Source organism: Carassius gibelio, chromosome B7, assembly GCF_023724105.1.
Source record: "Carassius gibelio isolate Cgi1373 ecotype wild population from Czech Republic chromosome B7, carGib1.2-hapl.c, whole genome shotgun sequence".
NCBI lineage: Eukaryota > Metazoa > Chordata > Actinopteri > Cypriniformes > Cyprinidae > Carassius > Carassius gibelio.
In genome coordinates this window covers 32,991,569-33,063,170 of record NC_068402.1, presented here as the reverse complement: position 1 = coordinate 33,063,170, position 71,602 = coordinate 32,991,569, and the positions used below count along the sequence as shown (strand labels likewise).

The window sequence follows — 71,602 nt, the reverse complement described above, 5'->3', positions numbered from 1 at the left end:
AGCTGTTAAATTTAAGTTCACAAATAGAAACTACCAATTTAGGTCAACCAATTACCAAGCAATGCTTAATTTTGTTCAGTCTGTTGTGTAAAAAGGTCACGTTAGCAATTAAAGAAAAAACACTTAAGCAAAACATGGTCAGGTCAAAGTGTTTCAATTATTTTTGGTCCCAATTATCGATTTTACTGGTAGTACACTGTATGAAGAATTTTTTGGTATAATATGTCTGTCTGTCTATATATGTTTTTTTTTATTTTGCTATCCTCACTTACATAAATGAACTATAATGTCCTGCACCCACTAGTAAAAAAGAAATGTCAAAAAATATACTTGGTGTCTGAATTATTTTGGTTTTGACTACATGCAAGGCACTGTTAAATGAGCTGGGAAATCACAAATGAGATCTGTTTAATATCTTAACTGATTCTCCTTGAAATCATTGAGATTAAATTAAACCTTTTCTCTTGAGAAATACACTTAAAACAAAATTATTTGATCTATGATATCTACATTAATTTAAAAAAAATATTATTATTAAATCCATTAATTAATATCTGAAACAAAACTGTTATTTAAATGATCCATAACTGAGATCTGCAGTAACATTTAATAGTTTATATGTATACAAATTTGAATATGTTCTCTCTGTAATATTTGTGACCCCAGACTGAATATTCCAGACATGTGTTATAGTTTTGAACTAGATGGAGGAGGAGGAATTCACAATTCTCTCACACACCACTGGAAAACAATGATCGTAATTATCATATTTTGATTGACATTAAAATCTTTTGATGAATGGATTAAGAACATGTCCATTTGGCTCTAATAAAGGGATTCAGATCTGTTGACAACTCATCATGTCTGTTTCACATTAATGTCAGAATATACCATCATGCCCAGCATGGCAACAATATTTAACAAATTGCAATACACTGAAAACTCCAAATGCAAATGGGATTTCCATTTAAGACTACCATGGCATTGTCAGAGTGACTGGAAAACAAGATGGATGATTCCATTTCTCCATTCTAATTGGCTTTGAATGTTCTAATTCTCCATCTGGCCCTTTCGGAGGTGACAACATAAACAACAGAAGAAATTGAACGGTGGCAACCCTGACTGAGAGAATGGGCCTGCCTGATCAATCAGCCAACATTGATCCATTTTAGCACATGTGTAAATACGGCCTGTGTGCCTCTGTGTGAGTGTTTAGTTTGCATGCGTGTATGTGTTGGGGGGTAATGGTTGGGGAAAATGCAACGTCCGTTTTCAGGGTGTGAATTTTGGGCCGTCTGACCTCGTAATTAAGGATTGAACCCCACTAACAAAAGGTTAGGGGGTCTTAAGACTTCTATTTATTTTACATCTATCTATATATCTATCTATAGACAGATATCCGTTCATATATTCCTCTAGAATCGAACCATGTCCTTAGCACCATGCTGTATTGCTTGAGCTACATGAATGCTACAGAAAAGTTGCTTTTGTGTCTGTAAACACAAATACATTGCAGTGAAAAAGTTTTAGCCCTATTACTGTTGTTTTACATTTTTGCATATTTGTCACACGGAAAATATTCAGATCTTCAAACTAATTTTAATATTACACAAAGATAATGCAAGTTAATACAAAATGCAGTTTTTAAATTGTGATTTCATTTTATTAAGGGACAAAAGCTGTCCAAACCTACCTGGCCCTATGTGACAAAATAATTGTCCCCGCCTGTTAAATCATGAAAGAACAGTAATTAACTACATTATTTTAGAAAGCTGAGTTAAATTTCACTAGCCACACTTAGGCCTGATTACTGCCAGACCTGTTGAATTCAGAAATCACTTAAATAGAATCTGTCTGACAAAGTCAAGCATGACTAAAGAGCAACCCATCATGCCGCAATCTAAAGAAATTCAAGAACAGATGATAAACAAAATAGTTGACATCTATCAGTCTGGAAAGGGATATAAAGCCATATTCTAAGGCTTTGGGACTCCAGCGAACCACGATCAGAGCCATTATCCATCAATGGAGAAAACTCAAAGTCATTATCCACCAATGGAGAACATTGGTGAACCTTCTCAGAGGTGGCCAGCTTACAAAAATTACTCCAAGAGTGCAATGACGCTTCATCCAGGAGCTCATAGAAGAAACCAGAACAACATTTAAAAAACTGCAAGCTTAATTTGCCTCAATTAAGGTCAGTGTTCATGATTCAACAATAAGACAGAGACTGGGCAAAAAAGGCATCCATGGGAGAGTTCCAAAGCAAAAGCCATTGCTAACCAAAAAGAATACAAAGGCTCATCTTACATTTGCTTTCTTGATTATCCCCAAGACTTTTGGGCAAACATTCTGTGGACTGATGTGACCAACGTTGAACTTTTCGGAAGGTGTGTGTCCCATTACATCTGGCGTAAAACTAACACAGCATTTCATGAGAAGAACATCATACCAACCTTCAAATATGGTGGTGGTAGTGTGATGGTCTGGGGCTGCTTCACAGCTTCATGACCTGGATGACTTGCCATAATTGATGGAATCATGAATTCTGCACTCTATCAGAAAATCCTGGAGAATGTCCATCAGTTTTGTGACCTCAAGCTCAAGCGCACTTGGCTTATGCAGCAGGACATTTATCCCAATCACACCTGCAGGTCCACCTCTGAATGCCTCAAGAAAAACCAAATTAAGGTTTTGGAGCGACCAAATCAAGTCCGGATTTAAATCCTACTGAGATGCTGTGGCAATACCTTAAACAGTCCATTTCCTGCTCAAAAACCCATGTGGCTAAATTAAAACAATTCTGCAAAGAAGAGTGGGCCAAAATTCCTCCACAGGGATGTGAAACACTTATTGTCAGCTATCGCATTTGACTGCTATCGCAGCTATAACGTTTGATTGCAGTTATTGCTACAAAGGGTGGCACAAACAGTTGTTAGATTTAGGGGGCAATTACTTTTTCACGTAGTGCCAGGCAGGTTTGAGCAGGATTTTTCTTTTCAAAACTGCATTTTGTATTTACTGGGGTTATCTATGTGTAATATTAAAATTAGTTTGATGATCTGAATCATTCAAGTGTGACAAGTATGCAAAACATAATAATAATAATAATAATAATAAATCAATAAAAATTAAATAAAAAACACCGGTCAGGGGCAAAAACATTTTCACACCACTGTATATAACAAAAAAGTTACTCAAGTCAACATCCATAAATAATTTGTAAAACAAAACTAGAATGTGATGTGAAATTAAATGCATGCTCTAAATCTTCAGAGGAAAAGGAAGTGGTTGAGTTTTGTCCACTATGTTTGGTCTTCACATGGCCCTCAGCAGCCAGTCCTTCTGCTGCTGTTCCGTCTCTTCCAAGGACCTCTATTATCTTTAGAGTTTTTTTCCTCTTCTCAATGCCCTTGGCTTCAATTCGTGTGAAGGCCTGACCCAGGCCACCCCTGCACTGCGGCAGAACCCTGTTTCTCTCCGTTTGCGGATCACTAAACAGGACAATCACTCTATCCATCTTTTCATGGGCTATTGTACTGCCACCCTGCCTGCAGAAAAGGGTCCTTTTCAGTGGGGAACTCCTTTTTTTTCTCTTGCTCGATCTTTCCTCTCCTTTTGATGGGTTTTCTTGGAAGTGGGTGGGGAGGGTTTTGAGGGTGCAAAAGAACCCCCCTATACTTTGTCTGTTATGGTTCTTTTTTAGCACATATCAAAGATATGAAGAGGAGTCAAGACTTCAAAGCTGAAGATGGACTTAGTGTGACACTGACCTCCCCCAACCCAATGAAAGAGGTTAGATCAGAGGTCAGACTTTGGGGACAAATTAAAATATATTTGCTTGTTGGCCTGTACAAAATCCAAAACTGAGAAGTCGTAATTTCAGATTATTTGAATTATCCAATTTTCAAGTGAAACCATTCCAAGTCATTGTTTTGCCCACAAAAAAAAAAAAAAGAACATTTTATATCTACAATTTTATTTTATTTTTTTTACAAATTTCATAACTATTTCAGCCATGTTTGTAAAGTGATATTAGACTTCTGTATGTGTATATGTGGTCTGTAAGTAAACAGTTATTAGCATTCTTAAATATAGACTTGTAAGATAAATGGGCTAAAGCAAAGTACTGCTTTAGCAAATCAGGAATTCTTTGAAGAGGATCTCAAATCCTAATCTCATGGGTAAGCATTTGCACTAAAAGATGGTGCATTGTCTGTCATCTGGTCACTGAAGAACAAGGCTTCTCTGCAGTGCAAGGTGACCCTGTGTGCCCTTGTCAACACCCACCCGGCAAATTACAGACTTAAGTCATACAATTATGCATATATTCTAGCATGCATTCCTCACTTGATTAGAGGATGTAGCCAGTGTTACTGTATGTAGTACAAGATACTTCTGGTGTCAAATAATGGGCACGGGATAATGCTTTCTTTATGTTTGTGCATTGCTATATCTCCAGATCTATCTATGATCTCCTTATCATCTTAACAGACTGTCTTTGTAAAGATGACCAGAATACTGAACACAGAAATGTTTTAAGACATTTGGAGAGTTACATAACACTCCCAAATCATCTGCTAAAAGCCATTTATTCTATATCATATCTGATCCCTGAAAATCAACATTGTGTGCAATGCAAGTATTGATTAAAATTCCAGTAAAATCTGAAGGTGTGTGAAAAGGGTTTAAATTTCAGTTGTCTTTTTTTGAGGGTGATGGGCCTGCTGGTCTACCTCCTGCATGGTTCTTGGGAAATCCATTTGCTTTCATTTGGCACCACATTAATCTTAATCACCATTAGTGGAATAAAAGTTAGCCACTGGGAGAGAGTGCACTGGCTTTGGGGTTTAGGGGGCAAAGAGGCTGCAGGACTCCACTTGGGGTTTTGCACACTGCTCACTATTTCGGCTCAAAAATGTGCAGATGATCATTATGGAAGTGGTATGACATGATCACAGAACTAAACAGGGAATCTTCTGATTATATCATCATGCTTATCTTTCAGAAAAAAAGGGGAATGCTTCATCCTTCCTTTTTCCTGAATCAGAATTCAGCTGTGAAAGGACGCACTGCTGGGCCTTGAAAATACTCTTTTGGTTGTATCTTAAATGTTACTGTTGTTGTTTAAATATTTTTGCAATGTATGGGAATCACTGTCTGGGAATGTACCTGAAAAAAATGCAGTTATGCTTCTCATTCATCTTGGATCCCTGTTATATGGTGCTGTACCGTACCGTTGTAGTTGTTTTTCCATTATAAAGATTTTATTAAGGCTAAGACATCATGAAGTCCTGTTCATCTCTATTTTACGACATTGTAAATTCTCAATAATTACATTCCAAGCTGTTGTGCCATAAACAAATTTAAATTTGAGATCACACAAGGTATGTTTTCATGCACTAATTTTAAAAAGGCTGAATGAATCCAATTTGATTTCAGATTCTATGAACCCTTTTTGCAATACGATGTTATTCACGTTTTAGTTTACATGTGCATGTATGTATTTTGGACAAATTTTCAGCACAGTGCAAATAGCCAATTCTGTAAATATTCCGTTTCCTCCAGTCACCAGTTCAGAAGACTTCAATATGTTTGCAAGAAGTAAAACTTACCGGAGATCTCATTATAAAAGTGCCCTGGTAAAGATACACATCGCATCATGTGCACAAGGTATTTTTTAATCTTACTGAAAAGATAGCATTGAACCGTTTACATGCTTACATTTTTGCTATTGATTGGAGTTTTAGTCCGATCTACATTTCATTCGGATCGTATTGTTTGAGTATAGCTCACATGAAGACGTTTCAATCCGACGGAGCTGTCAAATCAAATAACAGATTATTATAATCAGTTCAGTATACAACAGATTATTTTGGTTCCAATAGACATGGCTATTAAAAGCACCTGAATTGAACTGTTTTCAAGCAAGCATCCCATCCCTAGAGCTAGAGATTATCAGTCTATTGTATGCTACAGGATGGACAATATCAGTACTTGTACACCTGAGGGCACAGGACAAATAGTCAGGACTTAATGAGTAGTAATATTCAGTAAGAAAGACGAAGACTACAGAAGAGGAGAGAGCCTGCAGGTTAATGTGATAGGTGGAGGGATTAGTTCAAGTGATTGATGACCAGCACTCTGCTCATTAGGATAGCCGTTAGCTCGGCGCTAACAACTGAGAATTACAATAGCTGTACTAGCACAATGATTTATTGCTGATTTACTGCAGGGTGTTTTAATATAATGAATGAAGTCATTTTTACCTTTCAGGGTTTGATGTTACTTCTAAACCACCATGGCAAATTAATTTGACATTTACTCATAATTCTATATAAATGTTAAAGCAGAAAGTTAAAGGAAAACAATATGTAAGTGTTAAATATAAAACAACATAAATACTAAATGACTCTGTAAAAAAAAAATTTGTCAGGTATTTTATAGCATGTGCTTTATGTGGTAACAATCTAAATGAACCACGTTTTATTAAAGTGTAATTTGTTTTATTATAACTGAATATAGCCAATAACGGGGTACTTTAAGGTTTCAATCGAAACCCTTAAAACTCCAAAAAAGTGATTAATGTGACAAATTGTCACTGCTGTTACTGTATGGTGATGCACAAACTAACTCTCAGATACTTTGTTGCAGTGGACAGATGTCCCGCTCTCTCAAAATATATTATTAAAATAATGAGAATGAGATTGCACTGTTTTGAATTATAAATAAATAAATGTTCCCTTTGTGATTTAAATCCAGGGCTATGTTTTAACAAACAAATTGCATATGTGCATGCCTGGTACAGTATATGAGCCACTGGCATTATGGAGATGGAAGGAAAGGAAGGTGTAACTGCACAGGTAGCTAAAGGTATAAATGATCTTGAGTTGGGGGAGGAGCACTCATTGGCAATTAGACCGACAGCTTGTTTGAATTCTTGAAAGAAAGGATAGTCCTTTTGTTTCTTAATCTCAGTGCTCCCCAGGACTGAGTCGTTTAATTCTAGGAAGCCAGGGAGAGAGTTATTTATTGTTCTCTCACCCTTAAATTCATGCGCATGCATCCACATTCACCTTAAACCTCCCTAATGTGTAATTTGCTTTAGACTCCACCTGAAAATTAGCCGATGAAAAAAAGAAAAGAAAAAAAACTCAGCTCTTTGTTATACTTTTAAATCCAGCTGTTTGTTGAGAAAATCCTTATAAATGTCATCTGTGTGTGTTAATATATTTAACACAATATAAAAGAGGAAAAAGTATTTGCATTTTAAATAAGAAAATGACTGTGCATTATGTATTTTTTCATTCAAAGTTCAATGTAAACATTACTGAATTAATTTAGATTTTTTTTTAAGATGAATATCTATTCATATGAATTCAATTTTATATTCACAGATATTTCCAAGTTTCCATGACTGTGGGAAACGTGTTAAAATTATAAATACGGTATAGCTTGCATTCATTGTAATTTCCTCCGGACCGACGGCACTTGTTTTCTATGAAGCAGAAGAAAGAAAAGATGTGTTAATTCTGTCGGCTTATGGATTGTGATCGTTTCAGTCACTTGCAATATGCTACATTAAAAACTCCATCGGTAATCCACAAACATCTAAACATCTTATGAATACAGATACTTGTTAATATTTTGTTATCTAGTTTTTTAAGAGTGAAATTGAACTTGAAATGTACATGCACTGTCTGTAGACAGGAGAGAGCTATTTCCGATTGGACCGCAGCACTACAACTTCCTACTCTTTCTGCCGTACTTATTGTAATAGAAGTACAAGTAAAAACTCACATGGTCGGTCATTCATTGTTAGCAACACTTTTGTAGCCCAAGAAAGCTATCAGTAATAATTTACTGTCTATTTAGTTCGTTTCGAAACTTTCCTGAAACGGATTCTGACAGTTTGTTATTGATAGGTCGAGCTCATATGTGGTCAAGTCTTTAGTTTATTATTATTATTATTATTATTATTATTATTATTATTATTATTATATTAGTATTATTATAGGCGTGATTGAAAGAAAAAAAATCGACCAGTTAAATTTTTTTTTACTTTTGTTCTTGAAAAATAATGGAAAATATTACAATGTTTTTAATACATATAAACATACAATGTATGAATTAGCCTACATTTATTTTTCCACTTGGGTGGAAATAAAGGTCTAGCATTTGATCTCAAAGAGCACAAAATGAACTAATATCTAATTGACATAGTGTATCGGTGTATATCTGTATTATACAAGATAATTACATTAAAAAAAAAACGTTGTAATATGAAGAACTTGTTCCCTTTTTTTTTTTTTTTTTTTTTTGCTAGCTCCTCTCTCAATGGCAAAGTTTTTGGGACAACCAAATTAGTTGTATTACGGTACTGAAAGTGGAATGTGTGGAATTTGTAAAGCTTCAATTCATCCTGAAGATACAGCAGTGAGGCAGTGAGCTCTTTAAAGAGAGAGCGCCCCTATTTGATCAAACTCTATCAAGCAATGTGTGTTGTTAACGCTTTGTGCAGATGGTATGTCTAAAGTCCATGAACAAGCCAGCACTCTTTAACAGGAGGAACACTTTTTTTTCATGATTTGAAAAAGTGTAATGACATTTTTCAGTATTTTCTGAAATACGTAATAGCCTACTGACATAAACAATCATTTTATTGAAACTTCATGAGCTATATTTCGTTATAAAGTTAGGATTACAAGTGGAATACCACTCGTAAGATTTCTTAAAATTGTACAAAATATTTTGTACGTTAGGCTATAGTCTACATCTGCACGAGGAGTTTTCAGATGAAAGCTATGCCGCAGTTCTGCCTGGCAACAGGCGTTCTCGTTCATTGGTTTAGGATGATTTGTGCTTCCTTCTTTTAGAGTAACCCAAAAGAGTAAGCTTTTTTTTCCCCAACCCAGACCACACATTTGTCTCATATAGGCTACGGAAACCACATTCAAGTTTATGCATAAATAACTGTAGGCTAATATAAAACTTCGTGAAGTGATTGTGCCATAGGCTACTAAGGTCATAAAGAGTTGAAACAATCTAAAAAGGTGCAGAAAACAATTGTTAACAGACTTTGAATTGGACATAAATAAAACTTTGCGTCCTGAACGCACAGAGTTTCTGAATGCGACAGTGCAGGGCACCTTGATTTGGGCTATTATACCGCCCCCTACCAACACTACTTCACCAATACACATCTTCAGACCCTTTTACCCCGTCTTTCCACCCCCGATACCCACAACACTAGCAGCTTGCCCCTTGCACCCCCACCCAAGCCCCAGCCTACCCCCACCGATTCTCCTTGGTCACTCGTCACCCAGCATAGGACCTCCTATTTCCCTACTGCTAAAGAAGGGAGCCCAAGCTCGAGAGAAGATAGTTCTTTAAGATTGATCCTCCGCCCTGATCAGACAGCCTCTCGCGCTCTCACAGGCTCGCAGCTGCTTTGATCTTCCCTTAACAACAGTCACGTCATAGGGGAGTTTTGTCAAGCGGAGCTGCAGCGAGAGTTTTAGAGGGTTCAGCAGAGGCAGCAAAGCATCCACGGGACCAGTGTCCGACACGAGATCCAGTTTTCTTACTTTTTGTCACTGCTAAACCTCGGGCACCGCTGAAGACATGGAGCACCAGCTGTTTTGCTGTGAAGTGGATACCATTAGAAGAGCTTACCAAGATAGCAACCTGTTGAATGACCGAGTCTTACAGACAATGCTCAAAGCAGAGGAAAACTACCTTCCATCACCAAATTATTTCAAGTGTGTTCAGAAAGAAATTGTACCTAAAATGAGGAAAATCGTCGCCACATGGATGCTCGAGGTTTGTTTTGGATAATAGCTGTCTTTTTTTGTATTAGCTGCACAAGTTTGCCTCATGATGATTGTGATTTTTGCTCTTTGGACCCCAAGAACTGTTTAATAAATCTAAACGTGTTTAAATGTAACTTGAGTTCTTCAGCATTGTTATCCATCCCAGAACTAGCACACTGAAATATGCTGTCCGATTATTATTAGCGATTTTAGTAAAAATAATGGTTTATTACGAAAGTAATATCAATCCTACACATGGGATGTTTTCTGTGGTTTCCGCTAACACATTTTTAAGTCAATTATTTTTACCCATTCATATGTTTCGTTTCTTATTAATCTAAAGAAAATATAAATCAATATATATTTTATTTCGATTTAATACCAATGTACACGTATGCATTCTCACTCGTGCCAGTAGGCTATTATACGCCATCTTTGTTGTCGTTTGCTTAAGTTTTTTATATATCTAAATTCTAAAATGGAAACATTATTGACATCACTTGCTTAAAGACGCTTACTAGTTGTGCTTTAAATCACTGCTATAATTAAAACCTCATTTTTGCAAGAAAATGTCATATTTGTATCTTAAAAGTTTTGTTTCAGTTTGCCATACACCTCCTGCACGACGGTCTAAAAATATAATATTTTTTAAGTTTCTAAATTCAATATTGTAATATAAACGGTCGGATTATATTCCCCATCGAATGATTTGGATTTACAGATGTTTAACATTCGATTTAATGCTTTGGAATAATTTATATTAATTTTTGAAACACCCGCTAATCGCAAATGTCGCATGCTTCTCTTTGTATGTTGGAGCTTTAGAAATCAATTCATTTCGCATCGTTTTTGTCATTGAATTCGAAAGATTTAGCTTTTATCCAATAAAGCATGCGTTACCCAACATTTACATGTGTTTTAAGTCGAGCGAAACAATTTTCTTATATTTTTTAATATTTTTTGAAAAGATGACGAACTAGAAAATTGTTTCCTGAACCTAGCTTGGACGCCACCTTTTTGCTTCGGAAAGCAACGACTGCTAGCATCAGCAGCAAATTGCAATATTTATACTTTGTCCAATGCTTTAAATTTTTATCAATTAACGGATAAAGTAGCCTACTAGTTTATTTAGCGTTTGCAAAAGTCTCTTTTCTAACTTAACCCTTTCTAGTGCAAATGCACGACTCAGCAGATGCTGAACACGTGGGGCGACTCCATAAGATGAAAGTATAGCAAATAAAAATTCACTTCGTTTATTTAATTCATTTTCCCCAAAATATTGGTTTCTTTCTATTCTTACCGCATATTTAGTGGGGGACGCAGCCAATTATTCGAGATCTTTGTTTAATTATATGCACTTTGTTTTCATTAAAGGTCTGTGAAGAGCAGAAATGCGAAGAGGAAGTCTTTCCGCTGGCTATGAACTACCTGGACAGATTTTTATCTGTGGAGCCCACCAAAAAGACCAGATTACAGCTGTTAGGAGCAACTTGTATGTTTTTGGCCTCTAAGATGAAAGAGACTGTGCCATTAACAGCAGAGAAGTTGTGCATATACACGGACAACTCCGTCCGTCCTGGCGAATTATTGGTAATTATTCAACACTTCATAATTATACAGCTTGATGCTGTTTTATTATATTGCATACCTTAAGTCAATTAAATTCATGCAAGTAAAGTAATTTTGCTCAAAGATGTGTCGCCACGTGAATGTCTTGGATTAAAAATCTAACCAGATATATAGGCTAGCCTAATTGGATTGGTCTGCAAATGTAAAGCCACCCTCAGACATAAATATAAACGCGCATGTTACAAACTTCTTTGTACTTTTTATGTGTCCGCTAATTGAATGTAGGCCTTGCTTGACTGTGCAATTAATCGACATCTCCATCTAGCGGGCAAAGAGTGTAAAACCGGATATGGAAAATGCGCCTTTATGTAAACTTGGGTCTTTTTATATCTCCCTCGCAGCAAATGGAACTGCTGGCGCTAAATAAACTCAAGTGGGATCTGGCCTCAGTGACACCACATGATTTCATTGAACATTTCCTAGCCAAACTCCCTATACATCAGAGCTCCAAGCAGATACTACGCAAGCACGCCCAGACATTTGTGGCCCTCTGTGCAACAGGTATGTTTAACCGTTTGTGTTCAGTTTTACTTTGTGCATATTTATTAATGTAAGATAATTTATCTTAGTATAAATATTGCAGACCAGGCAAAAGTATTGAGGGCTTTGTAACAAACATACATTGAAGAACCTCCACTTACCTCACCCAGTACTTTGCTATCAGGCAGAGTTCTTTATTGCAATGGAAAGAGCCATCTCGCTTGTCCTAATTCCTCACTCGCGGTTATTGTAAACCAGTGTGAGGCTCTGCAAGAGAGAGGAAGTCTGTTTCCTTTTGTGGTGATTGCTGTGACTGCACCATGGCTCCTGAGAAGCCCTGCCTGTTTCCAACCCCACTGCTATGCATGCAGGGAATGTGAACCAAAAAGAGGAAGCTGTTTTCTTACATTTTTCTTGGAAAAAGGGCTTTGTAACCTGATATTTTCCCATGCCTAAGACGTCTTGTAGTCCAGGTTTCTTTGATTGAGATCATGTGCTCAGATATAAGGCTACCAATCCACTTTTTTTTGCCCATACACGGCATTGTCGCGAAACCTACAGCAGTCAGTTTATCACCTGCTAGAATAAGCCAGTAATGCTACAGGAAGGAACTACTCCAGTATATTCCCCACTCACATTTACATGGTGGGTATCAGCGAAGCTCGCTCTCCCCTTTTATGTTTATGACCTGCATTTCTTTGGGAAGTAGCCTGGGATCTCAGCCAGGGAGAGTGTGGTTGGATGGATACTGGGAAGGGGGTGGGCGCTGCTGAATGAAATGAATGGGCTGGGGTGAAGGCTCCCGTGCCTTTATGCTCAATTTGTCTTGACAATTGCCCTCACGTCTCTGAGCTAGCAATGTTAGATGACTTCCTATAAGAAAGGCAGTTGTATTTCTCTGTTCGCCATGTGTGGGCGAAGCACAAAGTGAGAGTATAAGGGAAAGAGGCGCCATTGATTTATAAGCTCCGCTTATTGTCCGTTCAGGTTCTGAGCGCACCGGAGACATTTTGAACAAGTTGTGTTTTATGAAGTGGGAGATTGTGATATCTTGAAAACCCTAAGATTTCTATGCATTTTAGGCATTAACGTGCGAATAGAGGCATGATTTATGGGACGTTTTGGGAATGAGAAGGCTGCAGTAGGTGGTAGCTTGCCCAGGACCTACAGCAAAGTCCTCTGGCTCCCCACAAAGGCTTTGAGCCCTGCTGCAGAATAGTGTGTCAGGCCCCAAATGTCACGGACTGTCCCCTACCAACCCTCCTCTCATTATAGTTTAGTCATGCTATGCTTCATTATGAGCTCAATCCCAACTCTGTCTTCTGATCCAGTATTGCCCATTTTATTCATCTTATTCTTTGGGCCACTTACATTCTGGTGTCTTTTTTTGAGAATTCCCAACCAATGGTACATTTGTTATTTTCAGATGTCAACTTCATCGCCAGCCCTCCGTCCATGATCGCGGCCGGCAGCGTTGCAGCAGCAGTGCAGGGGTTGTACCTCAAAAGCAGCGACAGTTGCCTCTCCTCCCAGAACCTCACCAACTTCCTCTCACAAGTCATCAGAAGCGACCCTGTAAGTGTTCCAACCTCCGCACCCTGTATCACTCCAGAAGACCTGATATGTCATTGTTGCTAATCTCCCCGTTTCTCTCCAAAGGACTGTCTGCGATCTTGTCAGGAACAGATCGAGTCCCTGCTGGAATCTAGTCTCAGACAAGCTCAGCAGCACAACATCTCCACAGAGACCAAAAGAGCGGAGGAGGACGTGGACATCTCTTGCACTCCCACAGATGTCAGAGACATTAATATCTGAACGGATCACTATTCATCTTGTGTGCGATGAATCTCTTCGTCTTTGTTTCTGTTGGGTATGGGCTTTGGCCAAAGGCTTCATGGGACAAATGGAAATCAGGCTCAAACCTGCACCCCACCATCCGACCAATACCTCGACAACTTGTCCCTCAGCGCGCCCTAACTGTTGACCGCTGAGCGGCATCCCCTGTGGTTTTGACGATTGGGCTATCGCTGGCCAGGACCACCAGTGGAGCACAGGGAATGAAAGGAAATCTCAATTCTGTCCTTCGGCTCCCCCTCTATGTCCTAAGTCATAAATAAAACAAGCGAAAAATGATATAGGCTATCTAGGATTTTCAAATCGTGTAAACGACAACAGTAGTTGTGACTTGCCCTGACTTGTCGCTGAAAAGACAACGCTGGGTATTTTTATTTCAAGTGTGTCAGAAACTATTTTTGAAAGAGAAGAGACGTAATTTGTATATCTTCGATTTCTTTCTCTCATAGATAGTACCTTGGTACACTTGCTACGAGTGCTCCTTGTTTTTTCTGCAGCCTAGCCGTGTAAATATATCCCCGCTTGCTATGCCTTTAGTCACTTTATTATAATTCCTAGACAGGTCCCCTAACAAGATTCTCTTCTCTTCCAAAATGGTTTATGTAACCTTAGTATATTTTGTACGCATGTATTTTTGCTATGATCTAGAAGGCTGTGGATTGCCAGGGACTGAGGTGCTAACTTGAGGCCAGACGGAAACATTTCTTCGAATCGTTGCCTTCACTGCCATTAATAATGTATATCGTCATCACTGCCATGACACAATAAGCTTATGTTGTACCTGCTCCCCGGCTGAGCTTGCTGTGCGGTCCACAGTCTGCTTTTTTTGTTTAGATTCATGTATTATCTAAAACCATTCCATTTAAAAAAGAAAAAAAAAGCACTTTCAGTCCGTCGTTTAAGGCTGGCTTTTAGAAAAGAAAAAAGAAAAAAAAAAGAAAGAAATTGTTAAAACAATGAGGGGGAAACATGGAATGGAGGACGGAGCAGGTCTCTTTATCTATGGTGTTAGTGGTCTGTTAGAGAAAGAGAAGAGGGGGACATTGAGAAGATATTTGCGGTGTAGTTTAACGGCTACGCAATCCTCTTACCAGAACGGATAGATGCTAGGGAACGTTTAAGGTGCGATCCAGCAGAACGCACGTAGACGGTAGAAACACTACGACGTTAAATCAAAGATTAAGAACTATTTATTTTTTCAGTTCCCCTCTTAAGGCCAGTATGCACGAATGCCCAAGTGTACCTATCTTTGAAGTATGTATAATGATCCGCTAGTTGCTAACTCGTGACACCATAGTTAAAGTATTTTTTTCCGAGTTGATGTACTCTGGTCTAGTTATTGTTAAAACAAAAGTTGTGGCTTCAAGTAGATTTTGCACAAACCCAGAGATGTCAGTTTGTCTTGTGGATCTCTGGAAGGGGGGGAAGATGAGGAGGAGAGGTGGTAGAGGGAGGCAAAAAAAGGGTGATGGCTGGACATCAAAGAGTTAAAGCAGAACTGAGACGTTTGTACCGTGAGGAATAACTTAAGAGGAGAACCTGGGAGAAAGACACTCCTCATATTTAGCTGCTATGGAGGGATTTCCAGCAAGTATGAAACTTTCAAATGGAAAACAACAAAAAAAAAAGAAAAAGACATGCTTCTTTCTCTTGTCTTGTTTTGCTGCTATTTTTTGGTTTTGTTTATATGAAATGTCAATACAATGCCATGTAATAGGTTAATTTTCTCATAGAAAATTATGATATTATTGAAAACTTTGGTTCTTTTTAGTAGTTTTTTTTTTTTTTTTTTTTTATGTGATCAATTTTTGTTAATGTGATTTCTACGCTATGCTATTCCCAAAACAAAGAAAAGGAAAAAAAAATGATAATAAAAAAGAAAAAAAAGCAGATGAAAAAATAGTCAAATGTTCCTGTTATACCCACAATACCTCAATCTACAGTCGTGATTTAGCATTGATTTAGTCTGGGATTTTTTTTCTTAAGTTCTGATTTTATGTTATTTTATTTTATTGTTTTTTGGTTTATACCGTGCCTGTTAGTCCTGTTGTAAAATGCAAATGAACGTTAATCATCCTCCTACTGGGTCCTGATGCGAGCGAGTAGAAAGCACATTGAATGGAATTGGTGCCATAAACTCTGAGTTTTTTTTTATTTTTTTAGCTTGTTTCATTAAAGGAGACTATATCCCCACTTTAGCCTCTTCTAGCCCATCTTGATGAGTTTATGAAGATTTTATTTGAAAAATGACACCGTTATACTGCCATGTGTACTTACAAAGCCATAGTTTAACACAGTGCAGATATTCATGTATAAGTGGCTGCATGTCTTGATCTGAATACAAGACACTTGGTGTTTCCACATCAAGTCGTTGTCTTAATAAATGTTACGCAGCTACAATCACCAGTGGTGTTTCCCTTCATCTTCTTTTTTTGCTTAAACCCATGAAATTTGTATCCTTGTAAAAATCCATATATTCAGTGCTCGTGGGATGTTCTACTTGGTTTAGTTCACTCCCTTTAGCCTTTGACATGGTGCTGCTATGAGTCTAGAAATGATTTGCTGAAAGAGATGCGGCGATAAGCTAGGAAGGATGAAAGAAGTGATTCAGGACCCAGGGGACACATATATTATCCCCTGTAGTATCAGGAATCTATTTTACCTCAAGGTGGATACAACTGAATGATGAAAACTAGCATGTATACTGATACACACACCTAGAGTCTGTCATGCAATCGAGGAAAAGAGACTGCGGAGGTCCCGAGCTTTTCTCTTGAATGTGTTTAGGGGAGAAATGAGAAATGATTGAGTGCATCCTCCCATCCCCACACCATGAAAGCTTGGCCTTATGGCTTGATTCTGTTGTAAACAAACCTGTAGTGTCTTTTAGTTCAATGTGCCATTCATTCACAAGGGTCAATGTGTGTCGATCCTGAAATACAACGTCATGCTTTGATTTCTTTTGTTTTGTTTAATTGTTCACAAACCGGTCACTGGTCTGAAATGCACAATCTTGCTGACCCATCTTAGACATGAGGTTAACTAGAATAAAACTTGAGCTTCAAAAACCACTTGTCTTGCGTGATTTGTATTTTTATTGTGCCCGCACAGCTTAGAAAGTGTTAAAAAATGAACATTTGGACATTTCCTCAACCTCATATTTCAAACCAACATTTGCATACCTTCAATGTCTATCCTTTAAAGACAGAACATGTTGTTATTTTCTTAATATACTAATCAGAATAAAAAATGCAAGGGAAAAAGCGTACACAAGAAATTTTTTTATATTGAAGTCCCCTAATTTATTTGAGTTCATCTATGGCACATGTAAAAACTATTAAGTGCTTAAATGTGAAATACATCAGCAATTGCTTATTAAGGTCGTCTTTGTGTCACGTGCCTCAAAAAGAGCAGCTGAAAACAGGTTGTTCTTGTTTTTGCTTAAAAACTTTTAGAGGCACTAAATATTAATTAAACAGGAAGCTGAAGATGTGTACAGCTAAAACAGATACTGAAATTAACATTTTCAGAGGATGTGCCAACCTTGCTGAGGTGAGAAAGGATTGGTCTGTTGACTAAATAAACGCTGTTCTCTCATGTCTCAAGCAGGGGATACCCTTCTTTTATTGTCCAAGTATTATCTGGCATCCCCAACAGACAGTCTTTGATAATCGGTTTTGAAACCGATCATTCAGGAGACTGCAAGAAAGAAAGAACTCTGACTATTTCACGCACCTTTGCTACCGACTGAGGTTTGAGATAATACTGTGTCTTTGGTTTTTGCCATTTCAGTGTCTGCGGTTTCAGACGAAGGAGCAACATTGCTCCCCTCATACATACTGTCCCAAAGGCTAAGTTGCTAAGGTTTGCCCTTCCAAGATCTGACATACAAAAACTGAACTCGGTTCACATGTTAAAATAAACCAGATGGCATCAGGAAAAGAATTAATCCTGAGGTTGTCGAACCTAACTTTTTGTGTATTAACCAATCATTCAAGGCATACAAGGTACACATTTTATTAGTTCTTGGGTTTCTCTGGGAACTGAAGACATGACCTTGGTGTTACAAGTGGCATGATCTATTGTTTGAGCTACAGCAAAGCTTATTATTTTTACCATGTCATCATATGGCTGAAAGAAGATTATAATGCTAGTATATTAATCTCGCATAGCCAAACGTTCAGACTGACGGCTGAAGGTCTGGAATCCATGCCCATGAGGCGATTTGACCGACATGTCAAACAACCAATCACAGTTTGTTTCATTCAGCGGCATGTTTCGGGGCGTGGAAATGTCGCCACAATAACAGACGTATTAAAAACTCTCGGACTTATTTTAAATATTCCATGCCGTGAACTTTAAATATTTTACATACTTTTGAAACTCCTGTGTTTAGTTGATCCTGATATGCGATCGTCGACACAGTTGTAAACACTATGGCTTTCTTCTGTTGGAGGGGGTTTGGTGCAACGTCATCTTTGTTTCAAGATGGAACATTTATATATAAGTTTATGAGATTTGTAAATTATTCCATTCCTTTTTTACTCACAGTTTGTACAGTGTCCCAACTCTTTTAGAATTGGGTTTGAACCAGTAATTCACTGCCATTCATAAATCCTCTCCTGTGACATGATGGGATAGTAAAGTGTCAATTGGATGCACACTTCAGAATCTAGCCAGAGATAGTAGGTCATCCAGAGACTTGTTTCCTACTGTTTTATGTATACTGTTAATTCAGACACAGTCTTCTGTTCATATAGGCTGTTGTTACAATTTAGTAAGGTATTGTGTGATTTCAGATGGAACCAAAGTGGCAAATAATTTCTGCCTTCATTTTAAACAGTATTATTATATTGTTTATTCGTTTGAAACTTAACAAATTTATTTTCCTCTTGTTATTGGCTTGAAAAGTGCACTTATACTGTCTTTCTTTACAATAAATGTTAAGCTATGATTTATCTAATAAGATAATACTCATATATAAAGTAAGGCTTAAAGGGATAGATGACTGATTTTTTTTTTTTATTCTGTCATCATCAAGTCACTTTCCAAACCTATATGGAATTTATTTCTTCTGCAGAACACACACACACAATTTTTTTTCATCTCTTTAAGTCCAAACAGAGTGATGTGGTCATAGATAGCTGTTAATACGGATAAAATATTAAAGGGGTCATGAACTGCCTTTTTGTTTTTTATTTGTACTGTTCTCTGAGGTTCATTTATATAATGGTATCACTATTTTTATGTATAAAAAAGCATCAATTTATAAGTAATAGGCTATTGTCTTTCCTGTTTTTGACCCCCTCATCTACACGCTCTGTTTGAATAGCTGTGGTGGACTGTAGGCCCAGAAGTAAATGCCCACTGCTATGATTGGATAATAGTTGTGTATGTTTGCCAGCCTACATCCTACATAGATGGACGTTGCAGTGATTTCGGTTAAAACGCATAAATATTAATATCAAATGATCTGTTCAACAGACAAAGCAATAGTGACCATAAAAACTGGAAATGTGATCTTATTCTGCAGTGGCAGTATTTAGCCACACTATTACGTCATAAAGTGGCACATTCCACAAGCTGTTGTTTTTGCAGACTGGCTTCAAAATAAGCTGATTTTAGACTAACAAGAAAGTTTTGAGTTCTGGAACTTACAGGATGCTTTTATAGCACAATAACCTCTCACATGTCAAAAGTTCAAGGGAATTTTGGTTTCTCAGTTCATGACCCGTTTAATGAATTATGTAATGTGAATGGGAGTTTCCTGCTTTTGTCCTTCTAAGCTTCATTGATAAGCTGCCAGTTATTTTTCGATTTATTTTATTCTGGAAATAATGACTTTTACAAAAATTATTTTGTACACTTGCCAATGTACAAAAAAATGAAGGGTCTGCAATTCTGAAAGTGAAAGTGACATACAGCCAAGTATGGCGACCCATACTCAGAATTCATGCTCTGCATTTAACCCATCCAAAGTGTGCACACACACAGCAATGAACACGCACCAGGAGCAGTTGGCAGCCATTTATACTGCAGCACCCGGGTAGCAGTTTTGGGGTTCAGTGCCTTGCTCAAGGGCATCTAAGTCGTGGTATTGCCAGCCCGAGACTTGAACCCACAACCTTAGCAGTCATTTAGTCACAGATTAGTCCTGTCACTTTAAGAAGTTATTTCTAATGTCGGCTCGTTATATGTATAAGACACCTGTCCACACAATCTGCATCTTCCATTCCAACCTCTGCCACCACCATGGGCAAGACCAAAGAGCTGTCAAAGGATGTCAGAGACAAGATTGTAGATCTGCACAAGACTTGAATGGGCTACAACACCATCAGCAAGAAGTGTGGCAAGAAGGAAACAACTGTTGGTGCGATTATTCAGAAATATAAGAAATACAAAACAACCATCAATCACCTTTGGTCTGGAGCTCCGTGCAAGATCTCACTTCATGGGGTAAAGATGATCATGAGAAAGGTGAAGGATCAGTCTCGAACAACAATGGAGGAACTTCTTAATGATGTTAATGCAGTTGGGACCATAGTCACCAAGCAAAATGGGGATCTAATACTTATTTCCCTCACTAAAATGCAATTTCTAACCTTTATATAATGTGTTTTTTTTTCAGAATTTTTAGGTTTGTGTTTTGTCTCTGTACGTCAAAGTAAACCTGCCATAAAAATTACAGACCCTTCATTTCTTTTTAAGTGGGCAAACTTACAAAATCAGCAGGGGATCAAATAAATATTTTCCCCACTGTATTCATCTTTCAGTTTCAAGACACAGATGATCATATTCCAGGACTACAATGACTTTGATCTGTGTTACATATGACCGTGAAGATTCAGTTTGTCAGCTGAGATCACTACATCAGAACTGAAATATTATATCAGCGTATACAATATATGACCGCTAGTTAAAACTCAATCAGCCTCCCTCATGAAAGTGGCTGAACCTTTCTTGTCTGTGCTGTGAATAGGAATTGCACATTTATCATCCACATCATGAACCATGTGAGGAAGCAAGCAGCTCAGTGCTGAGATTGGAGCATGTGTGTGTGTGTGTGTGTGAGAGGGAAGGAGTGGGGGGTATGAGGCACCAAGGCAAAAAAGGGAGATACTATGCCACCATTCAAATTGAGGCCTTTTTTTCAAGTGCCCGTCGGTTGCATTTGTCACGTCCTCCTTTCATGTCACCACTCGCCACCTGCTCCTGAAATTCCTGAACATTTTCTGAAAACTTCCAGCGTCCTGCTTCATTTTCTCGGCCTCGCTCCCTTTCGCTGGCCCCATCCACTCTGTTCCACAAGTGAAAGGAAACCAAAGAAACATTGCTCCTCTAACTCTCTTTCACAGACTCGGCCCTCTGTCTTACACCCCCCAAGTTCATGTTCTTCTGTTCTGCATTTGGAATAAGTCTCCCCCTCGCTCTCTCCCTCACACACACACACACACACACAATATCTGAGAAAGATGATGTATCATTTATGGATCAAACAAAGAGAAACCTGACTCTACTGCCATTCATGGACTTTAACTATGAGATCACAACATGAAAACGTTAAAGGGATAATTCACCCAAAAATTCCCTAAAATTCTGTCATTATTTATTCACCTTCATGCTGACAAAGTCAGTGGGATCCAGTGTTGCTTAAAACCCAAAATGTCTTATTTTATACAGGTTTGGATTGACAGAAGATGAGTAATTGATAACAGAATTGAAACCTCTGGATGATCCAATTTCTTGAACATAATATACAGTGGCACCAAAAGTATTTAGAAAAATGAATCATGTTATTCCATACCGATTGAATTTCTGAAAAGTGTGTTGTGTCCAAACAATGAAATTCAATGTAATCTGTTGTTGTTTCAACCATCAAAATATCTTCTTTTATATAGGTTTTGAATGACAGTGAGTAAATAATAACTTTTTTTAATTATTATTTCTTTAACATGCAATGTCTCTAAAAAAGTATCCTGAAACTTGAACAAAAATTAAAAATGATTCAGAACCCTTCATTGTTTAGATTGCCAAAATATCAAACCAAGATGGGTTTATTTTAAAAGACAACAGCCTAGGATTTAGATGATAAACCAACAGATAATTTAACAGATAATAACTAATTTTGTTCTTTTCTGATTATATTAATTTCCCATTACTGTATAATATATTTATATTATAGTTCTGGCTTCCTGTTAATGCCTAAACCAAACTTTGTATGACTCCACCAGCACAAAATGACCGATGTAGCGGCTGACTAGAGGTCTTCAGGGAAGAGCTGGGTTTTATCTGTCAGGGCTCAGAAGGTGCCGCCAACAGGCCTAGTGTTTACCTGCTGCTGCCCACAGCGTAGACCAGCTGCCATCTCTAGAAACACCCTCTAATATGCTGCCAACTCCTGTCTGCCTGAATTCTGATCTGCACCTCGGACTTCAAATGTGAAGGGAGCGGAACAAAACCAGAGTACGTCGCGCAGCCCCCCTGGCCTCTCGCACGGGCCCCACATCAGCATTGTTGCGGCCACAGCAACTGTCCCCATTCTGAGCCCAGTAGAGAGGAGGAAAACTATCCGTCAGGAGACTCTGCTGACCACCCGCGAAACATGGGATTTCCACAAATGGCAGATGTGTAATGTCAAATCACTAGCTCTCACTCTCTAGCTCCAAATTATTTGATAAAATATCTAATAGACGTATGATGAATTGATATAAAGGACAAACAACATGCAACATCAGCATAAACATAATAATTTGAAAATATTATTAACAATGAAATATAACTAGTAGAATCAATTTAGACAGCTACACATCAATATGATCAATGTATTTATTTTATTCTGAAATGTCTCTTATTATAGACATGGGATTAACAATATAGCATTTGAAGAGTCATAAACTGTATGTAAAATGTATAACTGCTAAACTGTCTGTGCTGCTTATATCCAGTTAAATACTGATTTGACAAGTAACAATTCTGCAGTACTTGCAGTTTACCAGCAGGCGGGGCCACCTGATGGCTAAAACCTGTCTCCAAATTTCACCACAAGATGGTGTTCATAGCCACCTTCTTTTAAGAAATCAACACAAAGAACGGTTAAATTTGATAAAATAAAATAAAATAAAAAACATCTTGGGAGATGGAATAATCTTATGAAGATGGTGGTATATTAAATTAACTCAAATCACCACCATTGCTATTTCACCCCTCTTGATCTGACTTTAAAACCCTCAAACACCTAAGAATAGCACTCAAATTCTTCCACGCTGTCAGTTTAAAGAGCTGTTCCAGAATCCAGAATCCTGCATCACGAGTCCAGAGTGAGAGTGATAACGGTCCACTCTTATACACACGGCACGTGAACATCACAAACCCCTTCATCAGGACTGTCTGTCATCACAGGAGGACTGGAGGCGCTCTGAGTTTCTCTCGACTGCTGTACGGCTCCTGCCATCTCAGAAGGACATTCCTGTTGATCCACTCACATATTCTTTAAAGTCTGTTGCCACGTTCAGTAAAGAGCACACCTGTAATGTTAAATGTGTCAGGCGGGTAGTATTTTGTCGATTTTAAAGTTAAAATAAGCAATTAGAAACAGCTTGCATTTTAACAAAGAGATGATGGGGCATGTTTGATGACATTACCTGTCTAAACTTGGCACGCACCCTTTCCATGTCCTCTTGAAGTTTCTCATACTGAGGATCCTCATATGGGAAGTTTTGGATCACGCCAATCAAAGATTCCATAGCTTTCAGCCTTTTTCTAGAAGTAGAGAGAAATGTAGCAGTGAGATAAATGATCTTACTACCTAATAATCGTACTACTACTGAGGAAAAGCAGTGTTTGTTATCTGTTAAAGAGCATACCTTGTTTTAACATCACTATTGTTTTGAAGGAGACATTTCCAGGCAAGGGCAAATCCATAATAAAAAGAAACCTGAAGAAAAAAAAAAAAAACTATGCATTTACATAGTTTAAATAGCTTACTTAAAGTGAATATTACACTTGAATGTGTAGTGTATAAAACTGTAGGCTATATATGTGACCCTGGACCACAAAACCAGTCTTAAGTTGCACAGGTACATTTGTGCATTTCAATAAAGTCTTATTTTTTGTTATTTTTGGACCAAAATGTATTTTCAATGCTTCAACAATTTCTAACTGAGAGTCTGATGTCACATGGACTACTTTGATGATGTTTTTATTATCTTTCTGGACATGGATATTATACTATACATACATTTTCAATGGAGAGACGGAAAGCTCACTGACTAAATCTAAAATATCTTAAACTGTGTTCTGAAGATGAACTGAGGTCTTGCGGGTTTGGAACGACATGATATAATTTTCATTTTGGGGTGAACTAACCCTTTAAATTCTTTTAAAATTGATTCATGCATGATGACAATGCAGTCATTCGTGTCAGCTGTGTGTTCAGACGGGAGGCCCCAGAATTTGGAAGTCATTGTAACAACACAACAGCAAAAAAAACCTGACACTGCTTTTCCAGAAAGCTGCTTACATTATTCAAACAGAATCATTCTAAACTCCAGCCAACTGAAAATCTATGAAACGTGCTGTTAACAGCCTTTAATCTACACTAAATGAATCCCTCATCGTGTGTGTTTCAGTCATCATCACCTCTGCGCCGAGTTTAGCTCCGTGTAGCAGCCCGTGGTTCCTGCCCTCGAGGGTTCCCTGACGAGTGCCCTCCTCAAAGCCTTCCTGATAGCCTTCATCATGAAACCTTAAACAAGAGGGACGTTATGAGACCAAGTACAGCAGCATTCACAGCGACAGTCACTGAACTAACGCTAAACACACACTAAACTACTGAGAGAGAGAGAAAAAAAACTAATGTGACGAATGAGTTTGTGTATAAATGACGCGCGGATTTTACCTGTCATCGGCCATGATGATGGAGTCAAATAAATCATCACTGTTGGACACAAAAGCCATTTTACAATAAAATGATTTGTTTTCTATCCCGAAGTTTTCGCTGATGGACACTAACTTCCGGAATCGTTCTTCTTCGTTGCAGTTTGCCTGATGTTTACATGATGCGCCGGGACCTCAACGGCGCCTCTTCCGGAAGGGAACGTAAACCAACCTATGAAACCAACGCATTTTTCATGTTTTATTCTCGATCAAAATAAAGTGAGATGTCACATTTATCAACTGAAAGAACGACTTTATCTTGAAATTCAAGGCAGAACATTTAATCACACTTGCATGTTTTGTTTACCTTCGTTTTAACTTTATTTACATAAATAAATACATAATAAATTTACATAATAAATAAATATTTATTATTGTCAGATTGTGAAAACTTTTTGTGTTTTGGGGACATGCTAGCATGCTGCTAGTCGGTGCCACTAATTATGAGACAATATGAACCAGCACCTTGGAAATGATTGAAGCATAAAATCAGCCACATATTATGTTTACATTCATATCAAGGCTATAAAATGTGTCATTATACTAAATCTAATGTCTGATATCACAAATAAGAATTAATGATTTGTAAACTGTACTTGGCATGGCTTTTCAAGCATTGGTCCTTGTCTTCAACTTTATTTTTACAAAATGCATTTGTATGTTTTCATTCATTTACTGTACAAAAAAATAATAATTTATTAATTCAATTTATTAATACATGTAGGCCTAGTCTACTTTGCTTGCTTACAGAAGACACCACATGTGGGCTTCGGTTGAGCTTGAATGAGACTCTATATTACATATAACAAACCTGTTTTTACAGTCTATAACATTATCTCAAAATGCAACTAAATTCTATGCCAGTAGAGGGAGCCACAATCTTACAAAAAAGTTCTTGTTATTCAAGGCAAGGTTATCCTGCAAGGACATTAAAGTATATTCTGCTGTTTTTTAGGCCCACACATATGTACTTTACATCAGTATTTTGTGGAAGTACCATGCAGTCAACAATATCAAGAATAAAATATCTCGTCAGTTTTGAATTGTGTCTTTTTTTATGGTTTGTTCTGGAAATGAAAGATGAACAGCTGCTGCTTATATTTTAAAAAAATTGGATCAGTTACGTTTTTCTGTAGAAAAACTATGTAACCACGTTTAGCATATCCTTTATTTCAAAAGTTATTTAATCATTATGTACTCTTTCAGAAAGAACAAATAGTTATATATTCATGAAATACTAAAAAAGGTAAACAAAATGTGTTTACAGTGCATTCTAGATTATGCTAGTATATACTGTATTAACTAAAGTTTTAAACAATAATTACAGAGCAAGGTCATCATAGACACATGGAAAAATAAATACATTCAAGTTGAACCATTATGGTTGATCTTACAACAATCTTCAACATTTGGAGTGATTTTGTTTCCAGTCTATAACACTACATTTGTCCAGTGACTGTGTCCAGTGTGCAGGTTGCTTTCACTGGACTTTTTCTAAAAGTCTGGCCCTGTGCTCTGGTTCAAAGCAGAACTGATTTTAAACCGTCTTCTGTTTCTTGACCTCTGGGTCATTTCCTTTCAACATTCACAGGGGATTGTTCAGTCCTCATCTTTTGTTGAAACTGGGACTCTGGATCACAATTTGGGAGATCTTTCCAAAAGGGTCCATGCTGTCTATTTCAAGGCCCAACTGATGGTCCTGTTCAGGGTCCACAGAAAAATGCTGCTCCCCTGAAAGGTGGTTGGTAGGTTCCTGAGAAAGTGTGTTGACCATGGGCAGAAACTGGGATGCAGCATTCCCGTTGTTACTGTTCAACTTGCTTTTTGCGCCACCCAAATTCACAAGGGCTCCGTGTTTGCTTGAGATGTAGATGTTGTAGCCGTCCGGCATGATGCGTTCCAAAAAAGAGCAGTCATCCTTTGTGTAAGTGTGCTGCAAACAAATGCAACAGCATGAAAACTCACAAAGTTATGCAAAGAACCACAATATGGATATCTCATCAACCTGCCCTGCCCTGCATGTGTTTTAAGTTTTTTGATAGCTGTTTGCTCACCACATAGAGAGGTCAAGGTTGTTATTGCTGTTTCTTTTCAATGAGGGTTTTAGCTATGCAAACATTCCCCGCCGTGGGCAAAGGTTGATGCAGTGACTCCACTCAAATCAGCATATTTGACCATTTTTGTGAGAATCATTTTGGCATGGTGTTCTGGTCATTCAAGTAAATTGAATAGTGAAGTACTCCTAAAGTCATATTTTCACTATTCATAATTTGTGATCAGTTGTTTAAATTGGCTTGGCAGCTGTTATAAATATCAGTTCAGTATCTAAGAGTGAAGGACAGATATCTAGCACATTTACTCAAATGTTTATTCATTTTTGGAGTTAAATGCATGCTGATGACTGTTTTTCCTCCTGTCCAAAAAAATAATGTTCTTGGTTATAACGTCAGATGGGAGTAATGAACCCATGACCAGAACACAATGTCAATAAAGCTAGATGTCTGTGGCGAAATCGGCTTGTCTATGCTTCCGCAGTCATAAAGGACATTGTGAGGTGACCTTAGCACAACAAGGTTATCTCTGATGAATGTGGGTAGTTTGTATTATAATTGGTGGCAGAGTGCCAAAGTTCCGCTCTCTAAGAATTTAATTATTGCAATAAGAATGCCACTGTTCTAAAAAGAGTTTTAGAAAGTGTCCAGACTTGTAGCCTCAGTTGACCTCTGTCAGTAAGACAATATAGACTACATGAACTCTACTATTTTTGAAATAATGGACATTATCTTATGAGCAGGAGTCTAAAGGCACCTGCAAATAGCCTTAGACCCTCAACACAATTTTTTTCAGTTAATATGGCTCGTAAGGTAGATATGATTATCAATAGAATTGCTAATACAAGAAGATTGTACATTCTCTTGCGTCTGATTGTCAAACCTACCGATCCGTACAGTTTTCCCATTCTGTCCATGCAGAGGAATCTGGTGCTTGCAACACCTTTAATGGCAACACATCCTGTATCCACCGGTCGAATCTCAACCAAACCTTTAGGAAACAAAACATGGTTTTTATTGAAGTAAGATTGTTATTTTGTTTGCGCTGAAATAAAAAGCTCTCAAATCTTAATTTAAATATTATTGGTCGAAAAATATCTCACAAATACGTGTTTGACATAAAAAGGATTATGGGAAGATGCACGATAACTTCATTTAACTTCCAGTCGCAGTTCTAGGCCTAATATTTGAATCAAATTGCGTAGCACCGAAAATGCATAGTGCATGTTGTAGAATTATATAATGATTCATGACATCCACCAGTGAGGGAGTGAGTCAAAATAATAATAACAATAACAACAATAACTAATAATAATAGTGCAATTCACAGAAAAGGTGACATAAGTCAACTCTTTTTAAATAATAATAATAATAATAATTTTATAAAGTTAACGAAAACCACAAATAAAATAAAAAAATCACACACAAAAAAAAAAAAAAACATACTGATTCAATTGTGCACCCACGTGCTGTTTTACTTGATGGTTACACGACTTGACATTTTTGTATAGGCCTAGCCTAATAATACACATATTTCAAATCAATAAACATTTCAAAAATAAACTTCCAAGGAATCGACATGTGTTTTAAATGATATTTTAAAAGACTTTCCCTCTTTATCATTCCGGACATCCTTATTTGCCATTGACCCATATTACGTGAAGCGCTGATTCGAGTATAGTATCTACATGACATGACTGTCACTTACTGTTCGAACTTTGCATGTACGATCCGCTTATTTCCCCGTCTGGGTTTATTTGCAGATGTAGACCGTGTCTGGCTGCGTACAGATGTCTGAGCCTGACTGCTTCTCCCCAGTCATTTGCCAAATGTGGACCAGAGTCAGGCAACGGAACGCTCTCCACGCCGATGCTACTTCCACAAACAGTGACAAAGAGTAAGAGGAGCATTATTAACTTTTATCTGTAGTAATTATAGGCTGTCTCGTTCTGATGTGAATCCTGCACACTCTGTCTCCTTTGTATTGCTCTGTTTTGGCGCAAGCTCTGCAGCTGACCTTTTAAATTGTCCTCTTATCAGATCAATCGATAAGCATTTCCCCTCTTTGGCAGTTCTGAGAACAGGGCAACACACCCCCGTTGGACATCCAACAGACGATGAAGACAGAATAAATGAGCAAAATTTATCCTGTTATTGTTTTATTGTAATGCATCTGTCATGCATACTCCGATTAACTTAACCATGTTCTCAGAGGCATTTCAAGGAGTCATCGTCAATCGAAGTGCACTTTCTAATGTATGTATATGTATATATATATATATATATATATATATATACATATATATATATATATATATATATATATATATATATATATATATATATATATATATATATATATATATATATATATGCCTACATTTTTCATATCCATGTAAGACATTTACAAACAGTTGATGACTATCAAATAATTTAAATTAATCGTTCTAAAATAAATAAATATTAATGATATGTTGTGGAAAAAAACTTTTAAGATGCTACAAAATACCATGGTAGATTACTTCTCTCCCTCTCTCTCTCTCTCTCTCTCTCTCTCTCTCTCTTTCTCTCAAAAATTCCATTCAATGCTTTTTTTTCTTTTCTTTTCTTTTTTTTTTGTGTGTGTTTTGAAGATTGCTTTTGCATTTTTAACATAGGCTATTCTTGAGTAATTCGAAAGGAGGGAGATAAATGTTCACCCATGGTTGATTCGGAAAAAGCCCGTGAATCTGTTTAACTTAACACATGGGCACTCTGCAGAAGACTTAACCTACTATAACACATTTGCCCTGTTTTGTTTATTTATTTATTTTGCGTCTTGTGTCTATTTTATGAATTGCTGAGGCAGCTGGATTTACATGGAAGTTAAAGAGTAATTCTGAGTAAATATTCCCATTCATGTATAAATGTTGAAAATGACCTATCCTTATATGTGCTTTTCATTGTAGACATAAGGTTGATCTTGCATAAAAAAATCTTAATTCTGTATTTTTATCTTAATCAATGTTGTTAGTTAGCCTTTATAAGGCTTTACGGATATGTGACAGTAAATCTCTGTGCAATACATTCTCACCAGACTGCTTTTGCAGGATTCTTGCAATTCCACTTCCCTGCAGTGATCGCTAGATGGCGCACTGTAGTCGCCGCACTTTGGCAATTTTGACGCTCCCATACGATTTTTGGACTCGAATGACTCATTACAAACAAGATTCAAATAAACGGCACCTACTGAATGAAAAGCATTCCTGATAATAATAAAAAAGTACTTTTTATTCATTGTCATTTAAGAAGATCCATCAATATTGTTCATCATTGATTTCATCATTGTGGCAGTTCAGCACACATCACATTCCCAAGGGTTTACTCATTATTTCATGATGGATAATATATATTTAAAACAGGTCATATCAAGCAAAGCCTAAACAAATCAGTTAATATCATACAAAACTAAATGAGAAATGAATGAATGGTTCATTTGTTCTGCTAAGTTAGCAAGTTACCCTTAAAGTGTCCATCATCTCATCATTTGTGTGACATTTATGTATTCATTACTGTTCATTACAATTATTCAGTGATGTCACATCACTTTGAAAGCTTGGCTTTTTGCTGTTTGTCAAAAATGTGCAGAGGAAGTGATGTAAATCTGAACGCTGGCCTATGCTGTCATTCAGTTTGGTGCCTCTGAACAGAAACACTAGTAATTACAGAGGAAATCTCTAGTTCACGCACCAGTCCCAGGTCATTGATTGGACCGTCTGTATTATCTAATAATCACATTCATTCATGAAATATGCCAGATCGAACCAAACCCACTGTGCTGTGCAAGAAAATGATGTATAATTGATTTTGTAAAGCAGACCGAGTTGATCAAAGGTCCTTGTCTGGATATATTTTGTAATATTTCCACATTGCCTATTAATGAACTCTATTCTGAACAAGCAAACAAGGGATGTTAAATCATGACAGAAGTATTGTAGGTACGATAACCCTTAAAGAGAGGCTGTGAACATGTTATTTTTGTGTCTCTCCTTCTCAGATGTGCAGAGTTGTGCATTTTGAGCTACGTGGGGAGATCCCCTGTTAAGCAAACAAGGATAATTACATGTAGTGTTGACTTTTGGGTCAATGCTGCTTTATGACGCACATAAGAGTAAATGACATATTGCCAGTGGTTTGCACACTTTGACCTCCTTCATTTCTGATGCCCCCTTTATTGAAGTGAAAGCTCACCTAGAATGTAACAGCTTTTAATGAAAAGTAAAACTTGTCATAAATTCCCACAATATATACCAATGTAATCTGGATTACATCATCAGATTTGTATTTCTTATTAGGTTATATTATGTTTTAAAATGCTCAAGTTCAGTTACTTTTTTATTAATTATAGGGTTACTTAATATTCACAAACTGCCAATAAATTATTCATAAATCACAGATTGTCCCTAATTCATCTGTTTTATATTTAAAAACTTTCTTTGTTTGGGAAGTCTTCCAGTTTTTGTTATATATATCTTTATGGTTTAAGATTGCATTATTCAAAAGTGATAAATGATAGGTCAAAAGTAATCGAAAAGTAATTTGTGTCAGTAATGGATTACAATTTGTATGTAATGTACCCAAAATTATAGTTTATATACATTGTTTATAATTACTGAGAAAATATATGAATCTATAAGAACTCTAAGTGTTATTATATGAGTGTTCAAATAACACTCCAAGTGTTCAAATGTCTGTAACTACTACAATACAATGTAAGATTGTTTAAAATTATTTAAAAACTATTGTGGTAAATCATTGTTATGTGTAAATAAAGGCAACATTTTGGGATCATCACTATTTAATTTAATTTTAATTATAATTTTCCATGAGAGATATTTAATTATTTTGTATTACTAAAGGCAAAACTGTGTTGCCACTGCAAGTTAAACCCCCTCTAATGATGCCAAGGTATATGCAAATTATACAGTTTCATTCTTTTTCTTATGTCATACATTTGAACTGTTTCAAATGTTTAAGCAATGGATTTGAGTGATGAATGCCCTTTGGTGTCTGGACAGCACAAAATCACAAAAGATTGCGATTTGTCAGTTTCCAGCTCAATAGTCTTAACAAAAACTTAAAGATCAGGTAAAATATAGTATCTGGATTTTCAAGAAGCTTAAAATTGGCATCTGTTAGTTGCATATTTGTTTCATATATGTCTCATGACAATTTCTGTATAGTAAGAAACAGTTCTATTTTTGAGGCCAATACATCTGAACACAATTGACTTATGTGTTGCCCTCTTGTGGAAACCTCAAAGATTTGCTTCAAGTGTAATATGCAGAAGAGACTTGCTAAGTCATATAAACAAAACTGGTTCATATAGCCTTTTATATGTCTATCCTTAGTTTCCTTAATAATCCAAAGGATGTTTTGCAATTAATTCAAGTGTTTGATTGCACGCTTGAGTTCTTTATGGTCATAGGGTTGGATGAGGTGGTTTTTGTTTATGTTGGGAAAACACAGGTTTGATTAAACCTCTGAAGTATTTGTATGTTGGTGCTGCATGCAGGTAGTCACTATTCCCTTTGAAGCCCTCAAAGCGTGTTTTGACTAGGTGTCTCTTGTTCCATGTTGTGCCAACATGACCCACTTTGTTGGTGTTACTTTAATTAAAGCCATGTGAAATCCTCCGCTCTTGTTCTGTACAAAGGTCTGGGCCTTTAAAGCTATAAAGATCAAGGAGCTTTACTGTTTTTTTTTTCTTTTCTTTTTTTTCAGTTTATCTTAGCTGCAAATAATGGTTCATACACTGAAACACACATAAAGATTTTCCTAAGTTGTAAATACAGCAAAGATAATGGAGTATGTTTTACAAGAAAATACTATTTTTACTCTTTCTAATAATTTAAGCGGATTGCTCATGCAAAAAATGAAAATTCTGTCATCATTTACGATTTATTACAATATATTCATTTATGTATGAGTTTCTTTATTCTGTTAAACATGATGATATTTTGAAGAATGTAGGTAACCAAACAGCTTCTATTCCCCATTGACTTCCATAGTATGGGGAAAAAAAGTACTAAGGGAGTCAAAGGGGACCAGAAACTGTTTGGTTAGCTATACCCCTGGCTCTTGATGATATACTGAGAAATTGTGAAGCAAAACTATCAAATTCAGTTCAATTCAATTCAATTCAATTCAAGTTTATTTGTGTAGCGCTTTGCACAACACAAATTATTGCGAAGCAGCTGTACAATATATTTTTCTACAATATATTTAGTAGTAACTTACCAATGGTGACTATGTCAGTAAATGTAAAAAAAAAAAAAGAATTAAAGACATAATCAAACAGACTATGAACACAATTTACAGCAATTATTATGTTGCAATCAAAGCAAAATTTGGTGGTTCTGTTGGTTGTTGCAGGTTTAGCATCATCTGAGGTACTCTGAGATCATTTCTTCTCAGGTGTTCAGGATCCAGACTGAAGCTTGTGTAAATCCCGTGGCAATCAAACAGACATTATTAGCATAGCTATAGTTCCAACCATGCATAATTGATTTATTTTACCACAGCTAAAGAATAGTCATGTGCATTTGATCAAATATAACTGCAGTACAAGATTATGAGATGCATTATTTGAATGCTTGGCCAAAGAAATAACGTCTTTAATCTAGAATTAAACAGAAAGAGTGTGTTTGAACCCCGAACTTTATCAGGAAGGCTATTCCAAAGGGGATTTGGGAGCAAAATGCGAGAAAGCTCTACCTTCTTCAGTGGACTTTGCCTAGGAACTACCAAAAGTCCAGTGTTTTGTGACCTTAGGAAGCCTGATGGATTGTAGCATGGTAGAAGGCTATAGATACACAGGAGCTTACCCATTAAGGGCCTTATATGTAAGTAATAATATTTTGTAATGGAATTTAATAGGTAGCCAGTGCAGAGACAGTAAAATTGTGGAAATATGATTATATTTTCTTGACCTGGTAAGAACTATAGCCGCTGCATTTTGTACTACTTGTAGCTTGTTTATTGAAGATGCAGGACAACACCTAGAAGTGCATTACAATAGTCCATTCTAGACGTCATGAATGTATGAACTATCTTTTCTGTATCAGAAACAAGTAACATGGGAAATATTATTTTCAAAAGACAAGTTGCTGTCTAATATAAAACCGAGAGTTTTGACTGTAGAGGAAGTAACAGTACATCCATCTAGTTGCGAACTGTAATCCAAGAGATTCTGTGTACAGTTTTTTTTGGTCTAATAATTAATATCTCTGTCTTATCCAATTTCATAAGAGAAATGTATTAGTCATCCAATCTTTACTTTTACATTTTTAACACACTCTGTTAGCTTAGATAGTTTAGAAGTTTTTCTGGTCTTGTTGAGATATATAGTTGAGTATCACCAGCATAACAGTGGAAACTAGTCCCGTATTTTCTTATAATATTAAAAAGGAGCAACATGTATATTGAAAATAGTAGAGGACCTAGGACAGATCCTTGGGGCTCTCCATACTTTACTGGTTATAATTGAGATGACTCCCCATTTAAATAAACAGAGATCTGACAGGTAGGATATAAACCATCTTAAAGCCTGCCCTTAAATATCCATATAGTTTTGTAATCAATCTATGAGTATGTCATGGTATACGGTGTCGAACGCAGCACTAAGATCAAGTAAAATTAGCAATGAGATGCAGCCTTGGTCTGACGCAAGAAGCAAGTGCAGTTTCTGTGCTATGGTGGGGCCTGAAACCTATCAGTGTTTTATTGATTGTACATGAGCATTACCTGTAATCCATAGCCTGGTCCAACTCTAGCTGCTGCATTTTGGACCAGGTGGAGTTTTTTTACTAAAGAGCAGGTCATGGGTTTTTGAAAAATATCTCTTTTGCAGTATAACGTAGCTATCCTTAAAGGGTTAGTTCACCTGAGAATGAAAATGTGTCTGTCTTCTACTCTCCCTCGAAGCATCCTAGATGTATTCGACTTTCCTCTTTCAGAATAATCCAATCGAAGTTATGTGAAAATTTTAGGGCTGCGCCGATCACGATCGGCCGATCGTTATGCACATCTCATCAGTAAAGCCAGTTCTCTAATGAGCGGTAAATTCCCTCAGGTTTCACATAAAGCAGCTGTTACTACACAGAGCCATTGTTAACAGAGAAGCTGCACAAATGGTTAAAAATTTAAGACAGACCATCTTTTGTCTGTCATTCTTCAAACATTACAGTAAATATATTTTGGTTTACAAACTGTATATTTTCATCATTTAGTAACATTAGCCCTCGGCTAGCATATCCACAGTTATTGTTTTAAGTGTTTACAGTTTAGCAGCTAAACTTTAGCTGTGGGCACGATTCACTTCCATAAATGTTTTTGTATTTTATGTTATTATTATAAGAACGGATTGGTGCATTATATTATTGTTTTATGTAAAGGTGCTTTGTCAATGGTAGCACTCACTGGCTGAAGGACTCCTCTCTTTGTCAAACAGGCTTGGCCATCTGACCAATCAGAGCAGAGTAGGCTTATTACATGCTTGGAACAAATCCTATTGAAATCATTGGCGAATTACTCTTATATTAAATGTATATTCTTAGAATTTTTTTATGACTTTAGATGCATTTAAACCTGTTGTAGGGGACTCCAACACAATATTAGGACACTTTAAAATGTTAAATTACCTGCTCTTTAAGCTTGCAGAACAACCACCCAATAAAGCATTACAATAATCTTACCTTGAGGTCATGAACGCATGAATTAATGTGTCTGCATTTGACACTGAGAGCATAGGTCGTTATTGAAATATATTTTGTGGCTTTCAAAGGAAAGATTGGTATCAAATAGGACACCTAGGTTCCTAACTGATGACGAAGAATTGACAGAGCAGCCATTGAGTCTTAGACAGTGTTCTAGGTAATTACATGCAGAGGTTTAAGGTTCGATAATTAACACCTCTGTTTTCAGTATTTAGCAGTAAGAAATTACTCGTCATCCAGTTTTTTTATATCGGCTATGCATTCTGTTAGTTTTTCAAACTGGTATGTTTCGCCAGGCCACGAAGTTAAATAGAGCTGAGTGTCATCATCATAACAGTGAAAACTAACACCATGTTTCCTGATGATATCTGACAAGGATATCATGTACAGCGTGAAAAGTAACAGCCCTAGTACTGAGCCTTGAGGTCCTCCATACTGCACTTGTGTTCGTATATTTGTAACTCTAATGAGAGCAGTCTCAGTACTATGATACGGTCTAAATCCTGACTGGAAATCCTCACAAAAAAAAACATTTTTCTCTAAGAAGGAATATAATTGTGAGGATACTACCTTTTCTAGTATCTTGGAAAGAGAAGGGAGATTCGAGATCTGTCTGTAATTAACTAATAGAGTAAGTACTTGTCTGTTTTTTTAATTAGAAGCTTAATAACAGCCATATTTAAGGTTTTGGGGACATATCCTAATGACAATGACAATTTAATAATTGTCAGAAGACGCCTCTGATGTTGTCTGTGGTTCGGGAGTTAACAGGCTTAACAAGAGGAATATGACAACTGTAGCCAGTTGTGTGGTGGATCTTGATGCCTTGGCCCCAGCCCCAGTCCATTTCTTGTGAAGGTGGGTCAAATTCTTCAATCGATTTTGCTTGACAATCCTCATAAGGCTGCAGTTCTTTCAAGGATGGTTGTGCATCTTTTTCTTCCACACTTTTTCCTCCCACTCAACTTTCTGTTAACATGCTTGGATACAGCACTCTGTGAATAGCCAGCTTCTTTGACCGTGGGAAAGTCGTGGCCTAGTGGTTAGAGAGTTTGACCCCTAACCCTAGGGTTGTGGGTTTGAGTCTCGGGCTGGCAATACCATGACTTAAGTGCCCTTGAGCAAAGCACCGAACTCCCAACTGCTCCCAGGGCACCGCAGCATAAATGGCTGCCCACTGCTTCGTGTGTGTGCACTTTGGATGAATTAAATGCAGAGCATGAATTCTGAGTATGGGTCACCATACTTGGCTGTATGTCATGTCACACTGTCACTTTTCAAAACAAGTCTTAAGCTTGTATGGGTGAAATTTATAAATTTTTCTTTTATGCCAAAAATCATAAGGATATTAAGTAAAGATCATGTTCCATGCAGATATTTAGTAAATGTCCTAAATATATCAAAACTTAATTTCTGATTAGTAACAGGCATTGCAAAGAACTTCTTTTGGACAATTTCATAGGCGATTTTCTCAGGATTTTTATTATTATTATTTTTATTTTTTTCACCATCAGATTCCAGATTTTCAAATAGTTGTATCTCTGCCAGATATTTTATTATCATAATAAACCATACAACAATTGAAAGCTTGTTTATTTTCAATTATGTGTAAATCTCAATATAAAAAAAATTTACACTTAACTTTACTTTTTTGTGGTCCAGGGTCACATTTGTAACAATAGCCAACAATGCACCTTACATATATACACTGATAATATATCAAAACTTATTTTTTTTTACTTTATACTTTTATTCAGCAAGGATGCATTAAATTTATCAAAGTGACAGTAAAGACACGTATAATGTTACAACATATTTCTATTTAAAAAAGGCTGTTTTTTAACTTTCAATTCATCAAATACTCCTATGAAAATGTGTTATTAGCAAAAAATTAAAAAAAATAAAAAAATAAGTAAATTAATGAATGAATGTAAATATATGAAAAATCAGTGTTGGGGAAAATTCAACATCTATCTATTTGTCTGTCTGTCTGTCTTGTGGTCAGATCAGCAGTCTTCCTCATGATTGTGTAGCCAAGTGAACCAAACTGAGAGACCATTTTGAAGGCTCGGGAAAACTTTGCAGGTGTTTTGAGTTGATTAGCTGATTGGCATGTCAACATATTCTAATTTGCTGAGATAGTGAATAGGTGGGTTTTTGTTAAATGTGAGCCAATATCATCACAATTAAAAGAACCAAAGACTTAAACTACTTCAATCTGTGTGCATTGAATTTAATACACGAGTTTCACAATTTGAGTTGAATTACTGAAATAAATTAACTTTTCCACGACATTCTAATTTATTGAGAAGCACCTGTACATGTTGTTGGTTTGGATGATTTAACAAGTTTATACAATTCTTCCTCTCCTATAGAAGAGCATGAGTGGAATTGTTCATCAGGGTATCTATCTGATGTGATACTGTAGCTGAGGAATTCATGTTTACAATTTGATCTCTAATAGTATCAATCTTGGAAGTAAAGTAGTTCATAAAATGATGACAGACTTTCAGATTTTGTGTGAACTGTCCCTTTAATTCAAAGTATTAATTTCTGTTTCTTTATAATAATAATAAAAACAATGTAATAGCCATTTCTGAGTAAAAAGTGTTTCTCCATCATTTAAAGTGTGGTATTTTGTGGGAAAACTGTATTGACACCATTTGTCTTAGAATATCTTTTTTCTTTATCCTGTTTAAATCCATGTATTGTTGATTTAAACCCTCCTGAAACTAATATGCTGCTGCGAAGAACAAGTTATGTAACATTAAGCTTTCTGACTCTCTAACAAAGCATATCCGACAAATTCTTGAAAAAAAAGACGTCCCACAACCAAAATCCTGCTTAAATCCAATGAAGAACCTTTCTTTCTGAGCTTTCATATTAAACCTGTATATTCCCAGACAGGAGCGACTTGATTCAAGTTCAAGTTCCCTTGGGAAAGGTGAGAATCTGGAGGTTTCATGGAGTTTCAGGGCTTCCCCTCAGTGCTAGGAGATGCGGAAAAGAAAGTGACTGGCAGGTTCCCTCCTCCCCCCTCGACATGCTGGCCAGCCGGCCCCATGATTACAGGGTAAGAGTCGGAGTCATTTCCCCTCTGCTAAAGCCCCAGCATACACCTCTAAACATGGTGGAAGTGCAAGAGGGTTAGGATGTTGTTCGCAGCTGTTTGAAGTGCCTTGTCTTTATGGGCAAACATCTGGAGTATCCCAAACAGACAACTTACAGCTGGCCCTACAAAGAGGGCACAAGGCACAAACACCCTATCTAAATACAACTCTCAGGCAGACTGCCTCAGGCATCAGAGTCCCTGTACTCTCCCTCTGCAGCAACATGCAAAAACAAACCACAAGCGCTGATATTTACATGTGCAGAAAAATGCACTGATAACCATTACACATAAGTTTATGTTTATAATTAACATTTTCAATGGAAAGATATCTGTTTTATATTTTATTAAGTACTTTATCACTGTGTTTCTCTTTTGAAAATCTTCTGTTTAGGTATGTTTGATAGCAGGTTTGTGTTGGTATAACAGTGATTGTGGAGTCTACGGATTCGCTGTCAGTGGAGGTCGGAGCAGATGCATTCATGTGGTTGCTTGTGTCTCCAACCAGGTGTGGGAATTTGAATTCATCTGATTTGCTTCATCACTTATTTGCTTCTCCCAGCCCATCCTCCAGATGCTTGTTTCACTGTAGCCATTTTGTATGTGCTGTTTATGTATTCGGCAGATGCCTTATTAGAAGTGACTTTACAGTGCAATAAAAGTATGTTTCATGATTTCATCATTTATTTATATACCACGGAACAGAGGTCAGCAAGATTTTTTCTAAATATGTTATTCAGCAAGGGTGCATTGAAATTGTTTAAAAGTGTCAGTAAATACATTTATAACATGTGACCCTGGACCAAAACACCAGAAGTCGCATAGGTATATTTGTGAGCCTGGACCACAAAACTAGTCTTAAGTCACTGGGGTATATTTTTAGGAATAGCCAAAATATTTTTTAGTAATATGCATTGCTAAGAACTTAATCTAGACAACTTTAAAGACGATCATTTTAAAATAGAATAATTTATTTTGCTCCCTCAGATTCGAGAATTTCAAATATCTCGGCCAAATATTGTCATATCTTAACATACATCAATGGGAAACTTATTTATTCAGCTTTCAGATGATGTATAAAACTCAATAATAATAAAATAAATTATGACTTTTGTGGTCCAAGGTCACATATGAAAAAAGATTTCTATGAATGCTGTTAATTTTAACATTTTAATCATCAAATAATCCTAAGGAAATAGGTTGCTAGCAAAATAAAGGGAATAATAGGGAAAATACAACATGTATTTGTTATTGATTATCTGAATGTTTGTCCATCCATCTGTCTGTCTGTCCATACCATTGAAAAGTTAAAATTCAAAGATTTTTTTTTAAGAAACTTTAAACTTTTATTCAGAAAGGATGCATTCAATTTATCAAAGTGACACTAAAGACACATATATTGTAAAAAAAAAAAAAAATCTATTTTAAATAAAGGTCTTTTAACGTTTTTTTAACTTTCAATACAATCCGTCCGTCCATCCGTCCGTCTGTCTGTCTGTCTGTATCTAATATTTCTAACAAAGATAAATTAAATTGATTAAAAGTTACAGAGAAGAAATGTAATTATGTTATGAAGGATTTCTATTTCAAGTAAATGCTGTTTGCTTGAAATCAAAAAATGCTGAAAAAAACATGTATGTCGGTTTACACACACACAAAAAAAAAAATGTCACCATTGACAAGTAAGAAATGTTTCTTAAGCACCCAATCATCATGTTAAAATGATTTCTGAATGATCATGTCAGGTAATGGCTGCTGAAAATTCAGGAATAAATCACATTATTAAAATAGAAAACTACACAATGTTGCTTTTTACTAAATATATAATCATAAGCTAAGTAAGATCTTATGTTCAAATACACTGAACATGAGAAACTTTCACAAAGCATCTTACCAACCCCAAACTTTTGAATGGGAGTGTATTCGTCTGTGATTGATTGTATTGTTAGACATGTATTGCCTGAGGTCATGTAATGTGTTATTTGTAACATAAGTGGTTTTGACTTGCCCTTAAAGAGCTCTACATATGTCACAGCCTCTCTGTTCTTACAGAAGGATGGGCCATACGCATGACCACAGACAATGCCAAAGCAGCCAAAGTGTCTCGTTCCACCTTCCTCCTCTGCTTCCTTCTCCTCCCTTCAGCTTGAAGCCACCACCTGGCTGCCAGAGCATCAGCAAGTGAATTACTCTCAATATACTTTCTGTTAGCGAACACATTCTTGTGAGCTGTTAAGCAATCGGCCCGTCTTGTGAAGTCTTTGTGCTCTTGAGAACTTGAAAGGCCTGTTATGATATGAAGACAGTTTTGGGCCAAACAACTGAATGGAGAAGAAGCACTTGAGAGGTGGATGGATGTTTATTTGGTTGACAGACAATGAAACTGACGCAGATAGGCGGCAAAGAGAAACTATTTTTAAGAGGGCCTTTACAGCCCTCATACATGGCAGACTAAGTTTATTGGAGCAAAAAGTTATCATTCTTCTGTGCAATGATAGGGCTCCATTTAGCCCCAGCTCATGGCCAGGAATACATGTGTATTAAGTGACCACACCTGTCTCACTTCGCCTGTCCTGCTTTAAAGTGATAGGTTTATTTGAATATACTGAGTGCAGAGTGTGTATTGTAAAGCAATGATCAAAGGCATGAGACGACATATTCATCAAAAGTACTTTACACATGCAATATATACGTGTGATGACTTGAATATACCCCTTTGATTACAGGCATGCTTTTAATTTCTGAATTAAATTAATTAAATCAATTTTGGTGTTTTTAAGGATATAACATGAAAAAGATTAACCGTTCTTACATCATAATTATATATAAAAGTTTTATTAAGTAAGGTTTTTGTCCAAAAAATTTAAGTTATGGAGTGCAGCCAATATTCAGGAAAATGTATGATAAAATACAAGATAATCTGACTTTTTATGACAGGTCACAGTTAATTCAGGTATAACATGTCATGTGATTCCCAAATATGTATGATATTTATAAATTGATAATTCATTCTATTTCTAAAAATACTTTTTTACCTGAAAAATAGATGTTCTTTTTTATATAATAAGAGATGCATGTTTATTCAAGGTGTAAGGAAAGTTATGTTAATGTTTTAATGTTTTTTACTAGATGGTTGCATCACATGACATTTTTAAGTTATTAAATTTAAACGTTATATTTTTTTTAAACAATCAGAAACCAACTTGAATTTGGAATGCATTTTAATTGTTATTTTCTCAGTTTGTTTGTTTGTTTATGATCATGTTTTTTTTTTGCCACCCTGGTCTGTTGAATGTGAAAGTAAGTATCTTTTTAGCTGCTCAAAATAAAAAATAAAAAATAAATACACAAACAAACAAACAAATAAATAAATAAGTGATAGATAAAAGACAATGAAATGGATGTTTGGGTGGATGCAGATTGTCCTTTGTCTTGCATGTCTCCTTTTGTTATCCTACACTTACGTGCCATACAGCATGGAAATGCATAACTCTCTTTGCATAAAATGTCAGTTTGTGGATTGTACTAAGGAAAGACAATAGCATTGGCAGTTGATCTAGAGTAAAAGCCAATCGTGGCCTCACAAAGGCCAGTCTGACATATCTGCTCATTAGTCAGCACACAGAAAAAGGAAGGGCCCGCACTACTTTAAACGGGGTCCCCTTTCATGGAACCGCTTGCCTGGAAGGACTGCAGTGGAGCCTCCTCTGAACCTTTGGAAACGTTCACAGACGTTGAAAGAGAGGTTTCCACTCCCATGGCTTTGCGGATGGCAAAACCACCCAATCTGTAAACTGGGCCTTGGCAAGTTTAACAACAGCAGCAGAGTGTCTTGGCAGTGCTGTCCTTGTAGAAATATCAGGCACAGCTCTCCAGGCGGGCCCGCATAGTCTAGTGACACAAGTCTGTGAGCGTATTTTTAGCTTCACCAGGGAAAGGCCCCTTTCTATAGTTATGCTGGGAGATATTCTAGTTTTACATGTTTTGTGCCATCACAGCTGTCGGTTTCTTTGAACCTTCGTGTGTTTTTGTAGGAAGAATTAAAAACACTCAGACCGGGTATGATTTACATATTTATTAACTTCCATTTAAGTTAGGGTATCATCATGTGCACAGCACATACATCACAATATTTAACAAGACCTGTATAAAACTACAGACAATATTTGGTAAAACAGGATTCAGAGCACACTACTACAGGACTCGGACGTCGGCCCATTTACTAGAGCTCTGCCATGGATGCAAACACAACTGTATGGGAACTGACAGAATTTTTTTTTTATTTGAATACACCACATATATGCCTGTTCATAAACACATTTAAAAAACATTGGTGTATTGAAAGACGAGGATGTTCTGTTTTCACTAATCTCAGGCTACTAGGTCAAGCCTGTTGATATTGCATTTTGTGGTTAAACAAATCAAGACCAATGCTTTGTGTCAGTTGTAATGAGGGTCAGAGGGACAATTTGCCTTCAGTGGCCATTCGGTCTATTGTAAACAACATCCACACTGATGCAAATCATGTCCATTTGGAAAGAGGTTTGGCACAGCTGTGTAAAAGAGAAACACAGACAACCCTCCCTCTTCCAGCATTAGCTCAGGTAGCTCAGAGTCATCAAGTCAAACTAATTGATGTGCACATCCAGGCAGGGCTTGGTAAGAAACAAATGGCAAATTTGGACTCGTAACGGCTGAAATAGCACGGCTTTGAGATTACACTAAATAAAACCATGTGAATGTGTTCATGCTTTTAAGGCTAGAATTGTCCCTTAATGCTTTCTTTAAAGCTTTTTGAAGCCCATCCATTTTCACTTTAGTTTACACCCAAGAACATTCGTCTCTTTCCATTAAGTGTACCTGCAGGCCATTTTGATGAAAATAAGGAATGCTTTTTTTTAAAGATAATCTCTCGAATATGTGTTTGTTTTTTTAGGTTCAAGATGGAAAGCTTGTTTATCCCTGCATGAATGCATCATTTCTTAATATTTACTTTACTGACATCATTTACCATGTTCAAAGCAGCTTCTCAGTTTTGCACCATATTGCATTTACAACATATATAAAGAAAAATATAGGGTTACTGGTTGAGCATATAGTATAGTCTAACAGCTGTCTGCAAATATTTCCAACATGATTATCCTTTCTAAAAGTAAATCACAGGGTAAAGATAGCTCAAACGTGACAAGGCGCAACTAGGACGCAATGGCCGCCAGAACTTCACAAGAGTAGCGGTAGCCTCAGAAGAGCAACTTAAAACTAAACATTCTATGTCAGCTGATTTTCAAAGTAGGAAATGATCAGTTGGAAACTGCATGAGGTAGAAAACGACAAAAAAAGTGGGCAATACGCCTTCTCGTAACTTACTGTGGAAGTTGTTTTTAACTTAACTCTGCGTTCACTTACACACAACACTGTCATTTCTTTGTTTTCCGTGTTACCACCATAGAAAAATACTGATCTTTAACATGTCTGATTTCCACCCAGACACCAGGCAAAGACTGACTTGACCTTGGCTTTGTACAGTATGTCTCTTTAAAGGGGCTCCGGGTACAGTATCTGCACTGCAATTACTTTTTCTTCTTTTTATTAATGTCTGTATGTTAAAGAAACTACTTCTCTCTATCTAGAGCCTTAGAAATGTGACAAAGATTGACTGCGGATAAGTTCAAAGTTCAACCCCCAGGCAGAGCTAAAAACAGATTTGAAGGGGTAGAACTTCAGTAAGCTAGAGTAAGCCGATACTGCTTCAGTTAGATCCGAGCTCCTCACAAAGGAGCTCAGACATTGGACAATTGCTCCAGTGCTAATACTATGGGGGTTGATACACCTTAACGATAGGAGGCTTGACCTAAGACTTACATATTCTTTCCAAAGAATTACAAATGGACCTTAGTCAGCGTAGACGCCATATTTAATTTTTCATGACTGAAAATGGGGCTGCGACGGATTGTGTTTATCTCAGTGTTGAACGTTCAACAGACGCAAAATTGAAATGCGCCTTTCAGAAACCTTCCCAAATGGCTATGCACAATTTGTTCTGAAAATTATATAAAAAAAAAACGTGTTTTCATTCGCGAGAAAATAAAAATGGCGTCTAACACTGACCACCTCTCCAAAACAGTTGCTTTAGAACAACTCAAACAGTGCAAAAAAAAAAAAAAAAAAAAAAAAAACACATTACATTGTAGGAATTTCACTTGTATATGAACACGTGGTAGCAGCAATGAGGATAAATAAACAAATAAAAAATAAATTAATTGTTGTCTTGCACCTCGGAAAGAGGACGTTGTGATGTATATAAAATCAACAGATATAAATAGTCTAATATTTACATACATGACACGACACACTTAACCTCACATGTAGCCTAACTTCTGTAGAAAGTGCATCGCAGTTCCTCCGCCTTGCGCTTCTCCAAGCGAGCTCAAATTCTAGGCAAGAAATGTGTCACCGTCATGGATGTCGATACTCGATTTCCTTTCTTTGTTTTGCCAGTCTTACTCAGTCCGATGTACATCCCGGGATGTGCCTGCGATTCGTACGCATTGTAGTTATTCGCAAGGAGCGTTTCTCGGAACTTGCATTCATCTGTGAACTGCGTCTACAATAAAAAAGACATAGCAACTATTATTTTCATTGACATTTCATTAGACCGTCTCATGAGTCATAACATAGGCTATATCATCGACCTTGTGTTTAAATAATACAGCGACGTTCTTTTTGCAGCGAGGAATTTTATGGAGCAAATAGAACAAACTGTTTATTACATTTTCATAATCTACAGCAAAGAGACAGCTTTGATCTGTCTCCAAGCAAGGGACAGCCAAAGTAAATAGATCCATGGCTTGGCCTAACTGGTTTGAAATTACACCTATTCTTTCTGGGTCATGGAAACGTGTAGGTGTTTTGGGGGTCTTGGTCAGCGTGAAGAAATTGGAGAGGGTAGCCAGTATGGTTTGGGTGGTCCTCTTTGGCCAGTTCATCTTTACTCTGACTGAGAAGGACAGTAGGTGCATGTGTTGGCTGGCAATGCTAAGAATGGAATGCGTAGTCCGAATGATCTACTGCGCTACCGTTCCTGGGTTCGTCCGTCCCACAATGAAAACACCACTAGTCACTGGAAGCACGCCACAACTGAGTTCAACAATGTAACGCTGTCGGAGACTGTGGGACGGGGAGGGGGAGGTCGCTGGTGAGGCCGTGAGGGGATACACCTCAAGTACAGGGTAATATGTCATCGAGCTCTGATAAGAACATTCACGGGCGGAAAGACGTTGTAAATCATTTCATACTCACAGATCCGAAAAGCTTCCCTTTGCTGTTCATGGCCACGAATAGCCCGCTCCGGACGCCAAACAGTGTCACAACTCCCCTCTCCACCGGAGATATCTCAAGAAGACCTTAAACACACAACAAAGAAAATAAATGACCTTGTTTGGCTTATATCTTTAGCCCTGTCTGGCAACTCCCAACCATGACTGCCCTTCTAAAAATTGTACGTGTTTACGCTGAAGTTGCCAGAGCATCCTTTTTGAAGGAAATGACACTTCCCGCCTCTTCAGATTTCCCAAACGTAATATCGCATCTATCGTTCTCTGTAAAACCACTAAGATGTATCTTTAAATGACTTCTGCTTTATTTTAAACCACTTTTTTCCCCAGTGATTTGATTGACACGTGTCAGAAAAAGAACATTTTTATTATCAGATCCTTGGCCACTTAAGAAGGGTCTAAAGAAAACCGTTATTTAATGTCATCATTTCATCATTAAACTGTCATTTAATGATTAAAAAACTACTGTGTGTTTAGTCTGTGATGAATGTTGACAAACATATCTAGTACTTCTTGAGTTTGTTTTTAGAAACGCATGAAGTGCGTAAACAGACGTTTAGAAGGACTGCAATATGGACATTAGGTTGATATTTTTAAAGATATGGACTCAGAAATGTTTTGTTTTAGCCTAATGTCAAAAGACATTCTAAATTCCAGATTAATTTAATCTGTAGTTCTTTAGAAAACAATTTGTACTGGTGTGTAATAGACTGAACAATCTCTAAAGAAGCATAAAGCAACTCAGGAACCTATGCAGCCAAAACAGTTCTTCATTATAAGAAAGTATGATCCAAAGAATCACCGAAGAATCTTTATTTTTTTTTATTTTTTTTTAAAGAGCCGAGGTTAATCTGTCGTAAAGGATGAGTTTGTCTCGCTCCTGACTTTAGGTTTGGGATGCTGGCCCGGTTCCTGTCCTGTTCTAGTTACAGAGACCTGTTGCGTGCGTAACGCAGGATGCCAGATGCTGGTGCGCTACCACACCTGACTTGATTCGGGAAATGTAAATGGAAGCGCTACAACAGGCTTTGTTGATGTTATCAAACATGGCATGATGTTGAATTCGTGTGATTTAAAGTTTTATTAAGATTATTTTTACTGATTAACAGCCACTGAGTGTTATTTGTTCCCATAAATGTTTTTATTCATTTTATTTATTTATTTTCCTTTTCTATTCTATAAGATAATTTATTTTTCTTAATTCATTTTCATTTGGGTGACAGTTTCAAATCCAACCTCCGATCAAGCATGCATAAGTACAAATAACAGATGAAACTTACTGTAACGGTTTTCGTTGTGCACGCCGGTAATTCTACCGTCCGGTAATACTTGGAGATGAAACCCGATGCCAACATTGCAGTAGAGACGTCGCAGTCTTTTAATGCCCGTGAGATAATCACTGTCCCGGCTGATATCTCTTTTTTCCCCGGGGATTCGGGCTAGAGAACGCGAGTAGAGGGTCTCCCAGCGTCGCTCCACGGGTCCGTTCTGCCCACCGGGCAGCGGAGCGCAGCGCACTGAGCTTGTCATAAGTCCTAAGACCACTATTGGTAAAAGGGCCGAATGGACACTCATCCTTCTGAGCGATACGTGAGCGTTTGAAAGAGTTGAAGACACCAAACTACTGTCTTTCTCTGTATTTGGGTCGGCAGCCAAAAAGACGCACAAAGGGCTTACTCACGAACAGAGCTACGGTCAACCCTAGTGAGCGGCATGAAGTCGCGCTCAGCGGGTTTCCTCTCAAGACACTACACTTCAGACTGGTGTTCAAGCTGTTTTCTTTTCACACAAAAGTTGGAAAATGTTGACCGTCAATTCTAGCCTCGCTCAGCCATGCTACTTTTTCCCTTGCCGACGATATTTATAACTGCAGCGAAATTACATCACACACTACCTAGTGCATGACGGAGCAGCCTTCTGCGCCACTCCGAGCACACTGATTCCTTATAATGTGCGCACGTCCATGCCGTGGGCAGTGAGACTACAGCGCGCGCGTGTGTGTGTGTGCGCGCGTGCGAGTGAGAGAGGTAAACGTCATAACGGATCCCTTACAATAAAACAACATTAGTTAATTTTGACAGTTCAATGCCGTTGTCTATGGGAATAATGTCTTTATCAGCTTCAAATCTGCGTCCGAATGACTTTCAAAAGAAGTCATTCTTAGGAGCTGTTAATGGTCATCTGGCGTATTATCGCTTTGATGCGCTTATAATAAATAATGTAATTTTTCTTAACTACGTTCAATAATATAAGAGTGTGTTATAAAGTAACAAATATGGTAGCCTACGACTTTTTTGTAGAATGTGTCCAGCAATAATGATCCGTTGCTATGGTTACCCGCGTTCTGCAACTATATCTCTTTTAGAAAAGGAATATTTTGGCGGCAGGTGGAAAGTGTCATAGCTTTTTGTCGTTTCTGAAAAGGATTTTTAAAGTAAAATCTTTCATGCAAAAATACGTGGAGTTAAGTTTAGTGTAGGCTATGCGCTTTGCAAACCCCCTCAACAGTTCGCTTTATAGATAGTTGAGTCTTTGTGTAGGCTTCTTTTATAATCGGACGGAAATAAAATAATTTATGTATGGGAGGATGTATCGGAAATCGCAACGTTAACAGACTGCAGTGTCATGGAGACCGTTCTATAACTGAACAATAACAGGAAAAAAACAAAAGTCGAATTCGAACGAATTGCAAATACAAATTCAAGAAAAAGCGGCCCTGTTCCGCGAAAGAACAATACTGTGGAAAAAGAAAATAAGGAAATGGTCTGCGTAATGACATACATTGTTATGAAAATGACAAGCAGACGTTGATGTGCAAACACAATCTATGAAGTCTTTAAAGGGGCTTTTGCACATCCCTCTGACAGCGTAAAAAATGCTAGATAATTCAGCCTGACAGTGCTGTAGCTGACCTCTTACGAGGGTCTAGTTGTGTATGTTGTGCGTCAGAGCATTGTGGGGGAGAACGTGTAAACCGCTGGACGCATCACACTGTGAGTCAAGCTTTCTCCGCGGCCCCGGGTAATGCGCGCTCCCTGCTGCTCCTGTAGAGGATGCGACGTAAAACGGAAAGACCATGGGGGATGGTCAAAACACTTATCAACATAAAAGTAAGACACCTACTTGAAACCTCAAAAGATCGCAATTTGCGCTACTATTGATAGAGGCTTTCGTAAGGATAGTACGTGAAAATCATTCCGCCCAGAACGAACACCTCTTTAACGCACCGACTGCTGCTGCTGCTCAGGCTGAATGAATACTCGAGGGTGTAGGCTTATTTACTATATTGGAGCAAATTACGCAGAGGGTTTAATTACACATCCGTTTATAGGAGAAGGAGTCTTTTATGTTCTGTTGTGTACAAACAAACAAGTTCCTCTTCAAGGACAGTTAGAGAATGTGCCTGTACACGTTACAGTGGCGTACAGAAGTATTTGGATACTTTTACCATACTTGGTATCCATGGATAAGTTTCACGTATAAATAATAATCATTAAACAATGTAATGTTTAAAATTAAAACAGGTGTTTGATAATTTGATAAACTCTGCTAGAACGTGCAGTTACTTCATGTATTCTCAAAAATCATCTTTGCAGAACTTGGTTCGAAATATTAAAATCTAAAATCATTTATTTGCAGATGTTGTGTTATTTAGCTTTAGGTGTGTCCAGAAAATGTCTACATGCATTTAGGGGCACTATATGGATGCCTATTAATAATTTTTACTTAATTGTTAACAATTTTATTTCATTATTTTATTTATTTTCATTTATTTGTTTATTCTTTACGCATTTTGAATTTGATGCACATTCTTTCTACATAACATTAACAATATTAGGAGCAAACTATAATGAAAGAAAAAAATTTACACTCAGATGTTTTTGTATTTTGAGGAAGTGGTAAAATGTCCAAAACTTCATTAATTACAAGGTAGGTCTGTTGATTTAAAAGTATATGGGCCTGATTTGTTTATACAAATCATCGTGGCAAACAAACAAAAAGTTCCCTCACTATAACTCTTGCTTGCCCCTCCTTTGTTTCGCGTGACAACGTTTCCTCCAGACAGAGCACTCTCATCTCTTAACTTCAAAAAGGAGAGTTGAATACCTTCTAGACACAGAGCCTGTTACCCAAATTGCTTAACCTGTATCTAGGCGATCCCACCCATCCGAGCTCTGACGGTTCACTAAATGTTGCTTGTTGATGGGGGTCTTCTGCACACAGGAATGGGTCGTTTGTCAAGCGGTTCATTTGATCTAAGCATGTGTGGCTGGTTTTATATAGGCTACACGTTGGCGGCACAGACACTGATCAAACAGACTTGTTTTTTGACCCATTTGGATACCCAAATCGAAAAGGCGTGTGATGCTTTATACCCACTGCTGAATTATAATGACAAAAAAACTCAAACGGTCTTTACAAGAGGTTATGTTTAGACCCACATACCATGCACGCTTTCATAATTTAATCTGCTTCTGACCAATAATGAACACTTTATATACATGAAAGTCACTGTGTTACTTTTTAAACCGGGTGTTTGCCGTTGATATAGAACTTGCAATAAACAAATGCTACACATTTGAACTATTATAGTCTCTTACAGCTGAAGCCCTATCAACTTTCTGACTACAAGCAGCGCAATGAAGTGAATTTAATAATAACAGGGCGCTCAGCCGCTCTCCATGGTGCTGCAGTCGCGCTCAAGCGCCTCAGATCCGCCTCTCAAATGTGTGTGGACATGAGACGATTTTGTTCAGTCAAACGGTTTAAAAGTTTTGGGTTAATACAAGGAGATAGTTTTTAGATTTGTTATTTTTAGTATTATTATGCAATAAAAGTGGCGTGAAATATGAAATTAGGGGGTCGTGAGAAACTGACTTGTGCTGTTTGATTGTATTTGTGAGATTAATTAGTTGCAATGCTCTAGGATTTTATAAAGCAGGCACAATTCTTTTAACTGTAAGTTCTCACAGTAATACAGTTGTATTATTATAGTGTGCTGGATTTACTGAGCAAGTGTTTAGAGGGCCTGTGACTCCTCTCTTCAGATGTTAATTACTTTTATGTTTAATTTTACTTTTACTTTTATTGCAGCACACCATCAAACACAGAAGTGACAACCCGGCCTTCAAATTCTAGATTTATTGTAAAGACAACACTTGCAAACCTTTGATAACGTTGTGTGATTCCACAGACACTGGACAGAAGTCAGTGCTTCCCCCTATAGGACACTTCAGGAAACACAGTGACTGAAGAGTTTGCTAACTTTTAGACTGCTGAGACGTCGGAGTGCATTAACCTTCCTTGTTAGTGTGACTAATTCAAATAGGATTTATTTTGCCCAGACAATTAGGCCTAGGCTGCTGTAAAGTTTACAGAAAGCTTTAGTGAATAAAGACAGAACAGTTGGCTGTGTGTTAGTGGAATTTATTTTCTAAAGCTTGTGCTTATATCTCAAACATTACTTTGCTCAGAGCATTATCTTTGCCTCATATGTAACCTATTATATTGGTATTTGTAGTAATATTCCAGAAGAATACCCTATAAAATATGAAGCATTTTACAGATTAGCACTCTTAAAAACATTTTATCTAATAACTTAACAGTATTAATATACTATCACTTAAAAAGCTGGAAGCAATGTGGTGTGATGTTAGTGCAGAGGTCAGCAACTCTACAAGGTCCACGGAGATGGCCAGAGGATGCCTGTCTGTACGAACAAAGACCCCTCAGGCTCCGCTGGGTCAATACTTGAGGAATTCCTGACGATACCAATTAGATGGGCACGAGGAGCAGCCCCTTGAGGCCCTCGGGCCGGAGAAGAATGAGACTGAATCACAGTGATTTTAATTGCAGCGGTTTTCACTAGTGCACGGCTTTAAGTAATTTCTGAAAAAGCACTCGGGGGGTAATTTCATTATCAATAGATTTAAAAACATAACAGTAATTTTCGAAATAATATTTATTCATTCATTCATTTATTAACTTATTCAATCAATCATTCTTGTTTTTTTTTTTTTTTTTTAGCACTTGTACAATTTCTGTTCTCATTCGAAATTACACGTGAGGTGTACTCTCAACAAGACCCGACAGGGTCTTATAGCCTTATAGCTTTATGTGTGTTTTTTTTTTTTTTTTTGGCAGCAGGGTTAATGAGTGCTTATGCCCTCGACATGGCGGCAGACGCGTCATTGTTGAAGGCAGGTCATCAGAAGTCGCTCGATCGGGACGCTGAACCTTAACCCCTGGGTCTCTGTTTACTTGTTATATGCCACTGAACTAATAGGGGCGTCGTGTGCCTGAATAGGTAGTTACAGCTACGACCAAAGAGCATGCAAAACTTTGCACATATGAGTTTTGTAATTCCAGTGGCTTCCAAAATATTTTTGTAACCCGTTTTATTTATTTTTTTTAATCGTAAGGTCTGTTCCTCAGATTTATATTTAATAAGCCAACAATTATCAAATTGTTATACATTTATTTTCCTGTATTCTTGAGTCGGCTGTAAACTGTGATCAGTGATGCACAAATAAAAAGTGCAATAGTGCTTTCTTTAACGTGTCAAAAAAGTGTAAAATGTTGTTAATGAAAAGTTTGATTTCAGACTTTTTTTTTTGTGATATCATACTGCATACAATTGTTTTTGGATCCAAATGCATACACCTTTATTTTTAGAAGAAAACATCTAAATCTGAATCATGTTACCCATAATTTTGAGATCAAACCACTTATTTGTATTAAGTATTGTAAAGCTGGTGCTGTCATTATTTTCATTGGCCAGAGGGAAGAAAGCACTCCTCGGTTTCTGATTAATATGGTGATTATAGAATATAATATTTGACGTCGCGGAAAGCTTTGATCTCGCCTCTCATGTATTTATGTGTCTATGAAAGGGTATGTGAAAAATAAGCTATCAGGATGGCAAGACAAAAGTTCATTCAAACAGTTTCATTTATCTAAGAGTCCGGCATACCTGTTAAGTAATATAAGAGTTTGGCATTCATAACAAACTATACAACGCGTTGCTCTTTCTAAGACATATTTTTTCATCGGGGATTGCCTTGTTTAGAAAATCGCCTTTTCTAAGGCTTCCCAGGTTCCCCCAGAGATATGCCTTTGTGACCGCCAGGAAGCTCTCGAAGCTGCGAAGTATAGAATAACACTCTTTTTTCTCCTATAGATTTCAAAAGCACAGATCTCTGTTCTTGCAAGTAGCCGCTCTTCATGTAAAACACTGGTTGTTACAGTAAGTACGGATTAAAATAATAAAAAAATAGTATTTTATATGAGTATAAGTTATTGTATTTTTCTTTTGTCCTATCGATTTTCTTTTTTCTTCTTCTTCTTGTAGATGATGACACTTGAGGCAGTTAAGGAGAAAGGGATGGTCCCAAGAGGGAGTCCCTTTTTGCTGGACCGCGGACAGACTTCAATACCAATGCGATCACTTTCACGGTTGCGGTGAATATATCTGCAGACATTGCCATTAATTTAGCTGTCAAAGTTTTAATTAAGCTCCACAAAATATGAAGGCTATTCTGGAAACAGAGAATGCATGTAAGGTGGGAACGAAATAAAAGATCATTGATCATTCACTCTAGTCTTTTGTCCAAAATGCCACTGTATCATGTATGCTTAGCCATACAACCAAAAATTTTCATATAATTTATTGGTGACATTCCTCCAGATGTTTAGCTTTCAGTGTCAAACAATGCCGTTTTAATGCATTACTCAGCTTACAGTGTTCAATACATTTGACATTTATCAAAACTATGCTTCAGAGCTGATGTCATTACATATATTTAGACTCAAATTTGGATGAAAAAATAGGAAGCTGAAGAGTCTACTCATACGGGATTGTTCAGTTGTTCAAAGAGAACAGTGTTATTCTAACAATGCAAGAAGAAAATCTTTGATATTTGGAAGTGTAGAAACTATGTCATCAATAACTTAAAAACATATAAACAAAATAAATATGTATTACATTAGTAATGTACAAAGTACTCCTGATTGCAGTTTAAGAACAGTAGCCTATCACATGTAAGTTAAAAAGCATCTGTTTTATGTTTATGGATCTTTGTTTTCTACTTTATACTTCAATAAGGAAAAAGTGCTTGTCTGTACACCACCTATAAAAGCCGTAGTCCGATACATAACACATCATTGGCATTGTCAAGCACTTGTACAACATCCTAATTCGTGATTACAAACATTTACTCTATGTTATCTTGCTCACATAAAAAAAGTAAATGACTGTACAGCTATGTACAATAATTACACGTCTTTCCCTGGTGAAAAAAACAACAGTTGCATACTTAAAGTGCTCTATTTTTGCACACTAATTTTGTACTTGATATACTAAAAATTATTTTTTAGTACTTATTCTTAAGAATCTTGACGTGTACTCAACTGTGCTATTTTAAGACACATTAAAAATGAACTAAAATGTAATAAAAATTTATTTAGGTACTACTTGAAGCCATCTTTCATGCAAAGGTGGGTTCAAGTGTACTACAAGTGGTATCTAAATACATTTATTAATACAGAGACAGTATGTTAAAAGCACATTATAGTTCATATGCATGGTGTCTCAAAACAGGACAGTTGAGTACACTTAGAAGATTATCTTAAGAAGTACTTATAATCTTTTTTTTTAAGTACAAAATTAGTGCACTAAATAATAAGAGCACTTTAAGCACATTATGGAAGTGTGCTTTTTTTGCACCTGGGTTAGCAGAAAAGACTTCAAAAAGAGTGAACATGAAAAAACAACGCAAAAGACAAAACTTTCAGTAGTGTTAAATTTGGTCACATGAACCTATCTGAACTGTCTTTGTGTTTCAGATGCAAAAACAAAGCAAAAGGATGTTTCTCTTCATTCTCGGCTCTCCTTGCCACATAATTCTCCAAAAGGTTTTTTTCTTTTTTTCTTTTTTAACATCATCCTTTCTTGAGAAAATTGTTCCATGTGACTCTTTTGGTCTGTTGGACTCTCAGTGGATCTCTTCTCCATCTGTGTCAAGAGAGTGTGTAATGTCAGCCCTTCTGCTGTGGCCCTTGGAGCCCCTGTGGCGTCGTCTTCTGCGTTCTGCCCGACCCACAGAGGCTCTGTGAGAGCCGGCCTGGTGCCGCTGGCTCTCTCTGAGCTTGCGCACCATCTCATGGTCCTTGTTGCCCAGAACACGGGGCAGGAAGAGGGAAGCTTTATCCGTGCTCCGTGTCTTAAACCCCCTCCTGGGCCGGCCCTTCCCATTGATGGACACGTACCACTGCCTCTTAGAACTGGCACGCCGCTTGCTGCCCCCTGCCCCGGACCCTGTTGGTGGGGGCTGGGTGGTAGCATGGTGCCGTGATGCATAGGTGTTGTAGCCTAGCTCATGAATGCGCTCCAGAAACTCACACTCTCGGTTGAAGACTTCCTGAAAGGGTTAAAAAAAAAAAAATTTTATTACTATATTTTGACATTCATAACTGGACCTTGAACAAGATGCGCCCAGAAAAACAAGTCATCTCCATTTTGTAGAAAAGTCAACATTTAAACTGATCCAACCTGCACAATTGACAAATACTCTCAGTAGTCTGGCAAAAGTAAGAACCTCGTATGTGGTGATCACTCTTTGCTCACCAGAATTTTCAGTGACAAGGTCCCCAGTGAGGGAAACAAAACTCAGTAATCAAACTCTCAATAATCTAGCAGCATGTGGGCATATTTGTTCCGCATGAAAAACACCACCATGTGGCGAGAGCCTCAAATAGCCCTTCTTGTTATCTGATCCTACAGCTAGCGAATTTCAGCTACTTGATTTTCCGACGTGACATAACACTTACTGAAGCATACAGACGTCCTTTCTCATTCATTGCCAGGTATCTTCCAGAAAACAGGCCTTTTATCGCCACAACACCGACATCCACAGCTGTGATCTCGAGTATACCTACAAAAAGAGCGGAGCAGTTATTGCGCATGCTAGAAATGGCCAAAGTCTTTTACAACAGCTTTCCAAATAGCATTACAAATGTGTAGGATTCGATACAAGGTCAGTCGAGGTCGTTCATCAGTTTTCACAAACCTGTCCTGGTTTAGCTAATGTTTGAGAAAACGTAATTTTATTCAGTTAACGATTGGTTCCAGCCTATTATTAATTAATGATTATAAAAGTGTTGTTATACTATACATTAAATAGTTACCTTTATTCACGGTAATATTAATTCATATAAAAGTATTTTATATAAATAAAAATTATTGATTTATGTCTTAATTAAATGACTTAATTAGGCTAAACCACTTGCTTTAAACTTATTAATCATTTAAAAAAAATAGTTTGGAATAGGAATGTGTGTTGTTCAGTCGGATTCATTGTAAATACTGTGTTACATGCAGTTTTAAATGTTATTTTATTTCTACAGAGGCTTTTCGTTGATTAAGTCACAGTGTACTCAACATACGCTGTCAGGTTAGATATACAGACTCTAAACGCCTCTTAAAGAGGATGTTTATTCGTCCCTTTTTTCACTGATTAATGTCTCTCCGCGTTCTCCTGTTTCGAATAATCATCCTTTTACGTTGGATAAACACATCCGTTGTTTGAGTCATTATGTTAAACTGTCTGTTGAATCCTGTTTTCGTATGGTAATGTTCCATGGGCACTCGGATTTGACTAATTGGAAAACTAAGACAGATAAACGAATGCTATAATTTAAACAACGACGATTTAAGATTGCAATAGGCAATTTGACAGGAAATTGTCTTTACGGTGTAAGTTATACAATAAAAGCAATTTGAAAATGTATCTCGTCACAAAATAATGCAATACAGTTTTTTTTCTAACTAGTTGCTTTATTTTCAAGACCTAATATTTAGCTTTTAGTTACAAGTTGTGCAGTCCGCAAAAGTGCTCTCATCATTACTTTAATGTTAATTTTACTTTGGTAAGAACGCTATTTTAAGTGTTTTATATTCGCCAACTAAATATAAGTCGGGCAGGGTGAATTATTATTCGATGTTAATTATTTAATGCGCAAGGCGCCTCCCGAATACTGTCAGCGCAATGCACAATGTTTTCCAGTGTAGGATTTGCACAATTACGCAAGTCTCATACCGCACAGAAATTGACATTCACAAATATGAAAAGCGAGAACGGGTTAGCTACTCACTGAAAGGGCTGTTTTCATCAAGGGATCCGTCTATTTTCCCGTTCGGGTGAATTTGCAAGTGATATTTTGTGGCGCAGTACAGTTTCCTGCGTCTTGGAGCTCCTCCGAGGTGCTCGTAAACCCCGCCGCGTCCACCAGCATCTCGCCGCTGCCTTGGGTCACACGCCTGGCCCCTGACACAGGGCGCCCTTGGGGTCCTGGTCAGCGCCGAAGCCAGCGATTCCTGTAAACTCGGATCCAAGGAGCTCAGTAACAACAAGAGCAGAATTATAACCATTGTGGCATGGCGGGATGTCGGCAAAATCTTGCTGGAATAGAAAGAGCTGACACACGGGGTCCCATCAAAGAAGTATCATTAGTCAGTGATCCAGTCAACTGAATATTAAAATCAAAACGTGCTGTATCCTTCTGTCCCCTCTTTAAAACGTCGCGGTCATCTGTTAGAGCCGGCTTGGTAGCAACAGCATGGGTTCGCCTCGTTGGTGCTCATGGGTTCCACTCTGCTCTCCAAGCAGACTGTATCTGACCGAGGAGGAGAAAACAGCCAGTCGGTTTCACAGGGAGCCTATCGTGAGATTTCGCTGATCGACAGTGTGCACAGAAATAAAAGAGCCCTCCTGCAACAATAGCCCGAACCCCGACCAATTGATACAAAGGAAAAGGGGAGGCAAGGTATCAGTCTTGTGTGAACCAAGAGGTTGCAGCGTGGATAAAATTACACAGCACTACACACGGTGGCTTACAGCGGAAAACCGCATCACAAAGAGAGAGACATCGAAGGGAAGAGTTTGCTTCTTTTGAAAGATCCGAAAATTATATTGAACATGAATACTGGCCTGAATGGGAGAGCCGCTATTGATTCTCTTTTCATGCCTGTTGGCACTTTCCGACAGTGATGTTAACATTCACAGACATACGCACGTGGCTTTCAATGATCCACATTTATGTATGGAGTGTTTCTGACTCATAATATGAAAGAGTTGACTGACAACACAAAACAGTCTGGACAATCAGCTAGGGAAAAAAATCAATTGCAACGGAAAAAGTTCATGATGAGACATTATGCATTTATAAAAATAAAATAAAAATGTTTTGTTACGCGGTTCGTTTGCTTATTTAGAAGCACGGTAAATAACAGCGATTTTATTATTTTAATTATGAACCCAATCACGATTCAGGCGCGTCCAACCCCCTTTACATTTAACGCGATATTAGCTACACTGATGTGGAGATCTTTCAATAGACCGCCCATTATCATTCCGAAGTAGCTATATTTCAATAATTAATTCTAAATATTTTATATGAAGCACGGGTTTTGAGAGTGGGCTAGTTAGGATGATGCTCGGAATAAATCGATCAAGACCTGTTTGCCCATTCATTGCGTTCCGTAAAAAAACATGCAGCTACATTTCCCTGTCATTTCAGAAGAAGAAATCCAAAAATGTTGCCGTTTGCCGAAGTTTCTATCTTGATTTTGGAGAGAGAGAGAGAGGCTACATATTCCATTCCCTCTCAAACATATTTCACGCCTATTTATTTTTGTCTTAATCTAGCAGGCCATTCTAAAACTGCGGTATACCTGACATGCATCTTCTCTCAGGAACCAGACTGCAAGTGCGACTCAAAGCCCTGCAGCAACTTACACTCAAGCTCCTGGTGTGTGCTGCTAGTGGGTGGAAGAGTAACACGCAAATGACTTCTGCCTAAATTGCTTCCATATTGGTCGCATTATGGTTACCATTCTCGTAATTAGCACCATCATCTACAAATCTCCCTGCCCTTTGGCGTAACACCAGCGCATGCTAGAAAACCTCGTGGGAAGGCACCCTTCATTCATCTTCTCTTTCCATACATCAACTGGCGTCTCTGACTGTTTGCCACTATGTTTTAAAACAGGTAGCCGCTCCTAATAAGTTATTAGTCGCTGCAGAGCCGGTGTGTGTCAGACTAGACCTGGAGTATACGAGTCTACTGATGTACATCACGAGCCGCTCTGGTGACCATCTCTGAGAGAGACGCTCTTGATGTGGTTTGATCCTGACAGAGGGTTGCTTTTCTGATGTGGTCGGCTGTTTCTTTCTGGAAGTATTTTAATTACGGCCCACAGCCGCCCACAAAGCCCAGCAGTAATAATCAGTATGAGAGAGAGAGAGAGAGAGAGAGAGAGAGGAGGGGGAGTTCACTCAGGATGTTGACGATTATTTTGAAGCTGAACGGTTAAATCGTACCATGTTAAAGTCGTTTTCTTTATCACGCCCTCATTTATCACTTTAACTTCTTCGCGACCCTTTGCTTTTAAAATTAAACTAAGGCAAATTGGGGTCTGTTGGAAAATTGGATGAGATATAGGGCTAACAGTTTGACCAATTATAAAAGAGCTATCGTGTAGTTTTTTATTGGATTTTGTGTGTAAATAAATATATGTTAATCAATAGAATCTTTTTTTTTTTCAATTTGATTTATAATAACGTAATAGCACGTAAAAGCTTGTCATATAAACGTAAAAGTATCTAATATTCGGCAAAGCAGAAATACCAAAAAGACTGAGACAAAGTAACTATGGGTAAGAAATGGGTTAAAAAAAATTCATTCATGTATATTTTTTGTCTTTCTGTTTTTGTTGAGTTAATATATTTCCTGTATCTACTATTTTGAATTCGGTTGTTTGATATGAAATGAGGGTGTGTCGTAATAATGGTTTTGAAAAAGTAAATTCTATTACCCCTATGAATTCATGCATAACCTTTAAAATGACTGTGTTTTCTATTAGTGTTACAGCCCACCCTGGAAGTGCAGCCGGCACACTTTGCACTCCACATTCATTTATGGCATAAGTTAAATTTATGGCTTGAATTGTAGCGTACAGACATGGAGATATTACATAAACGTTTGAGACCTACACAGCACACAAGTCACTGCTAAATTAAATGCATCAGACACCAGTCTCCTGTATTGTAATATTAAAAAATATGGGAATATACACTTGATTATACACAGCCTTCCGCTTCAGATTTGTATAAATCACCTGGTATGTTTTATTTAACCTGTTTTATCTGCAAAAAATATACTGACCAGTATCAATTATGATTGTCCTAAGTTGTTTAAACATTTAAAAGAACAGAGCACAGTTTCAAATGGTCAAGCAAGTCAAGCAATTTGCTCTTATCATTTACTAACATTTAATTAATATTTATTTATTTAATATATATTAAATGCAACTAAAGTCATATTAACAATGACATATTAGGCTATAGCTTTTATATATAAAATCTGTTGTAATCCGGTTGATTCTGTGATGTACAGTAAAACATTAGTTTGAATTGAATAAACTAAATTTATATGTTACTAAATATGACTAAAGATTTTTAGTGAATAAAGTTTTTAAGCCAAACCAAAAAGGCTTTAGAGCTTGATGCCATAGAAGAAGCCTTTTAGATTCCAAACAATGTTCTGAACTTTATTATTTTCTTAAAACTATGTACTGGTGCTTTATGGAACATAAAACACCAATAACTATTACTTTAATCTATATAAATAAATGTAAAAAAAGATAATAAAAAAAAAAAGTTCTGCATTGCCAAAAAACACTGTACAGTTTGAAATGTTTTTTGAACTGAAGAGTTTTTGGCGCTGCATAGAATCTGCTAAAAACTGATTGTGCAAGATTCCCCCCAACATTTAGCAAAGCTTAATAGTCACTAGTTTTTTTCCCCCGGCTCCTTTGCAGAAAAGGAGGTACCACAATCCAGACCAAATCAAGCTGACCTCTGAACCTTTTCTGCTGTACTTTTTCTCATGGCATGCTTTTTTTTTGCACTAGTGATCTGAGGGCCGGGCTAGAGCCAGACGAGAATGCCTCTCGTCCCCTGACAAATCACTGTTGAGCCCCTTTTGTCCGGGTTTACTTTGATCTCACCTGCTTGTCAGGGGCTCAGAAAGAACTCCCGTACAGTCCCAACGCACTGCAAACAAATTGGCAACCACTTTATTCTCATACCTCATTACCTCAGGTTGGTTTTAGGAAAAAAAAATGTTAACCCCTTTAAATACCCGATTAATGCAAAGCATTTTCATGGGCATGTTAACCATTTCTGCTCACTGATGGGAGTTTGTCTTATTATTTTTGCCAGAAAGCCCTTAACAGAACCCCACATCACATCCTTGGCCATTGCCTTTTCAGCAGAACATAGGGGAGATTTACGGGACGATTTTATAAATGCTGGCCGTAGCGCCTCATTGCACCTTTTCCATTTCATAGCCTGCGAGATGTCAGAAGTGTTGGATTGATTTCTGTGGTCAAGACACGCCCAATTTATCTGTCAGGGTTGAACATGCCAAAGGACACTTTTATTTGCTTTGAACTGATTTTAATGCAACACCCTTAATACTGATTCCAGTTCCCAAGAGACAGATCATCTAGCTCATGACACACACTTTTCATAAATCTCAATGACGGCTCAAAGTGATTTGCCAGCAGGACTTCTCTCTCTCTCTCTCTCTCTCTCTCTCTCTCTCTCTCGCTCGCTCTCTATTCCTCTCCCACACTTCGTCTTGAAACCAGATAGGTGTTCCTTATACCTCTGCAGCCCTTTGATTCCTAGCTGCAGGTCTCAAATACCTTTTGGGAGGACAGTGGATTTCTCTGCACCTTCCAACAGTAAAATGATTGTGGTGGCCTGTAACTGTATAAGGCATCAATGGTTTGTCACACTGAGTGCTCAGGGTGCGAGGGGGAGAGCGCGCTGAGCGATGAAAACAATCAACACATTTTACATTCGCCACAAATGCGCGTTTCGACAAACACATGCGAATCGATTTTGTGTTTATATGTGGCAAAACCAATCGATTTTCTGCGCTGCTATTGAGTTATGCTCTCTGGTACAGTACCGTCCCTTCCTGCTCTTTCTGTCCTGCAGGAAAACAATGTCACGCCACCACTGAACAGCACACTGCTCAGGCCGACAGTGACGAAGCAGCTGTCAATGACTCATTTGAAACTCAATGTCACCTAATTTCCCTTAAATATAAGGCCATTGACAGAGGGATGGGGTCCCCAGCAGGGGCCAACGCATGTGAAAGGGCCATGTTGATTGTGTAAAAGATGGATGGCAGAGGAGTGTTTGCTGCAAACTGCATTGTTCCCATTTCTCCTTTTCAAAACTTCATGGCAACATTTATATGGACCCTCTCTGAGCTTTTACTTTCAAACACCTTTTGTTCTTCTCTATACCTCCTTAAATATACTTGTGTGCACACACACATACAACTGTTATCACAATATATGTTAAAGGGACAGTTCAACCAAACATGAAAATTCGGGTCAGCATTTACTCAAACCTGTTCCAAACCTGTATGACTTTCTTTATTCTGTGGAACACAAAAGAAGATAGTTTGGAAAATGCCTGTGAGGGCTTTTTGTTCATACAATAGGTATGTTTACATGCACTAATTTTTGTCAGTCTGAATGAATCCAGTTCGATTTCTAATTCTTAAAAGTTCATGTTTATATGAACTCTAAAATTGTCAATGCAATTCACATATTCGTCGATAAGTGTATTATTTATATATTTCAATCAAAACTTCAGAACTGAGCATACAACAGAGCTACAGTAAGTAGCAAAATTTTCCCTTTTACACCTGAAGACATACCTAAAAGAAAAGCTGGCAAATATGTCAGATTTTGTTTTTTTTTAGCAAATATTTAGTAAATTTTAAGTCTACTCCACTTACTAGTTCATAAGTCATAAATAAATATATGCAATGTTATAAAAAGTAAAACATATGCAAACAGATGTCTCATTATCGAATCAGTTCTGCCATCAATCTGATTACTAATGGATTATTTGGGTGCGTGTAAACATAGCTGATGAAAGTATATTGGATCTCAGTTTTGTTTGGATGCAACAATTATTCAAAATACCGTGCTTTATTTTCCATATAAGATTCTTTCATTTCATGTCATGCAGGTTTGGAATGACATGGAGGTAAGTAAATCAAGGCAGAATTTAACTTTTTTATTTGCATCATCACTTTATTCAGGATTGGTTTGTATTTAACTACAAATGCATTAGGACACTGATGCACTGATGTGGTGCATGGGATAGAAATAGATATGTGCTCCTATCCCTAGACTTACGATTCCGCCTGTGCTAACATAAGTGAGCAGTCTCACAAGAGTGATGACGGAGCCCACGGTGACCCAAAGAGGACCACGTGCAGCCACCACACGCCTGTCACCCCCAGGATCACCCCATGTTTTCATAATGGTTGCCAGCCCCATTACATCTTCTGGGGAGTAACAGCCACTAAGCATAGTTAAATGGATTTCTCTGTACTTAATCTAATTTCTTGTGGTTTCCCAGTTTAATCAGAATGCATGAGCGTGCCCCCATGTGAAATTGAAGTGCTGACAGAATCCTGTGTTGAAATCACTTAACACAATGTTATTGTTTGCTGATGTCTTTCAATGGTCTAAAAGACAGCAAGACTCCGTAATGTTTATGCTTCATGTTAGTTGTGGCTTAACATGCACAACACTTGACAGAGCATTTCCATGCATGATGGTTTTTAATGTCATTATTATTCATTACAAACAACATTTTTAATGAATTGAAAAGATTAATATATATTTAAATAATATTTGTTTCTCAAAAAATGAGTGCCAAGTCAAGTATTAATGTCAATGTTTACTTGCAGAGGAAGATATTTTTGTAACCTGATGCTATTGTATTCTGAATTGTCACAGAAAGGTGCTTGTACAATGTAAAGCTGAATCCTATGCCTATACTCTAGACAGTGTGTAATGATGTTAAAGGCAATGTACTTTGGTTCAGTCCGAGGGCAGAGTGAATCTGGGCCACTGTAGCATGTTGTCAAGGGTCAAATTCGGATGAGTGTGTTTGTTGGGGATTGAGGTGGTGAGGATGATTGACTGGTGGTTGGATTTTGCACATCTGTTTCTAGGATCTGTCCACACATGAGTGACAAATCACAGTTTTACACAACCTCTAAACCTCAACAAGAAATGAGACTGTTCACTCTTCTTCCATCCATTGTGGCATCATGAAACACTGCAGTGCGAACCAGGCTGAATGTGGCTCTCAGTAATGACCATGAAACTGGATATACTGCTTTCCGTTCAGCAGATGTGGGGGGTTTAAACTCTCTACCAGCCACTTTCTCAATATATTCTTATTTCCAAATAAAAATATGTAAAAATCTCTTTAATTCTGAGTAGTAGTAGAATGTTGTATATTTCAACTCACAGTAAGCTACTTTATGATAGTTAAAAGCTACCTTGTTTTCTGATCATATAGTGTCATTAGGCATCTTGACTGCAAGAGTCTGGCAGGTCTGAGTGCAGTGGAGCAATGACTTGTGACCTTGCACTGGCCCATTCCTTGGCCTCTTCCGGTCACAGTGTTCAAACTCCAGCATGTGACTCTGGTAAATAGTTGTAGCAGCCTTTGATTCATAAGGCCTAAACATATTTCACATAAGACTGGGGGACACATTGCCAAATCACATGCTAATGGCAACTAAACCAGTGGAGCTGGTAGATCAGGACCCAAAAATTGGCCACATGGTCTTTTCATATAGGGCTATAAAGAAATTGTGGATAAAAATGCTAAATGCATGATCATGTATAGCTAGAGAAGCCAAAAAAAGAGAAAAAAACTAGCCTATGCTATGGCAGCTGGTTTGAGCTGGTTTAAGTTGGTCCTGAGTTGGTCATGAGTAGTTGTTTTTTTTTTTCAACAGTGTCTGTGTCTATGGTATTTTGGCACACATTCATCCATCAGCATTAACACTTTGCAATAGGTCCTCATCCTCAGAACCCATTGTGCAAGATACAAGAAGTTACAACTCAGGCTAAATTAAATATGGTTATAGGTTTGGTGCTGTTTGTTTCCAATGTGAAATCTGGTTGCGAGGCATAGCCAGTTAAGAAACACTAAATCAATACACACACAAATTGCTCTAAATATTCTTAAAAATAAAGGTTCCAAAAGGGGATTTTCACAGTGATACCATAGAAGAAACATTTTGGGTTATCCATAGAACAGGTCTTAAAAGAACATTTTGCATCATCTAACGCACTTTTTCCACTACTGTGCAATGGAAAGCTTCCATGGATGACAAGGTTTCCACCAATAAACACCAAATAACTTTATTTTATTTAATAATAAGTACTTAATAATAAACTTTCTAGACAACAATCACTGTATGCTCAGTTTTGTGTCTATGAGACTTTGAAATAGTATTTTAGACAGATTTGAAATAGTTGTTGAAATGGTTATTGCATCAGCTATTAAAGGTCTGAATCTTACAGTATAAGTACAGTATAAGAAAGCCATATTTACTTTAATATTCTGCATACATTTATGCATTTTATATAAAACCCACTAGACCCTGTGAACCATTAATCACTTGTTGCAATGCTAAATACACTCTATACAGACACATAGTGAGGGACAACAGCAGAGCAGAGGTTTTGTCTCCATACAGGCCTGAATGCTGGCTTTGAAGAGGGGGATTAGGATTAACATTGAATTCACTTTTTTACAAAGACTTGACCTAGAACTCTTGTAGGAGACATAGCCACTTGTCAAACATCTAAGAATGGCTAATGCTGCTGCAATAACTCATTAATTTATTGGCAAAATAGCATCCCATACTTATTACAGAAAATAATTTACTGTGATAGTGGCCTAATAGCGAAGAAACCGTTTTTGTAACATTCAGGTAGGAGGCCATGAACCCAGGCAGGGACAATTTACCCCTTCTGCCCAATCACCATTATGCCCTTGGACACGGCTCTTAACCCCTGGTTGCTCCAGGGCATTGTCCCATTAATAAACTATTTCAGAGGTGAAGTGTCTCCTGAAATAGTTTGTTGTTTATATATATATATATATATATATATATATATATATATATATATATATATATATATATATATATATATATATATATATATATAGACCTCCACAGAAATGTTTAAGGGTTGAAGACAATATTATATCTGGCTGACTTTTGAATGCACTGCATAATTATAAATTGGATAAAATGTGAAAGCAAAAATGTATCTAAATATGCTAACTTTAAGCAATTCCCATTTTATCATATGCTTTGTTGCAAGTTCACAATAAAGGTAATTTGATACAAGTACCTGATTCTAAGTAGATTGTAAATTCTACAACTTATTGCAAACTAGACCCTTTATAACCGACTAAATAAACAAACAAAGCTGGTAAACTCAGCCGGTGTCACCTCACTGTGGCCTAAATGGTACTGAGGGCATGGGAGCTGACTGTGGCGGGGATGCAGTCAAGCTGTCTTTTTGGGCAGTGAATAATGACACAATTGTTTGTCAGTTGGACCAAGAACAGGTGTTATGGAGCTGTAGACTGTAAAGCTAGAGGCCAGTGGCCTTGCTCTCTGGTTTCGGGGCAAGGAGGGGGGCTAAAAATCCTCTGATACCTTTGACATGCTGGGTGGTAACCCTAGAGTATGCATTTGTGTGTGCTAACTTTCAATACACCCATTTTGAATTAGACTGCAAAAGCTAGTTGTTTTTAGCTGCTTTTATGGTTGAAGTTAAATTATATGGAAATTTTTTTCGAATCAGATCAAATTCTAAGCGCTCGCATTCATACATGGAGGTTGAAGGATTAGCTTTTATGATGGCTTTGGAAACAGTATTGAATACTGTGCAGTGTTAGCCACAGGAATGCTAATGTTTTCCAACACCAGATCTGATTAATTATTTGTCACCAAACACTGGGTAATTCCCCCTTTTGCCTCGTGGAGTGGTGTCTGGATGTTTGAGTGATTAAATGTGACAGTGCAGTCATGGCAGAGTTTGACACGAGAAGAGAGAGAGAGAGACGTAGAGCCGGACATGTTGGAGGAGGCGTTACTTATTGCTCTTTTCCGCTTTGCGTGACACTAAGACTGAGAGGAGGCAGGGAATCGTTGTCGACATCAGCAAAGGTGAAGGGTTAAGTGTTGTTGGTTCACCCCAAAAATAGAGTCTGGGATGCAGCCTTTGTATGGTATGAGACTGCCTCTTAATTTCAGCACAATGCTCTATTTTTCTTACTTTGCCACAACCACAACAACTTGTTAGCCTTGTAGTTTATTCTGCTATCCCTACGCCAATGTGTGCTTTTCGGTATTCTTTTGGGTACATCATTGAGTGTGTCCTTTATACAAACAGTGTCAGTTTTCCTCAACCTTAGACATCAAAAGAGTCTTCAGGGCAATATATGTTGAAATATTTCCACATGCTTTGTCCTCTGTGAGAGAAAAGCACTTGTTTTCCACAAGACATTTTGCTTCACAATGGTATTAGTGTGTAAAGTGCCCCAAAGAAAAACCCGATGCCATTTTATTGTATTTAATACTCACATACATCAACAATGGGACCTTCTTGGTCAAAATCACACATTTGCTTTTGGAAAAAGAATGAAAATATAAACTAAAACCAGATTTCCCGCCAATGACTCCACCCCCACCTCACCAAAACATACTCTCTCTCTCTCTCACACACACACACACACACACACATATGTGGAATGCTTTTTTTCTCACAGACAGAAATGAGTTGAGTTGCTGGTTGGATGATGCTGGGTGGTGGGGTTAGCTAATGAAAAGCAGAGCTCTTGTTCAATGAGCCATATGCTACTAATCCCTTTTTCAAACTCCCAGTGAGGAAGTGTGATGCTGTAATGCTTAGCATACCCCAATAAAGTCCAGGACATCCTGTTTGAAGACTCTATTCCCATATCAAACTGAGCTTGGAGCAGTGTCTACACCTCCATGAAGGGGTACATGCTGGCAGGAGTCATCATCCATGTTTGTCTTGTGCTGATTAGTGTCTCTGGGAACTGGTGGCTTTTAGCTAGTAACTATCATAATGAGGTTACAATCAGATCTGTAGGAGCTTCAGAACTAGATATGGCCCTCGAAGGTCCAACGTGGCACATGTACTACGTTTGGTGTGGGAAACAAAATGCTAACCTTGCTAAATAGCCCAGCATAGCAGGATGCAGCCTATTTTTGAGACACTAGTGTCAGTATTCGTAACTTGCTCACCTAGCAAAACTACCTCAAACAACCAGCATCTTCTTAAAGATCAAGACATTTTAAGCAACAAGGTAAAGCAAGGATCACCCTTGTGATGTAACTAGTCATGTTTATCATAATTACTATTCCTCATACTCAAGGATTTGAATAAACTCCTATGCTTAAATATTAAACTTTGGCATGGCAGACAATAAAATGGATAAACATTCTCTAGACTTATGCTGAAGGAGAGTCCTGGAGGTGGGCTCTTTTGACTAGCCCCACGTCGTTTAATAAGCAAATGCATTTGCACCCATTTCTGCACCCTTGGGCGTGCTGGTCTAAAACAGAGGTGTGTTCAGGCGCATTGCTGGTGCACTGCTATTTTAAGGAGCTGAAAATAGACTGCGCCATAGACCAACTCAAACCTGGTCTAAAGTCTTAAGTCAATGGCGCAATATTTTTTTGTTATTTAAAGAGCGCGTTGGTAGAAAATGCGCCACTGGCCGGGTCCACAGTGCACGTTGACTTTGCTTATTACACACAGGGATGTGCATCACTCAAACATGGCAAATATTAAAAACAAAAAGGATTACAGTGTAAAAGAATATTATAGTGTAGGCTACATAAATATAAAAATGTAATGATGGATAGTCATTGCGTGTATTGAATTAGGCTACCTATTTGCAACTCAGCCTATTACTACTTATAATGATGAATGAAATTCTACTCCATCCCACTCCTTCTTTACCTCGGGAAGCTTTGGTGGATTCCTGCTTGTCCCGTAGATGATCTGTTCGCGCGCTTTAACATCGTGCATGATCAGATCGGTTTCTTCACTTCAGAAGCGTTCAGCTTTTCCGCCAACAAATTCCGCCATTTAAATCCTCTTACTAGACGAAACCAATAGTTCAATTCCAGGCTGCGGCAAATTCAGATTGTGCAGAGGACATCTGGTTCCTGTGGTCTTGTCCCAGTGGTCGTCTAGGAGACAAGGTCTTGACTGGCGCTCTGTCTCTGGGGCTCATCTAGTTGTCCTGGTCTCCGCTGACATTCAGGGCTGTCAAGGTCATCTCTAGGTGCTGATCCACCATCTGGGCTGGATACGTACTGAATCCGGGTGACTACAGTGACCATATGATCGTAATACAGACTGGATCTGGTGGCTACGATGACCTCTGAATAAGAAAGAAACAGGCTAATATTAGCGCAAATGCCATTCTTCTAACAATGTAGCAAGTACATCATGTGTTATTGGAAGTGTTCCCAGTTCCATTGTCCTAATTAATACAGCCTTAAACTTTGTTAACGGATTTGAATATTAGAAATGTGTTATTGTGTTATGTGTAAGCCAGGTTAAAGAGATGGGTTTTTAATCTAGATAACCTGACAGAGTGTGTCTGCCTCTCAAACATTGCTAAATAGGAAAAGGATCTGCCTCCAGCAGTTAATTTTGAAGGTCTAGGTATTATCAAATACCTTTGAAAACACAGCAGACATGGAGGACCATAAAAGAGCTCATTCAAATACTGAGGTGCTAAACCACTCAGGGCTTTATCTATACAATGTTTAATAGGGAGCCAGTGCAGTGTTGACAGAATATAGCTAATATTGTCATATTTCCTGGTTCTAGTAAGAACTCTAGCTGCTGCCTTTTGGACCAGCTGGAGTTTGTTTATTAAGCATGCAGAACACCCACCCAATAAAGCATTTAAATAATCTTACCTTGAGGTCATGAACACATGAATTAACATTTCTGCATTTGACATTGAGAGCATAGATTTTAATTTAGATATATTTTTGAGATGGAAAAATGCAATTTTACAAATGCTAGAAATGTGGCTTTCAATGAAAAGTTTGCTGTCAAATAGCACACCAACGTTTCTAACTGATGACAAAGAATTCACAGAGCAGCCATCAAGTCTTAGACAGTGTTCTAGGTATTTAAATGAGGAGGTTTTTGGTCTGATTATAAACACCTTTCAGAACTTAGCATTTAGAAATTACTCATCATCCATTTTTTGTATCAACTATGGTTTCCGTTAGTTTTTCAAATTGGTATATTTGGCCAAGCCGCAAAGTTTTATAGCACTGAGTTTCATCAGCATAACAGTGAAAGCTAACACCATGTAACATGTAAAGTGTGAAAAGTAACAACCCTAGTACTGAGCTTTGAGGGACTCCATACTGCAGTTGTGATCGATATGATACCTCTTCATTCACTGCTACGAATTGATAGTGGACAGATAAGTATAATTTGAACCATGCTAATTCACTTCCACTGATGCCAACAAAGTGTTCTAGTCTATGCAAAAGATTTTGAGGTCAATAGTGCCGAACACAGTGCTAAGATCTAGTAGCATTAATACAAGATACAACCACGATCAGATGATATGAGCAGGTAATTTGTAACTCTAATTGAGAGCAGTCTCAGTACTATGTTATGGTATAAATCCTCACTGGAAATCCTCACAGATACAATTTTTCTCTAAGAAGGAATATAATTGTGAGGATACTGCCTTTTCTAGTATCTTGGACAGAAAAGGGAGATTCGAGATCAGTCTGTAATTAACTAGTTCTTTGGGATCAAGTTGTGTTTTTTTAATGAGAGGCTTAATAACAGTCAGTTTGAAGATATTGATAACATATCCTAATGACAATGATGAATTAATAATAGTCAGAAGATACCCAATGCTTAGAATATTATTATCAATGCAGTAAAATTATTATTGCATTAATAATGTTAATGCAAACACCCAAAATGCTTTAATATCTTGGAAAGTTTTTGATAGTGAGGGAATCAGATTTTCTTCAGAAAATGTAAAAAATCTACTGCTTGTTTATCAAAGAGTTATTTAGTAGAATTGTATTTAGTAGAATATTTAGCACATGTTCATGTAAAAAATATTGTGTAACATAACATGTTTCTATTTGTTATACTTTTATGTTTTTATTGTTTTTGCCATTAAAATAGCCTAAGATGCTGACATGGGGTTAATTAAAAAATATACTACTACTACTGCGTATTTATCCTCAATCGTAAGTTGAGTTTGTTTGCGTCATACAACTGTGGCAAAATCCGGTTGTATCTCCTCATAATATAGATAATAAAGTCATCTACTCTTAGTTTGTACAGTAGAGAATGTAATTTGATAACCTGAATTAAATCAAACCTGTTCCATCTGGAACAATTATAAAACTGCCGACCTGAGGGACACATTTAAAATAAAAGACTGTCATCACTGGAGAGAAAACCTGTATCAAGAGTGTCAAGGCTTCATGATTTAAAACTACAGCACAGTCTGTATCGGTGTAGTTTGAAGTGTCGTGGTCCTATGGTAAACCGAGCAGAATGTCCAAATGATTGTCATGCAGAGGGCAGCAGCAGGGAGCAGCCAGGCAGGTGGGTCCGCCCATCAGA

General features: G+C 37.5%; 5 protein-coding genes and 2 long non-coding RNA genes across 7 annotated transcripts; 2 read left to right on the top strand and 5 right to left on the bottom strand.

The window, feature by feature from the left end:
- Positions 1 to 7,392: 7,392 nt before the first annotated feature.
- LOC127962196 (uncharacterized) lies at positions 7,393 to 13,155 on the bottom strand. Its single transcript, XR_008154532.1, has 3 exons — positions 12,329 to 13,155; positions 12,083 to 12,188; positions 7,393 to 7,498 (listed from the first exon to the last, which is right to left on the bottom strand). It is a non-coding gene; the product is annotated as an uncharacterized LOC127962196 (long non-coding RNA).
- Positions 9,373 to 16,178, top strand: ccnd1 (cyclin D1). The gene is made up of 5 exons (XM_052561700.1): positions 9,373 to 9,822; positions 11,187 to 11,402; positions 11,783 to 11,942; positions 13,348 to 13,496; positions 13,581 to 16,178. Exons 1-5 carry the CDS (start codon positions 9,625 to 9,627, stop codon positions 13,734 to 13,736), a joined length of 879 nt encoding a protein of 292 aa, XP_052417660.1. The 5' UTR covers positions 9,373 to 9,624; the 3' UTR covers positions 13,737 to 16,178.
- A 6,409-nt stretch (positions 16,179 to 22,587) lies between these two features.
- lto1 (LTO1 maturation factor of ABCE1) lies at positions 22,588 to 24,856 on the bottom strand. Its single transcript, XM_052560255.1, has 5 exons — positions 24,673 to 24,856; positions 24,414 to 24,519; positions 23,639 to 23,709; positions 23,417 to 23,534; positions 22,588 to 23,299 (listed from the first exon to the last, which is right to left on the bottom strand). Exons 1-5 carry the CDS (start codon positions 24,729 to 24,731, stop codon positions 23,228 to 23,230), a joined length of 426 nt encoding a protein of 141 aa, XP_052416215.1. The 5' UTR covers positions 24,732 to 24,856; the 3' UTR covers positions 22,588 to 23,227.
- Positions 24,857 to 25,860: 1,004 nt separating this feature from the next.
- On the bottom strand, positions 25,861 to 28,749 carry fgf19 (fibroblast growth factor 19). The gene is made up of 3 exons (XM_052559979.1): positions 28,470 to 28,749; positions 27,649 to 27,752; positions 25,861 to 26,643 (listed from the first exon to the last, which is right to left on the bottom strand). Exons 1-3 carry the CDS (start codon positions 28,669 to 28,671, stop codon positions 26,317 to 26,319), a joined length of 633 nt encoding a protein of 210 aa, XP_052415939.1. The 5' UTR covers positions 28,672 to 28,749; the 3' UTR covers positions 25,861 to 26,316.
- On the top strand, positions 28,520 to 53,447 carry LOC127961055 (uncharacterized). Its single transcript, XR_008154371.1, has 3 exons — positions 28,520 to 28,658; positions 53,141 to 53,206; positions 53,312 to 53,447. It is a non-coding gene; the product is annotated as an uncharacterized LOC127961055 (long non-coding RNA).
- fgf4 (fibroblast growth factor 4) lies at positions 42,691 to 47,920 on the bottom strand. Its single transcript, XM_052559980.1, has 3 exons — positions 47,241 to 47,920; positions 45,926 to 46,029; positions 42,691 to 45,230 (listed from the first exon to the last, which is right to left on the bottom strand). The coding sequence occupies exons 1-3, from the start codon at positions 47,533 to 47,535 to the stop codon at positions 45,054 to 45,056; spliced, it is 576 nt and encodes a 191-aa protein (XP_052415940.1). The 5' UTR covers positions 47,536 to 47,920; the 3' UTR covers positions 42,691 to 45,053.
- Positions 53,448 to 53,636: 189 nt separating the features above from the next.
- fgf3 (fibroblast growth factor 3) lies at positions 53,637 to 58,275 on the bottom strand. Its single transcript, XM_052559978.1, has 3 exons — positions 57,112 to 58,275; positions 55,789 to 55,892; positions 53,637 to 55,379 (listed from the first exon to the last, which is right to left on the bottom strand). The coding sequence occupies exons 1-3, from the start codon at positions 57,386 to 57,388 to the stop codon at positions 54,954 to 54,956; spliced, it is 807 nt and encodes a 268-aa protein (XP_052415938.1). The 5' UTR covers positions 57,389 to 58,275; the 3' UTR covers positions 53,637 to 54,953.
- Positions 58,276 to 71,602: the final 13,327 nt, after the last annotated feature.

Bases quoted from the DNA above. Each gene is read 5' to 3' on its own strand.
- ccnd1 (XM_052561700.1), top strand. From the start codon at position 9,625: ATGGAGCACCAGCTGTTTTGCTGTGAAGTGGATACCATTAGAAGAGCT. The intron at 11,943-13,347 runs GTATGTTTAACC...TGTTATTTTCAG, and splicing joins TGTGGCCCTCTGTGCAACAG to ATGTCAACTTCATCGCCAGC. The intron at 13,497-13,580 runs GTAAGTGTTCCA...TTCTCTCCAAAG, and splicing joins AAGTCATCAGAAGCGACCCT to GACTGTCTGCGATCTTGTCA.
- lto1 (XM_052560255.1), bottom strand. From the start codon at position 24,731: ATGGCTTTTGTGTCCAACAGTGATGATTTATTTGACTCCATCATCATG. The intron at 23,710-24,413 runs GTGATGATGACT...TTTTTTCTTCAG, and splicing joins GAGCTAAACTCGGCGCAGAG to GTTTCTTTTTATTATGGATT. The intron at 23,300-23,416 runs GTAATGTCATCA...TTAACATTACAG, and splicing joins TGCGTGCCAAGTTTAGACAG to GTGTGCTCTTTACTGAACGT.
- fgf19 (XM_052559979.1), bottom strand. From the start codon at position 28,671: ATGCTCCTCTTACTCTTTGTCACTGTTTGTGGAAGTAGCATCGGCGTG. The intron at 27,753-28,469 runs GTAAGTGACAGT...TGTTTCCTAAAG, and splicing joins GTACATGCAAAGTTCGAACA to GTTTGGTTGAGATTCGACCG. The intron at 26,644-27,648 runs GTAGGTTTGACA...ATTTGTTTGCAG, and splicing joins TGGGAAAACTGTACGGATCG to CACACTTACACAAAGGATGA.
- fgf4 (XM_052559980.1), bottom strand. From the start codon at position 47,535: ATGAGTGTCCATTCGGCCCTTTTACCAATAGTGGTCTTAGGACTTATG. The intron at 46,030-47,240 runs GTAAGTTTCATC...TGTGTGTTTAAG, and splicing joins GCACAACGAAAACCGTTACA to GTCTTCTTGAGATATCTCCG. The intron at 45,231-45,925 runs GTGAGTATGAAA...TTTTTATTGTAG, and splicing joins AAGGGAAGCTTTTCGGATCT to ACGCAGTTCACAGATGAATG.
- fgf3 (XM_052559978.1), bottom strand. From the start codon at position 57,388: ATGGTTATAATTCTGCTCTTGTTGTTACTGAGCTCCTTGGATCCGAGT. The intron at 55,893-57,111 runs GTGAGTAGCTAA...CTCTTTTTGTAG, and splicing joins TGATGAAAACAGCCCTTTCA to GTATACTCGAGATCACAGCT. The intron at 55,380-55,788 runs GTAAGTGTTATG...TAACCCTTTCAG, and splicing joins AAGGACGTCTGTATGCTTCA to GAAGTCTTCAACCGAGAGTG.